Genomic DNA, 71,148 nt, shown 5'->3' with positions numbered 1-71,148 from the left:
AAAATCAGCTAAAAAATTGTACTATCAAAATCGTCTAAGAAGGGTTAAAAGTGTTGCAAAAGAAACTTTTCCTTAATAAACGATCTTAGAAATAAAACTCACGGACTCATAGACATTGAGGGAGCGTTTGATAAAACAACTTTCCCAACCATCACCCAACAGCTCAATGTCAGGAATGTCCCCCTGGCCGTGAGCGAATGGATATTCAGTATGCTGTCAAATAGAGCAATAAGCATAAATGTAGAAGACGTTTTGGTTAGAGGGATGGTTACGAGGGGATGTCCACAAGGGGGGGTGCTATCACCACTCCTCTGGAACATAGTGTTGGATACCCTGGTTGACCAACTCAGCAAGAACGGTTTCTACACAATAGCCTATGCAGATGATATAACCGCCTTGCAAAGCGGTAAGTTTGAAAACACACTATGCGAGAGATTACAAGTGGCTCTCAGACTAATAGAAACATGGTGTAAGGAACACTCACTGTCTATAAATATAAAAAAGACAGAGATGGTCCTCTTCACCAGAAAAAGAAGGATCACGGGCTTAATACCCCCTAGAATTCTAAACTGCAGTCTGAACTTCTCTGAAGAGGTGAAATACCTTGGTATTACCCTTGACGGGAAGTTAACATGGAACTCTCACTTAGATAGTAGAGCTAAAAGAGCATATATTGCCTATGAACAGTGTCGGCGAACGGTCGGACGCACTTGGTGCCTTTCGCTCAGGGTGGTCGCTTGGATCTACACTACTGTCATTAGGCCAATGCTAACTTACGGAGCCATTGCTTGGGTGCCAAAAGTGCTACAGGCAACAGCGATCAACAAACTAAACCATATTTAACGGATGGCTTGCCTAAATATAACAAGTGCCATGAAAACAACACCAACTGCTGCAATGGAAATGCTCATTGGCATTACCCCTTTAGACATCTGTCAGAGCGCTGATGACGATGATGAGATTACGCTCAGCGGGTGCAAACCTTGATATAGGAATGGGACAATTGAGATGTCGTTTCTGGCGGGGTGAGCTGGAGGCACTGCCCCAGCTACATGCGGGCCATGGATGCGACTCAATTAAACCTACGTTTGTCTTCGACAAACCCTAGAAAATCGAAACAAGACAACATAGGGAGTCAAACGTGGCAAATGAATATTGCATCTACACCGATGGCTCCAAAACGGAAGAAGGCTCAGGATGTGCAATATACTCCAGATCATTGAACCTTAGTATAAAATGGGGTATGGGCAAAAATGCCAGCGTAGTTCATACTGAACTGGCTGGTATCTCCATAGCCGCAAAAGAGATAATCGGGAAAGGTATAGCCGGCAAAACTCTAACAATCTGCACAGACAACAGACAAGCGCTACTAACCCTGAACAGACCACGTGTCATATCACGGCTAGTAATGGAGTGTCATGAATCACTAGCCCAAGCTTCGGATGGTAACAACATCATCCTGAGGTGGGTTAAAGGACACAACGGAAATAAAGGCAACCGCATTGCTGACCAGCCAGCTAGAAGGGCAGCAAACCTAAGACTCTTAAAACCTTGTGATCTTTTTGGCTTGTCAACTGCAACAATCGCGGAAACTGTCAAATGTCACTCCCACACGCAAACCGTAAAAAGATAGGAAGAAGGGCCAGGATGTAGACTTGCCAAGGTAACACTAAGGAACCTTGGGAAGTCAGCATCAGAAAAGTACTTGAGAATGACCAGGAAAAACCTACGCTTGACAGTTGGTTTTTTAACTGGCCATTGTCAACTAAGAAAACACCTGCACACACTGGGGCTAGTAGACACATCTCTATGCAGGAGGTGTCAACGAGATGACGAAACTGTCGAGCATGTCCTATGTGAATGTCCGGAGTTATCGTCAATACGAGAGTATGCGTTCGGCGAGCCTTGGCCTACACCTGCCGATATAGGGGAGATGTCACCAGGTGATTTGTCCACCTTCCTGGAAATGGCAGGATGGATAATGAACTAAGGACGACAACCCCCTGGTAGGATGTACAATGGGTCAATTGTAGCCTAAGTGCTGTGGGACTTGACTCACACTCCCTACTCTACAGATACAGAGGGAAAACTCACGGAGCTCAAACATTTTCCCTTCCAGACGGATACCGTACATCCAAATTGGTTTCAATATGGTTTTGTATAGGAGTAATTTGTTATTTAATGGCAATTTGGATGTCCTGCCAAGGAGCCAGTACATTTGTCTGAACTTGAGATCCAACTACCTCGTTTCATTTGGATGTGTTTATTCCATGTTATGTTAGTCTTTCACATTTGTGCTGACGGGGATGTGTGTATAGTTAAGTGTTAGTGGAGGACAAATTTCCTGGCGAGTTGTAAATGTTACTTGTACTGACTTTCTTTCATTAATTTTAATTCTCCATAGTGAAAAGTAGTCAACCCAAAACGCTGCCCTGTGGCACCCCGGATTCGATGGTACTGGTGGATTCAGCGCTACCATGTCTAACAGAGGAGCTCCTATTGGATAGATATGATATGATTATGAGGTAGTAGTAACTCGATAGCGTATTTTTTTTAATTTAAAGAGCAGTCCAGGGTGCCATACTCTATCGAAAACCTGGGAGATGTCGAGAAATACGGCGTTGCAACATTTTTCTTCGAGGTGTTTTGCAATTTCATTAACTATCCTATGAACTTGTGTTGTCGAGTGGTTCTCACGATAGCCAAATTGGTGAGTTAGGATAGGTAGTAATAACAACATTTCAAACAATTTACCCAGGATAGGTAGTATACTGATGGATCGGTAGGAAGAGAGTTCTTGAGGGAGCTTGTTAGGTTTTAGTATCAATCTAATTTCTGCACGTTTCCAGATAATAGGAAAATAGGATAGTATAGGATGCGATTGAATAGTGTTGTAAGTAGGACTATAACTTTACGGGGAAGGTGTTTCAATACTTCTCCTGTTATTAGTTCGTACCCAGGTACATACTTTACATGGGTTTAGTTGCTGTTTCTCGTTTTTAACTTCGTTTGGAGAGGGGGTTATTCCATATCAACTCAACACACCTAATTTCTATCCCTCTTCAGATTTGGTTATAATTTGGAATCCTCATAGTGGCTAATAAGGTAACCAAAAATACAAAATTTTAAATTTTTATCTCAAACCGTTTCCGAAATATGGTTATGTAGTTTTCCAAAAAATTCCAAAACACCGCGACCATACTTTTTTGGAATGGTTGTAGAAGCTGTCCTAATTGAGCTAGAATGATGGGAGAGGTGTCATTTTGCAGCAATTTTAAAGCTCTTTACAGTGATATATACAATATGATGTTATAGTAAACAAGTTTTTCTCAAACAGGAAAAATATATTCTTATTAAGTTTTTTTCCAAAAAGTACATAATGTAAAATTTTCATAATATTCCTACAAATACATAGTACTGTTGTTAATAACATATAAAAATTTTATCATAGGATGGTAATGGGTTCAACATAAAAAAAAATTAATTTCACACATACAGTATGGTGGAAATGAAAGGAATAAATTCGTAATTATACAATCTGCCAACTTTAAGGAAAATACCGAAACAAGTCAATTTTTATTTTTAAATTGTAATTTTTTGGCATATATATACATATGTATATAATATCATATTAGTGACGTCATCCATCTTGGCGTCATGACGTAATCGATGATTTTTTTAAATGAGACTAAGTGTCGAGTGCTAGCTCAATCGAAAGCTTATTCAGTTCTCTCTTCAGTAATATAAACATTAATATAATTGTTTATACAGGGTGGCAAAAAAAGTTTTCAATTAAATTAATTGACAAAAAAAAAGAATAATATACCTAGGTAATTTATTTAGATTAAAATATATTTATATATTTATAAATCTTGGAAAAGAACAACAACGAGAGAACACGAAAAAATTGGACTAAGATGGGGCGAAGTCAAAAAGAGAGCAAAAGATAGAAGAGAGTGGAGGGAATTAGTTCACAATTTATCCAGAGAATAAAAACAAAAGAAGATGCGCTGTCCCGGCCAGACAGCAATCTTACACTTTTGGCCAAGAAACGCATAAGCGCCCAATACTCCACAAGGAGGGATGGAACGAGAGAGATATATTTATAAATCTATTTTAAATTAAATAATTACATACATTCTTTTTTTTTTGACAAATAATTTAATTAAAATAACTTTTTTTGTCACCTTGTATAAACAATTATATTAATGTTTAAATTACTGAATAGAGAATTGAATAACCTTTCAAATAAGCTAGCACACGACCCCTAGTCTCATTAAAAAAATCATCTATTACGTCAGCACGCCCAGATGGATGACGTCACTTATATGATATATATGACAAAAAATTACAATTAAAAAATAAAAATTGACTTGTTTCGGGATTTTTCCTTAAAGTCGGCAGTTTGTGAAATTACGAATTTATTCCTTTCATTTGCACCATACTGTATGCGTGAAAATAATTTTTTTTTATGTTGAACAGATCACCATCCCATGATCAAATTTTTATATGTTAAACAACAGTACTATGTATTTGTACGAATTTTATGAAAATTTTAAATTATGTACTTTTTGGAAAAAAACTTAATCAAAATATATTTTTTTTTGTTTGAAAAAAACTTGTTTACTATAACATCATGTTGTATACATCACTGTAAAGAGTTTTAAAAATGCTGCAAAATGACACCCCTCCCAGCATTCTAGCTCAATTAGGACAGCTTCTACAACTATTCCAATAAAGTATGGTCGCGGTGTTTTGGATGTTTTTTTGGAAAACTTTACATAACCATATTTCGTAAACGGCTTGAGATAAAAATTTAAAATTTTGTATTTTTCTTCACTTAATCATCCACTATGAGTACTCTTAATTTTAACAAAATCTAAATAGGTCACGAAAAAAATTAATTCAAAGTTTGTTGATTTGACCTGGAATATCTCGAGATTGCTTTTATTGGAGGGTACATTGGGCAGGGTGAATCGATAATATCATTTATTTTGTCCTCTGTAGTTCTAAGATCAGTTTTGAACACGTCAAATAAGTGAACTGCTAGAGTTTCAGCTTTTTCTTGATCAGATCGTGCCCATGCGTTGTCTGGTCGTCGGAGAGGTGGGACAGGTATTTGGGGCTCCCTCACGGAGGTACGGGGTAGGAAGCCACCTTCTTATTCCAGATGTGGATTCCTTACATAAAAATACGTAACTTTTATTCACACTCCGAAAGGTAGACGAGTTCTGGATTAAGAAACTGAAGTAACTTTTATTCGTGACATTTTTTCGAATTATGAATTTTCGCTATAATCGGAAAATATGATTTTTTGAAATGGAAAATTAAATTATAAAAATTGAAAATCCCCACTAAAATGGAAAACTTAACTTTTTTGGTTTAGGACATAATCTTCACAAACCAATAGGTTCCCATAACGTTTTAGTAACTGCACATTTAGTATCCAAGGCTACTATCCCCTACTATTATAATAGGTATGAACAGGGGCGTAACAAAGGCCCCCGCACATGAAGCTTGCGGGGGGGCCCAATATGTTAAGGGCCCCATCTTGTAGTCTAATATATGTAAAAATGTGTTATTGTTATATTATTGTGCGCATACATAGGCAACGTTTTTTAAGCAATGCAGTATGAAAATAAAGTTGCCCATCAGATGATACAATGTATCGTATGTATGTATTGTATGTATTAATAAAATTGTAGATACATTCGCTGATAGTAGTGCACGAAGAAAGTTGTTCATCTCATAGAATAATACTATGTAATAATATATTGGTTTATTAATTTTCTTTCTATTTTATTCTATACTATACCAATAAAGATGAAAAATGTAAGTTGTCATAAACAGTGCACGAATACACTAATAGCCCAGTAAATTGCCGTTTTGGAATGTAATTATCAGCGTCACGACGTATTTGCTTGGCAATTTGGATTTATATTCTACTTATTCTCCACTTAAAAGTTGGAGTTGTGCCGTCGGTTGCTTTTACTTGGGAGGTGAACGTCACCCCTTCTCGAGGGTGAAAAATATACGTTTCAAATAAGTCCGGAAACGGATACATTGACTAATTATAAGCAACTTTTGTTTTATAGAGCTTCTTTATCTAAGTGAATACTTTTCAAGTGACCTGCGAGTGAAAATGTTTATTTTTCAACAAAAAAACCACGTATTCAGGCGGTTTTTCGCAAATAACTCAAAAAATAAGTATTTTATCGAATTAAATTTAATCAAAAAATTATCTAAAAAATATTTTTAGCAAAAATGTAGCTTATAAAAAAAAATTATGTACGTATTCGAAGTCTATCGACACAGTAAAAGGAAAGTTGTAGCTCATGAAAAATTGTTCTTATTTGTTCAATTTCAAATCGAATATTTCAACGTGAAATAACCAACAAACGAAGCAATTTTCAGGGAAAGCTCATTGAAATTTTTTTAATGTTTAAAAAAGAGCTTTATTTTTATTTTTTATAGCATTTTTTGTAGCATTTTATAGCAAGCTTCTAGCATCAAAACTAAACGAGTAACGCTCAATATAAAGTTGACCCCTTTTTTGCTAAAAAAAAAAGTGAAAATCTCCCTTTAAGTTATATCGGTTCGAAGTTCTTATTTTTGAAAAAAATTGGTTTTAGGGTAAAAAAAAGTTTTTATAAACACCTGTCCCGCTTGCTACGAGCAAAATGTTTTTATTTTTGTGCTGAACAATAGTAAAGGTTGTGCTGAACGAGGTAAAGTGTGAGGTAACCTAAGCTATGCATGTATCATAAGAAAAGTTCATGCCCCCCCGAAAATCGGTCTTGGATCCGCACTTGAGTATTAGTGATACGAAAAATCTCAAAGGCTAAAGAAATGTAGGTTTTGATTTTATAAATATTTTTGTTTTATTTTGTTTTTCTGTAAGACAAAAATTGGTTAAGATATGGCTGTTCAAAATTTGCATACACTCGTAATAAGTGACTCGTTGGAACCCTTTCAAATAAAACCCATTCAAAAATAAGCACTTTGAACCCGTGAAACCTACAGGTCATAGAAAAAAGTTAAGTAATTTGTAAAGCGGTAATGATTAGTTTCATTTGGGGTGATAAATGGGGGGAGATTTTCACAATGTTTTTTACCAAAAAAGTCTTTAACTGTATTTTGGGCATAACTCGCTTAGTCTTGATGATAGAAATTTTTATAAAAAGTAAATATACCTAAAACTTTTTTTTAAAACATTTTAAAAAAGTTTTATTGATTTTTCCCGGGAAAAGGCTTCATGTTTTGGTTATTTCACGTTAAAATATTCGATTTGGAATTTGACGAAAAAGAACAAATTTCATGAGCTACAAATTTGCATTTACCTGGTCGATAGACTTCATTTTTGTATGAGTTACATTTTTGCTGCTTACTAATACTTACTTTTTGAGTTATTTGCGAAAAACCGCCTGAAAACGTGGTTTTTCTCGTAAATAACTCTAAAAGTATTGACTGGACCACTTCGGTAATAACATTGAAAATTACAAGGTATCGCCTTATTTCACGTTCATTTACTGAGCTATAACACATATATAATTTTTGGTTACACATGTCGCATTGAGTAATTTTTTAAAGGGGGCCCCATTTCCAATTTTGCGGGGGGGCCCCGACGAATTTTGTTACGCCACTGGGTATGAATAACCCTAAAATATGTTGGACAAATCTTTGTTAATACTCTTTCCTTCCTACTTTCCTTCCCTGTTCGTCCACTCTAACTTTTCCCATGCGTCTCGATTTATTTTCAAACAAATTAGGTCAAAACCTTTTTTTTTTTTTTTTTTTTTTGGGAGGTGGGAATCTTCTCAAGACCGTCTGGGAAGGTGTCCCAGGTGTGTCGGATTCGGTCCGTCCTATCTGTATCACGGGCCGCCTATCGACTAAACCCACCCCCTCTTTTCTCCAGCCGACGGGTCTGGGACCGCTCTTAGCGAGCATATCTGACCCGTCGACCTTACTCATATCTCCCCTCCGGCACTCCTAGCGTGCATTCCATGAATCAGTTGGCCCCCGGGTCGACCCCCCGCCCACGCCCCGCACCAGGCCAGTCAGCGTAGCGACCGTCTGGCGCAACCCGTGCGCAGGTAGGGCGACAAGGAGGCCCCCAATCCCGGATAAAAACAGCCAGAAGATGTCAGTTGGCAGTTACGAGCAACTCCAGTCGTTCATACTTTCATCTATGCACTCTTTCTCGTCCGCTCCTTCATACTTTCTCTCATTTAACTCCAATCATTCATACTTTCATCTATGTAAGCTTACTCATCCACCCATTCAATTCGGAAATTAAAATGGGACAGTCGATGGTAAAACGATACAAGACATAACACAAAGGACTAAACGAGAGTGAAAAAAGAGAAGAAAAGAGCAGAGATAAAATGAGAGAAGAGAAAAGAAAGAGAAAAGACATAACGAAAAAGGAAAGAAAAAATAAAGGACAGTGAAGAAAGAAAAGATAGAACACATAGACAGGAAAAACCAAAAATAAAAATTGTTGGAAAGAAATATTAACTTATGTAAATAAAATTAAAGAGGTAAATAAATAAAATACGATAAAATAAATAACTAAAAATATGAAAAAGTAAAATAAGTAAATAAAAAAATAAAAATAAAAATGGGCAGTCAGCGTGGTTTGGATGTAAAGGGTCCGCCCCCCGCTGGTTGCCCGATCACAACACAAACACATTTTAAGAAAATAAATATAAAGCGGTCATCCCGCTTGCAGCCGCCTCTCTTTCTCTTCTTTGTGCTTTATTGTCTTTGTGACGAAGGCAATGATCAGCTCAAAGTCTCGTTTGCTGTCGATAGCTCTATCGATCAGCTCATGAGGCTCGCCTAGTGGAGATCCCAGGCCCAGCTGCAGTTCGGTACGCCCCGCGCGATAGGCAGGGCATACGAACACGACATGCCGCGCGTCATCCACCACACCACACTCGGGACATAGATCGTCCCTAGTTTTCCCAATACGGTGGGTATATTGTCGAAACGATCCATGCCCCGTCAGAAACTGTGTAAAGTAGTAGTTGACGCGCCGATGCCGACATCCGTACCACCTCACTACATCCGGGATCAGGGATCTCGTCCAGGCGGCCCTTCCGACTTCGGCTGCCCATTCCCTCTGCCACGTCTCTAAACTTCTAGCTTTCTCCAGTGGTCCTGAACCTATCGCCCCGTTGCCCCTTCGGTACATTTGGACTCTCTCCCTGGCCAGGATGTGCACCGGCAGAGAACCAGCCACTACCTGTAAAGCAATGGTTGATACAGTCCTGTACGCGCTGCACACTCTGATCAGGGGTTTCCTTTGAGCCCTCAGAAGCATGTCTTTATACTTTTTCATCCGGAGGACCTCATGCCACACTGGGGCCCCGTATAATATTATGGATAATATTGATTGTAACATCATTAGCCTCTTCTGGGATCCGGGCCCCCCTATATTTGGCATTAGTTTATTCAGCGTTGAGGTCCTCTCCTCCGCCTTTCGACATGCTTCTATCACATGTTGTCCAAATGTCAATCTCTCATCCAAAGTTATGCCTAAATACCTTACTGTCCGTTGGGGTCTTATTTCGGAACCTTGATATCTGAAAACTGTATCATCTCTTTTTCTTGGTCCCCTCAAGATTATTATTTCTGTCTTTTCTACTGCTAACTTTAAATCGTTTTTCTCTATCCACGCCGCGGTCTTCTCTATAGCTTTATTTACTTTTTCCGTTATACCCCGACTCATATCATCTTCCACCAGTAAGGCTAGATCGTCCGCGTATGCTATCGCTCTAACTCCTGTTCTCTTGTGAATTTCTAGTACCCCGTTATATAATATATTCCAAAGTAAGGGTCCCAGGACTGACCCCTGGGGTACTCCCGCGGTCATTTGTTTCTTTTTCTTCTTCGATATGCATACGGATCTCTCAGATAGATAGTCCTTAATTATGTTGGACAAATATTCCGGAGCACCACATTCGCCTATTCGGTTCACTATGAGGCCCCAGTTTGCTGAATTAAAAGCGTTTTTTATGTCCAACAGAACAAGGACCACCCATCTTTTCTTGCTTGTCTTAGCCGCATCCCTTATCCAGGTAGCGGCATCGACTGTCGATCTACCTTTTCTAAACCCATATTGTTGACTAGATAAAACTCTCTTATCTTCCAACATGCCCTCCAGCCTCCTCTTGACAAGTCCTTCATAGAATTTACCAAGACAGTCCAGGAGGCATATTGGCCGATAAGAAGTTGGTGAATCAGGGGGTTTCCCAGGCTTTAGGAGTAGAACCAAGTTCGCTTCCTTTAAGTCCCTGGGAAACTCTTGTTTCTGCAGTAACTCATTACATATTTTTCTGATCAAACCTGGTTTCTCTGTTGCTATAATCTTTATTGCCTTTGGTGGCAGCCCGTCAGGGCCGGGAGCTTTCCCTGTCTTCATTTCCTGACCAGCGGTTTTTATTTCCTCTTCCGTGAACTCCTCGACCATGGTAGGAAATACCTTAATAAAATTCTGTGGTTCCTTAGTGGGGAAGAGGAGCTCAGCTGATTTCATCCGCTGGTCTTCATCGAGTCTATATGGGGCCATTATCTTCAAGGTTTTCATTGTAATCCTGTATGCGTCGCCCCATATATCCTCGTCCAGTGCTTTTATCAGGGTCTGCCACTTTTCCTTTTTCTCTCGTTTTATTTTATTATTTAATGTTTTCTTTAAGTCTTTATATATTTCTTTGAGCTCGAGGTTGCCCTGGCTTCTCGTGTAAATCCTTCGAGCTCTGAGGCATCTCTCCCGTAAACCTTCTATCTCATCCGTCCACCAATAGGGGGATTTTTTATCATTTTTCTTCTTAACGGTGGCCAACTTTGCTGCATTTTGTAAAGCTCTTCTCAGTTGGTCAAGGTCAGAAATCTCTTCTTCGTTTATTTTTCTGACCTCCGATAGGTACTTGCTTTTATTGAAGTATGATTCTGTGTGACCTATCGTCCGTTTTAATCCCCCTTTAACCTTTATCTCATATTGTATGTAACGGTGGTAGGTAAATAATTGATCGTCGAGGACGTCCCATCCGTGCACCTTTCTGGATAGCCCTTCGCTTGCGAACGTGACGTCAATATGTGATTGGCTGGCCCCCCTTACGAATGTAGGTTTGTCGTTGTTTAATACTTGGAGGCCAGCCTGGGCTATCCATTCATTCCATAGTTCCCCCTTTTTGTCGTTTATGGGGGAACCCCATAATCTGGACTTCGCATTAATGTCCCCGGCGATCAATATTTCTTTTTCGCTTATGGCGGTGCTCATTATTTCATCAACGATGGCTTCGTATCTCATCATAGTGATGTTCGGAGATATGTAGCATGCCAGGAGGCTGAAACCCTTCAACCTGATGAGGATATGATTCCCCCCCTGACAATGCTCTGCACTCCCACATCCCTATTTCTAATGAACACCGCCACGTTCTTTCCATTGTCTTGAACCCAACCACCGCCCGACGTAATCTTTATGTTTGGTTCGGGGACGATGAGCAGGTCTATGTCTAGCTTGCAGGCTTTTGCGAGGACAAGGTCGTGCGCTCGACGCGCCCTGCCCACGTTTACCTGCAAAATCCGTATACCAGGTTGATCCTTGAGGTCCACTTTGGTTCAGTTCCCTGAGGTCGTTTCTGCAACGGATTCGCGTCTTTCTACTGAATTAAAATTCCTACAAACTACAAAAAATAAATAAATATATATAAATAAAATAAATAAGTTGGTAAAATAGTTAAAATTTGTATAAATAAAATTATTTAATAAATAAATTATATAAATAGGTAAAGAGAATAAATAAAATGAAATAAATAAAATAAATAAATGAAATATATAAACAAAATTTGTATAGATAAAATAATGGGGTGTTTGATTTTCAATAGAGTCTATTCTTCGCGAAACTCTGTGAGAGGTGGCTTCCTGTTTCACTGGTGGACCGTATATATACCTAAAACTTTTTTTTAAAACATTTTAAAAAAGTTTTATTGATTTTTCCCGGGAAAAGGCTTCATGTTTTGGTTATTTCACGTTAAAATATTCGATTTGGAATTTGACGAAAAAGAACAAATTTCATGAGCTACAAATTTGCATTTACCTGGTCGATAGACTTCATTTTTGTATGAGTTACATTTTTGCTGCTTACTAATACTTACTTTTTGAGTTATTTGCGAAAAACCGCCTGAAAACGTGGTTTTTCTCGTAAATAACTCTAAAAGTATTGACTGGACCACTTCGGTAATAACATTGAAAATTACAAGGTATCGCCTTATTTCACGTTCATTTACTGAGCTATAACACATATATAATTTTTGGTTACACATGTCGCATTGAGTAATTTTTTAAAGGGGGCCCCATTTCCAATTTTGCGGGGGGGCCCCGACGAATTTTGTTACGCCACTGGGTATGAATAACCCTAAAATATGTTGGACAAATCTTTGTTAATACTCTTTCCTTCCTACTTTCCTTCCCTGTTCGTCCACTCTAACTTTTCCCATGCGTCTCGATTTATTTTCAAACAAATTAAGTCAAAACCTAAAGTGAAACGAACGTCGATGTGAATATACATTTTGGATACTGTATACTATACAGGGTGTTTCATTAATAATTGTCCATATAGTAACTGGAGAATCCTTAGTACAAAATACGAAGATTTAACCTAAAACACTTAAATAAAATGTGGTTCCTTACTGATTTACAGGGTGTTTTATCAAAAAATTTAAAAACTATTTTTGCTTAGCATTTTAAAACTATTCGACATATCCTTTTCATACTTGGTAGAAAGTGCGACTACTATACACTTTACTAAATTATGATAAACAAACGTTTCTAGCTACTACCAGCGGCGTACGACAGGGGATAGTAAATGGTTGACCCTTCTCAAATTCTACGCCACTGGAGGAATTACTATTTTAGTGCCATTCTAAGATTCTCCAAAACTTTCTACGTAAATTATATACACTTTATTGGTAACGATAAAGTCATTAGTTTTCGAGATATTTGAAGTTAAATATGAAACGGCACAGTTATTTTGATTACATTATGATTATATATTATTCATTCATTAAAATTTAAAAATTATTTGTACCCAGTACTTTAAAACTTATTGATTGGACGTATCCTTATCATACTTGGTAAAAAGTGTAAGTGCTGTACACCCTACTAAATTAAGATAAATAAACGTTTTTAGCTACTACCAGAGGCGTACGACAGGGAATAGTGCCTGGTTGACCCTTCCCAGATTCTATGCCACTGACAGATTGCTACTTTAGTGTAATTTTTTGAATTTCCAATCCTTTTTATGTAAATATTATACTCTTCATTCGTAACGATAAAATTATTAGTTTTCGAGATATTTGAAATTAAAAATGAAGCGACACAATACATTAATCAAAATAACCGAGTCGTTTCATTTTTAACTTCAAAGATCTCGAAAACTAATGACTTTATCGTTACGAATGAAGAGGATACTATTTTCATAGAAAATATTAGAGAATCTAAAAATTGAACTCAAATAGCAATTCCGCCAGTGGCGTAGAACTTGGAAAGGGTCAACCATTCACTTTCCCCAGTCGTACGCCTCTGGTAATAGCCAGAAACGTTTGTTTAACATAATTTAGCAGTTTGTACAGTACCTATACTCCCTGTCAAGTATGAAAAGGATACGTCGAATAGTTTTAAAATGCTGAACAAAAATGGTTTTTAAATTTTTAGGTAAAACACCCTGTAACTCAGTAAGGAACCACATTTTATTTAAGTGTTTTAGGTTAAATCTTCGTATTTTGTGCTAAGGTTTCTCCAGTTACTATATGGACAATTATTAATGAAACACCCTGTATACTACACACATCGGCGTACGTTTCACTTTTAGACCACCCTGGTGCAGCTTCTCCTTTTTTTATTTCGTATAGCTGCTCCTTCTCTTCATCCCATCTCCATTGTCTACCGTCTACTATTAACTTTTTGTATCCAATTCTTGCCATTTTTCCTTTTTCTCTTTCTTCTTTCGCCACCTTGCTTAATTGTTTCTGTATTTCTTTTTCTTTCATCGTTAGGTCACTGTTTATGTAAATGCGTTCGTTGTGGTTTTTTTAATTTTCTCTTGTTTTTCAATATCTCCATTTTTTCAGTCATTGTTTCCGTTTCTATAACACAGAGATTCTCTCCAATTTTTGTGGCGTTCCTTAATTTCACTTTAACTTGCAGCTCTCTGACTAGTAAATTTTCCATTTCTTCTCTAATGTTTCTATCATCGTTTGTGTCCATTTTTAATCCTGATATTATCAGGTTTTTCTTCTTACTGTATTTTTCTATGTATTCGATTCTTTCCTGTAGTTGCTTTACTTCTCTTTTCAAGTTCTGATTCTCTTGCCTCATTTCCATTAATTGCTTATTGTTTTCGGCTTGTTCCTTCCTGACCTGTTTTATTTCATTCATCATTTCTTCATTTTTCTCCATAAGTTCTTTCATCATTCTAATCATGACTGCATTTGTATCTTTGTCTGCTTCATTTTTCTGTTGTGTTCTCGTTGCTTTTTTACTTCTTTCAAAACTGTCATCGTTTCCTTCCGTTCTCTTCCGTTTAGTTTCTTCGTCTGTTTCTACCTCGCTTCCAGTTTCGCTTCTATGCTCACTCATTGTGTTTTTATTTAGAGACCTAATTCTGTATTTACTTATTACTATGTATTAATATTATTGTTATTTTATTTATTAATTATTTAATTTTTAAATTTTTATTTTACTTTTAAGATTATTTAAAAATTGTTTAATTATCGGTTATTTATTTATATCAACAATAATATTTCGACTCTGTATTTTTCGATAGGTGCAAAAAACTTGAATTTATCTATTAGGTAGTCATTAACACTGCGAAAAGAAGCAACGGCTAGTCGCCCCAGCGGACCTTGACTTCTTATCAGTGCCAAAAAACTTAATGATAATTATTGTTTTACTGTTAGTAATTTAAAATATATTTTTATTAAAGCTAGGTTAGGTTAATAATGGCTGGATCTTACTTTTAAAATTCTTGTTTAGTTTACACTCTAAATTATTAATTCACTTATTTACACTTTGTAAGACTTTGGTGATTTATCTGTTCGCAATACCTCAGTAATTTTGAAGCTAAATTGCGGAGCAGATTCAAATCGACCTCACTGTCTCTTTACCAGGACCGTACCTCCTAAAAGCTAAAAAAGAAGAAATGACAAAAAAAAACAATTTTAGTTCTCTTAGCAAATTTCTTAAAAAAGTTAAAGTGAAGTTGTTTTGTCAGATGATGGGCCCAATAAAACTGTAACCAAACTTTATTTTCCGTAGATATTTGCGGATAGCGGTACACCGACTTTAGTCGGTGCCTCGTTGTCCGGAACACACATTCTTAGAAGAGAAGTCCAAAATCAAGCCATTAATCGGGGAAAAGCTCTTCTATCTACCTCTAAAATCAGGTGGTATAACCACATAAGGTAATTCACAGGATGTCCTATTACCCAGGACATCTAAGGACCCAAGGTAACGTTCAGTACAAAGCCTTTTCATTCGTTATTTACTGCGATGGGGAGGGGTGGTGGTATAGCTTGAGGGTCAGATAGATACCACTCCAGGTTATGGGCGGTCAGATAGGTACCACTAGGTTACGCAGTCTCACTTCACTGTTCCATTAGAACATACATAATCTCCCTGAGACTGGGGTTGTATGAGTATCTGTGTGTATGTGTGTGTGGGGGGGGGGGCGCCAGTGCTAGTTTTGCAGGCGGGCACCTTATACCCTAGCGCCGGCACTGTCTTCGACGGAAAAACATGCCTTAAAAAGAAAAAGAGTTGCCTAAATTTGGACTCCATAAATCACGTACACATACCAGAGACCCAGAGAACCTGCTCAGAGATAAAATTGACAATACAGTGTCAGTAAGAAATTAAGTAATTTTTAAAAAGGATCATAAAATAAAGTTATCATAAAATCAAGGCAATCAAGGCAAAAACCTTCGATCAGTACGTATTGTCGATTGTAACATATGGAACTGAAACATGGGCTTTTAACAACAGCGTAGTCCACAAACTTCAAGTGACTCAGAGAGCTATGAAACGGAGAATGCTCAATATTAAGCTCAGTGATCGCAAATCCAATAAAAAGATAAGAAGATGATTAAAAGTAACAGATGTGATCCAAAAGACTGCGATGTTAAAATGGAATTGGGCAGGGCACAGGAAGAATGGAAGACAGCCGTTGTAGAAAGCGAATTCTTGAATGGCGACCAAGTGCAAGCAAAAGAAGTAAAGGCAGACCTCAAAAAAGATGGACTGATGACATCAAGCGAATGTCTGGCCACGGATGGATGCAAAAAAACAGCAAACAGAAATGAATGGACACACCTAAGGGAAGCAAGAGCTGTTGATGATGATGAAAATGATGATGATCACAAAATGGTTAAATTACAGATACAATTAAACAAAAAAAAGTGTTTGTTTACAATTAAACAATTTTAAATATGTCGTCATTTTTATCAAGTCCTACAAGTTCCATGCTAATGTCCCACAGTTTTCGAGCAGTTTCGGCATTCTCCGCTTCCCTTGAACACGACGTTACAGCGCACTCCGCATAGTACAGTCCTGTTTCACTCGCGCAATTGTCGTCTACTGCGCAGTATATTTGTGTTTGCGCACCCTGAGTTGGAGTTTTAATAAAAAGTCCGAAGATATTGTCGTACACCCAGGTTAGTCCTGGAAACATGGAATCATAGTGTCGGCCAAGTTCGGTACGTATAACTCCGGGATGTAAGGAGTAGACATGGACATCAGTTATGTCCTTTTCTAAAAAAAAACTATGGTAATAAAACTCATTTTTAAAATTAATAAATGGAAAATCATACAGAAGGAAGTGAGATGGTTAAGAGTCGAAAGGATTAATAGGTTAGAAAATGCACGTGAAATATGGCGTTACCATGTATATTCCGTGTCATCACCGAATTGCATAAAAATTTGGATTTAGGTTCCTCTTACCCTTCGTTTCACTTTTGAACTTCTGCTGTTGGTTGCTTTTACTTGGAGGGTGAGAGTCAACCAGAGCCGGATTTAAGCCTGTGGGGGCCCCTGGGCAGAATTGGTGTGGGGGCCCTGCCTCCTACCATTAAAAAAACATTGATCTACTTTTATAAATATAATTTTAAATAATAAAAAGTACAAGAGCTGTAACTTGTTACAGTAAAATATTAAAAATAATAGTAAGATGTATGGTTAAAGTCCGGGAACTTTTCGAGATATTTTAATTGAAAATTTCTTGATTATGTGGGACATAAGTTGCATTTAGACATCGTGGCCAATGCTCATTGTAGAGAGATGAGTCAAACACTATTGGCCCATCATAGACCGAAGTCGATTTTTAATTAACTTAAATTTTAAGAATGATCTCTAACCACTGCAGTTAGTTAGCATCAGAACTAAACATTAACCTCACAGTGTCATCTCAACATTTGGAAAAGCATCATTCATATTCTTTTTTTTTTTTTAGCAGTTGGTACATTTGAAATTCTTTACTTCTATTTGATGAGCTGATTTCATCTTTAAATGAATTGAAGAATCTTATAAACTGTACCAGATGGACACATAAGTTTTCATCTAAGTCATTGCTATAAATGTTGGTAAGCTTTAGTGAGTGAGGTTCAATTTCATTCAGAGTTAAATTTTCCAATTTTCCAAAATGATGTAAAAATCCAAAATTGGAATGGATGGAATCATATGCAGGAAGCCTCTGACTTAAACGTAATCTATAATAGCGATAAAAGTTTGAGTTCTAAACTTCCACGATGTTCTCATATCTTTCGAAATTGTCACGTCTTGACTGTAAAATTTGTATAAGTGATCTAAGTGCTGCCACTCCTGAATTAAGTTCAATATTTGGATCTTGAAGAATACGACTTGTGCTGTTTGTCCTCCCTGATATCCTCTCTGTTTCCAGTAAACACATTCGATTATAGGTACAACAAACCATTTTCAATGAGTTTTAAATTGTTGCTCATAGTCTTCCGAAATTTTGGATAATGCTCCTTTAATCTGATTATAACCTTTAACTAGTTATTTTGCGGCATTACCTCCATGACCATCTAGTAGTATTTGCTCTTTTAGGAACAATAATATTTTTGGCACAGTCTGTATTGCTGTCGCTTTCAGACGCGGCTTTTAAACATTCTGTCAAGCTGTATCTATATGTAGAGAAAGTGGAAAATACATATAAGCTAGTTCTTCTAAAAAATTAAAGAATGCGGTGCTATGCTAATGCATGGTAACACTCAGTTGCAGCTTTTGAAACTAAATTTAGAGAGTGGGCGACACGGCGAATCCACAACTCCAAGATATTAAGGTGCGTATCCATACGTGGGTGCTCCGTGCTCGGTGTAGCAGCTCCACATAGTGGATACGTTGGTGATCGCCAACCAGTGATTTAACCGGTTTGCTGTTTATGTGTAGGGGAACGCATGCCGTATCTATTTAAGCAGCTACACCGAATACGGAGCACCCACGTATATATATATATATATATATATATATATATATATATATATATATATATATATATATATATATATATATATATATATATATATATATAACAGGTATATAATCTTTGCTGAACAGTTAGGAAACAAGGTTGAAATATTGGGGTAGCAACAATCTCAAAGAAAACTCTTTATAATAATTCCAAGCTTTCGATAATGTTTATTATCATCTTCAGGGAAACTACAAATATAAATATACAGTATTTAACAATTAGTCTAACTAAAATCAATAAAAATTGTTATCTATGTGCCATCAAAAATCCAAAACACCATAGTTTTCTCTCACTAAACTAGGTGTCTAGGATCCCCAGAAACACAAAAATAACAAAATATTGCTCTGAGAAATGCAGAGCTAATACTCTCACTATAAACACCGCATATCACAGAACAAATTGACGTTTCCGTATGAATTCAAAGAAAAATGAATAAACATCCATAACATTTTGTTAGACATTTTGTAAAATGCCAATTAGACATAGGGGAGACTGTTGTACCTAGAGCCACTTTTTTTAAATTTTCGTCTAGAAAAAAAGTGGATATTTTTTTCAGGGATTTTACGTATTTGGTAAATTCTATACATATTTGTCCAATATAGGAAGAGATTAGATAAAAAAATACAAAAAAATAAAGTGCATATTTAAACAAAAATGACAGGCTTACATGGCGGCCCAAGGTGCACGAGGTCATGTACCTTGAGACAAGCCTCCTGTACCTTGGGCCGCCAGTAAAAAAAGAGAACAAAACTGAAAGTTGTAACGGTTTGAGTTGGCCCCATATTTTCCATTTCACGATCGGTTACATATAGGAGCCCAAAAAATCTTGATCTGAAAATTTTTCGCTTCTAAGGCATACATTCCAGAAGCTCTAAAGCCGCTAATAATATCGCTGGGGGTGAAAGCTTCAGGATAAGCTTTTCCAATGATTTCGGCCACTGAGTAGATATCAAAGGTTTTTCCACCATTACTAAACAACCAAGAATCACCTCCTTGGCTATAAAAGGTTTTGAGGGGCCCATATACTGTCAAATCAAGTGGTTGAAGTTTGTTCGAAGTGTAAGGAGGAAAGGTAATCATTAAAGTTCCCGCATTGGATGCTTTTTCTACTGCTTCGATAGACAGGTGAGATTCGTGATTATCTAAAAATAATATCACTCGTTCGTCCTTTGAACACTTGACATGCTGGATGAAGTGGTCCAGAAATTTCAGAAACAGTTGATCATTTGACCACCCTGAGGCCGTTGCAACTCCGACGGTTCCTGGAGGAGCCCCAAAAATGATTCTATCTTTCAAAAACACCCTAGGAAAAATCAACATAGGTGGGATGTAGTTTCCTGTAGCACTTATCGGTGCTACTCTCGGCCGATGTAGCACTACCAAGTTGTTTAATTCCTTTGAAAGCAACTATTTTTGACTGCGATTGAACAGTGCTTACACCGGTCTTATCTAAGTTCCAAATTCTGTTAGGAGGAATTATTATAAATAGACTGTGGACGGTTTTGATGTTGTCAAAAATTTTTTTGACATTGACCCTGTTGAAACTGGTTGACCTACTGAGACTTGTTGCTTCGGGTTTTCGAATTGACAATACGTCCTTATGCCTTTTCAAAAAGCCTCTCATCCACTCTTCACCGGCAATTTTTTTGTGTTCCAAGAATCTGGAAATTTCTTATTATTGGCGACAGCATATTTGTAAGCTAGCTGTCTTACGCCTTTCTTAGATAAACCGTACTGCATTAAAGCAATCTTTTTTATATATTCAACTAAGCAAGTTTCCTCTGTCAGTAAACACTTGGCGTACAGCATAATTTACAGAATAGTGATATTCTCCTCCTTCTGGTTCTTGAAATTTTCTGGCCTCTCTAGCAAGTGTAGCACGGCTAATCTTAAAAACTTTGGAAGCCTGTCTACAGCTAATACGTTTTGTTGGATCCTCATGGAATATAGACTCCAAAGCCCCCTTTAACAATTCAGGATTAATCGCTTCTCGCTTTTTTCCAGTCTTGCTACGTGGCATAATAAGAGGTTATTATATATCCTGCAAGTAAAAAAAAACGAAATAAATACCTAGCTATAATTTAAATTTTAAAAAACATTAATGTCCGACTGGTGTATTATTTAATAAATAATGACATGATTTGACGTGAGTTAAAAACGCAAGTTTCACCAAACTATTTAATTATCTATACGAAAACCAAAGGCTCGTGTACCTTCGGCCATGGGTCGTGTACCTTGGGCCATGGCCCAAGGTACAGGATGTGTTTCTGGCCCAAGGTACAAGAGGGTACACTTTTTTAGAAAAACAAATTTCTAACTTAGAGGTTACGTTTAAAACAAACAACAACAATAAATAAATACTTACCAGTAAACTGTTGATATAACTATACACTCAAATTATTAAAAACACAATCTTGTATTACAATACTGGCACTCAAATTTTTCAAAAATATTTACTTTTAAGTCTCAAAACTAACTTTTGTTGCGCAAAACCTCAGTTTGCCGCGGATTTACACCAGACTAAAATTTTGACGTAGCGGCAACCATAAGCAAATGATTTAGTTTGTTCTGGTGTTAGTACTTGGAGACACTGGTTTTAAATTTGAAGTGGCCCAAGGTACAACGGCCTAAAGGTACAACAGTCTCCCCTACATAATTTTTTAAAAAATATTTTAGCTTTTATCGCTTTATACTCAGATTTTTATAAGTTTTTATATATTTTTTACTTTAATTTATATTATTTACTATTTACCAAGACAAAATTTCATTGTTATGTCAGTATTTAACAACTAGGCTCTACATCCTCAAATAATGTAAGTACCAAAACATATAAATAATTTTTTAGTAAGGTTGTTCTGTGATATGCGGTGTTTATAGTGAGAGTATTAGCTCTGCATTTCTCAGAGCAATATTTTGTTATTTTTGTGTTTCTGGGGATCCTAGACACCTAGTTTAGTGAGAGAAAACTATGGTGTTTTGGATTTTTGATGGCACATAGATAACAATTTTTATTGATTTTAGTTAGACTAATTGTTAAATACTGTATATTTATATTTGTAGTTTCCCTGAAGATGATAATAAACATTATCGAAAGCTTGGAATTATTATAAAGAGTTTTCTTTGAGATTGCTGCTACCCCAATATTTCAACCTTGTTTATATATATATATATATATATATATATATATATATATATATATATATATATATATATATATATATATATATATATACTCTATAACACTATAAAACAGTGTTGAAATTATCGGGAAATGCGGTCTGTGGCTTAGATTGAAACTACATTTAATTCTATTGAATTCGATATTTCGATGAGTATTTATTAATTTTTCATCTTCATCAGGAACAAACTACAAAATTAACTAACAGTTAGGTACAAACATAATATTACAATGATATAACTTACGAATTGTTGTAGGTATGTTATATAAAGCAATTTAACTTAAAGCTATGCATGTCGTTTCACGAGAACGTCGAGGGCGGCACTGAATCAGGTATCTTTTCTCACATGTGTTAAGGGCCAAAAGTTCCAATATCGAGCCATCTGTTTAATATTCTGCTATTTTTAGAATTTTAAAACATTGCAGTAAATTTCGCTTAATCTACTTGTGTCTGATTTATAATTAATTGAACGTTTATTACTGTTTATGTGGTACATCTCGAGGAACAATCTTTTCTTATAATTGTTTTCTGAATCTAGGATCTTGATATCTGACAAATTAAATTGGTGTCCTGTTGTTATGGAATGGTGTGCTGCTGCATAAGTATTTTTGTGTGTTTTGCAATCACTTTTGTGCTTTCACTTTTTGTGCTTTTGTGCTTTGCAATCACTTTTTGTGTGCAAAACACACAAAAATACTTGTGCAGCAGCACACCATTCCATAACAACAGGACACCAATTTAATTTGTCAGATATCAAGATCCTAGATTCAGAAAACAATTATAAGAAAAGATTGTTCCTCGAGATGTACCACATAAACAGTAATAAACGTTCAATTAATTATAAATCAGACACAAGTAGATTAAGCGAAATTTACTGCAATGTTTTAAAATTCTAAAAATAGCAGAATATTAAACAGATGGCTCGATATTGGAACTTTTGGCCCTTAACACATGTGAGAAAAGATACCTGATTCAGTGCCGCCCTCGACGTTCTCGTGAAACGACATGCATAGCTTTAAGTTAAATTGCTTTATATAACATACCTACAACAATTCGTAAGTTATATCATTGTAATATTATGTTTGTACCTAACTGTTAGTTAATTTTGTAGTTTGTTCCTGATGAAGATGAAAAATTAATAAATACTCATCGAAATATCGAATTCAATAGAATTAAATGTAGTTTCAATCTAAGCCACAGACCGCATTTCCCGATAATTTCAACACTGTTTTATAGTGTTATAGAATATACTTGCACGGTCGATAAATACATCGGATTTCGAATCCAGTTCTATATATATATATATATATATATATATATATATATATATATATATATATATATATATGTACCTTTTTGTTCTGTAATTTCAGCCTGAAGACCATTGTATTTTCAGATCGATATCATGTTCTTGCAAAAATGTCATTAGATAATTAAATATCTTCTGCTTTATGACGGCGATTTGGCAAAAATATGGTAAACCTTTCAACAGGAGTGAAACGTTCTATGTAACGAAATATCACAGTTAATTGATTTGTATGAACTGAATAATATTTTGACTTCTTAATCCTTAAAACTACTTCATTTAATACGTTTTGACCCATCAGATGTACAATTTTCTCACATATGGTTGATAAATGAAAGATAGTTGACATGTCCGCTTCCAGGATTTGAATATTTATTAAAATATGGTGCTTCAAAAATTGATCATATTTAGCTAATAACTGGAGTATTTTCAAATAGTTTTCATTTTGTGATGAACTCAACAACTCCTTTTCGCTGAGAAATGCTAAATCTCCTTCACAAATAAACTTTATAACACTAAAATTAGTCTTTGAGTTACCATTTTCCAATAATTCTTTATTTCTTCGGCCTGTTTTGCTACTTCAGTATCAATACGCCCAATTTTTTCGTGTGCTTTAGAAATTTCTTGATTCATAAGCCTACTATCTGCATCTACATGTTTCCTATCGCAAAATTCTCTTCTCATCACTTGATAATAATTTACAAACGAAGCAATACACTCACCCGGTGGAAGGTCAAAAACATAACCATGAACAATGCAATATTATCACTCCTTCGCTCCTTCATTTTATACTTGTCATACGTTGTTCCTGTATCTCCTGCCAATATCTGTTTAAATTAATCTCTTATGTTTGGGACTTTGTGGGGGCCCCCGAAATGTGGGGGCCCCGGGCAGCTGCCCAGCCTGCCCTCCCTTAAATCCGGCCCTGGAGTCAACCCTTCTTGAAGTTGTCGCAAATAACTCTTGCGAGTTATTATTTCTCAACTAAATAAACACGTTTGTAGAACATTCTTAGGAAAGATGTAGTTTATAAAAGATAAAAAAAATATTGTACGTATGAAGTCTGTCGACCCAGTTAGTCCTGTCGCCAGGGGGGGTACAACGGCCTCGTTAATTCAGATGGACTTACCCAAATTTTTTTTATGTATTTTGACCCGTAGAACACGAATTTTTTGGGTAACAGTTGATCCGGATGTCGATAAGATTGTTATAGACCAAGAACTTGAGGAATCAAATAACAGCGATTTTTGGCAAAACAAAACAATATTTTGTATTTTTTGGGTCATTTTAAGCAAAAAATATTTCTACAAGTTTTTTAGTAGGATGCACAGTTTTCGAGATAAACGCGGTTGAACTTTCAAAAAATCGAAAAACTGCAATTTTTAAACCCGAATAACTTTTGATTAAAAAATAAAATAGCAATTCTGCTTAGCGCCTTTGAAAGTTCAAGTCAAATTATGTCGGTTTTGATTATTTGCATTGCTAAAAATTTATTGTGTTATTGCTAAACAAAGCTACAAACAACTAGTGCGTGAGTGATGTTTCTATGATTTCTCATTTAAAATCGAACGAGTAGGTAGAATAGGTACTAGTGCAATCAAGACTATTTCTACGTTACATGCGTTAAAACGCATGTAAAAGCACGGGAAACCCTACGTGTTTATAGCTTTGTTAAACAATAAAAAAATAAATTTTTACCAATGCAAATAATCAAAACCGATATAATTTGACTTAAACTTTCAAATGCGGTAAGCAGACTTGCTATTTTATTTTTTAATCAAAAGTTATTCGGGTTCAAAAATTGCAATTTTTCGATTTTTTTAAAGTTCAACCGCGTTTATCTCGAAAACTGTGCATCCTACGAAAAAACTTGTAGAAATATTTTTTACTTAAAATGGCCCAAAAAATACAAAATATTGTTTTGTTTTGCCAAAAATCGCTGTTATTTGATTCCTCAAGTTCTTGGTCTATAACAATCTTATCGACATCCGGATCAACTGTTACCCAAAAAATTCGTGTTCTACGGATCAAAATACATCTGAATTAACGAGGCCGTTGTACCCCCCCTGGCGACAGGACTAAGTAGAGAGTTGGAGCTCAGGAAATGTAGGTTCTTTTTTGTCAAATTCTAAATCGAATCTTTCAACATGAAATAACCAAAAAATTAGGCACTTTTCGGGGAAAACTCATCAAAACTTTTTTAAAATGCTTTATGTCTGTTTTGTATAAAAGTATCAAAACTAAGCAAGTTACGTTCAAAATAAAGTTGATCACTTTTTTTATAAAAAAGAAATAGTGAAAATCACCCTTTAATTAGCATTCTAAATGAAATTAATCATTACTGTTTTATAATTTACTTTATTTGTGTATTGTTTATATAATCTGTAAGTTTCACCTCTTCAAAGTGCTTATTTTTGAAAGGGTTGACTTAAGCGAGTAACTAATCACGATGTATGCAAACTTTGAACAGTCATATCAAATGTCTTACAGAAAAAAAAATTTAAAATAGGTATTCAAAAAGGCAAAACCTATCTTTCTTACTTTTTAAGATTTTTTGTATCTACTTTATAAGTATTTTGAAAAAAAAATACATTTTAACCATGATTTTTAATAAGCATTTAACCGGTGAAACTTACAGATCATATAAACAATAATGCATAAGTAAATTAAATTGTAAAGCAATAAGGATTAATTTCATTTTTCTACAACCGTGTTAAAAATGCAATTTTTAGCACTCCATACGTGCGTTAAAAATGCTACTTTAAGGCACTAGTACTTTAAAATATTTTTAAGGCACTGCAGTTCGTATTGACCGTATAGACAATTTTGATGTAATGTCAAAAAAATATAAAAATGGAATGTCAGTCACGTTCAAGTAAAAGTTTTTGTAAATATTGTCCTGTAATTACGTTTGTAGAAAAAATGTTGTATGATATGCGTGTTAAAAAGTATATTTTTAAGGCACTCATGTGAATTGCAGAACTCGCTATCGCTCATTCTGCAAACTTTCACATGCGTGCCTTAAACGTGTACTTTTAACACTTATATCATAAATAACCATTATGTGCTACTTAGGAGGTGATTTTGACGATTTTTTTTTACCAAAAAAATGGAACAACTTTATTTTGAATCTCACTTACATTAGTTTTGATGCTAGAAACTTTTATAGAAAAATAAAACTTTTCTAATCACTTTAAAAAAGTCTGGATGAGTTTTCCCCAAAAAGTGAAATGAGTTTTCCCCATTTCACGTTGAAACATTCGATTTGAAATTTGACGAATAAAAATTTACTTTTCATGAGCTTCTGCTTCTACTTGGTCTACAAACTTCATACATACAACATTTTTTTCTATTTTTATGCGCTAAATTTTTGATAAGTTGTTTCGATAAAAATACTCAATTTTTAAGTTATTTGCGAAAAACCCCTTAAAAACCTCTTAAACCCCTTTTTTTGTTGAAAAATAAATATTTTACTATGTTTATTTTTACCCCCTCCCTCGCTCCCAGTAAAAGCAATCCTGGGTACAAGTTCAAAAGTGAAGTAGACGGTAAGAGGAACGCTAAATAGCATGCTTGTATTTAATACAAGGAGGTTTTGTCCTTGTTCTAATACTCCGGTCAACTTACACATCCGAGGCTACAAAAATTACCATCAATCTGAAAATTGGAAGGATTGTTCAAAATACCATCATAAATGAAATCTAAAAAGTCCTCATAAATCCGACCCGAGCTAAAAAATTTACGCGGGGTCAAAGGTCACCAAATATAGTTTCTAGCGATTTTCAGCGAAACGGTTAGTTTTATCATAAAATTAGTTCTAACAAAAAATGAAGATTAGGTAGGTATCTATAAAAAATGTCCTATTACTTTTTTTCCTAAGAGCCACCGTTTTTGAGATACAACGATTAAAAAAGTTCTAATCGTCATAATATGCGCACACGTTTCCACACCACATTTGAGATAGTGTACTTAGCGCGTTTATTTAACGTGGTTTCCCCACTAGGCCTAAAAAAAAATTTTATGTGGGGACTTTAACATTGATTATGCTGCTGCTTGTGCTACACGAATATCCTTGGTCAACATATTTGAATCGTATGGTCTAACAATGCACGTTGATTCTCCTACAAGGATTACAAAAACTTCATCTACCATAATTGATTATACAGTCTCAGATTTCTCACCACTTGATGTCCACTCTACAATTATTAATGCTGGACTATCTGATCATGAAGCAGTTTATACGAAGTTTAATATCTCCAGCAAACCCTCCTCGAAAACCCGACATTTATGCAGGAGTTTTTCCACCCGGAACTTTCGTAAATTCCAAAATTTATGCTTAACCTCTGAGTGGCGCTTTCCTGCCATGGACGTGAATAATAATTTCAGTGAATTCTTAGATAAGCTTATTTGTATCTTCAATAAAGCATTTCCTTTAATTGCAATTAAGCCAAAACATCACAAACCCTGGACTACTAAAGGTATCCGAATATCTTCCAAGAATATGCGTTCTCTTCTCTATATCAAGAAATTTACTACCAACGTCTCTATCACTGAATATATCATCAAGTACAGGGCAACCTATCTTAAACTTATAAAATCAGCTAAAAAAGTCTACTACCAGAACCGCCTGGGAAGCTCCAAAAGTGTTGCAAAAGAAACTTGGTCCATAATAAACGATCTTCGAAATAAAACCCATACTGCTCAAACATTTTCCCTTCCAGACCCTGAAAATCTAAATGAATACTTTGTTAATGTGAGTAAAAATATTACATCAACTATTTTGCCACAACAAGATCCCATTTCATATCTCCCTAATTCAAGAAAGGTCTCGAATTCATTCTTTATAAAACCAGTCGTTAAATCTGAACTAATCCAAACAATTAATAGTATCAAAAGCAAATCTTCCTGTAGTACTGATGGTCTATCGATCAAAATTTTTTCTAATCTTCCAGAAAATGTGTTAGAAGTCCTCATCTCACTAATTAATGATTCTTTTGAGAAAGGTAAATTTCCAGAGTGCCTGAAGACAGCCATCATTATTCCTCTTCATAAGGGTGGTGAAATATCTAATACCTGCAATTATAGACCTATTGCACTACTACCGGTACTCTCCAAAATTATTGAGAGACTCATAAAAGCCCGACTTATGTCCTTTCTAGTTGAAAACAACATTTTATCACAAAATCAGTTCGGCTTTTTAAATAATAAATGCACCACTGATGCCATGTTTTCTGTACTACATGAGGTATATCAAGCACTGAACAATAATCTTTGCACTGCCACCGTTTTTTGTGACTATGCCAAAGCTTTTGATTGTGTAAATCACAACATTTTGATAAAAAAACTAAATTTCTACGGAATTAGAGGCATTTCTTTAGATTGGTTCCAATCTTACTTGGAAGATAGGAAACAACTGGTTAGAGCAAATGATAAAGACTCTAGTCTCAAAAACATTGTATGTGGGGTACCTCAAGGCTCAGTATTGGGTCCTCTACTTTTCCTTATCTTTATTAATGACATCACTAATTTAAAAATCGATGGAAACATCTTTTTTTGCTGATGATACCAGTACCACTTGGAGCAACTCAAATATTGCAACACTTCATGCTACTATAACTTCTGATCTACTTACAATAAAAACCTGGTCTGACTCAAATTTACTCTCGTTTAACGTAGATAAAACAGTAGCATTGTCTTATAAAGGAGCTCTTCAACCCTTACCTCTTAATAACAGCCAGATCAGTACCGTTGATTCTGTAAAATTTCTTGGCATTTTTTTAGACAGCAACCTTAAATGGTCCCTCCATATCGATTTGTTACGGAAGAAACTCTCTTCAGCCTGCTATGCTATAAGATCTGTTTCGAATGAACTCAATTTAGCATCTTCCAAAATAACATATTTTTCTTTGATCGAGTCACATCTTCGTTATGGTCTTCCTTTTTTGGGTTCTGGTACAGCTGCCCAATTCGATGTTATTTTCAAATTACAAAAAAGAGCTATAATATATCTGTTTGGCCTCAGAAGAACAACACACTGCAGAAGTTACTTCAAAGATCACGGAATTTTAACCCTTCCATCTTTGTATATTTTAGAAACTGTTTGCTTAATTCGTAAACATCTACATGTCTTTCCACCAAGACCTAATCATCACTACTTCACGAGAAATTCTACGTTTGACGTCTATTTGCCGACCCCGTCCTCGGAGTTAGTAAAGAAATCGATATTATATTCCGCAAAAAAAATGTACAACCATCTCCCCCTACAACTAAAATCTGCACCATCTTTTCCCAAATTCCGTAAACTGACAAAAGCCTACCTGTCTGAAAGACCATATTATTCATAACCCAGTCTATATAGACATTTCAAATAACAAAAATTGCCGGAGAGCCAAATTTTGGTGGAGAGCTAGGGTATACCATAACAAATAAAGTTTAAAAAGTCCCCATCGATCCCATGTGTGCGTCAAAAGTTATTCGGGGTCAAAGGTCAAAATTTGAAATTTTTTGGATTTTTTTCGAAAACGGTAAGTTTTATCAAAAAAAAAACTTAAACCAAAGTTGTAGATCTTAAAATTCTCTACAAACATAGTCCTTACTATTTTTTTGCTAAGAGTCGCCATTCCTGAGATATCGCGATTCAAAGAGTCACATTATACATGATATGCACACGTTTCCACACCACCTGTGAGGTAGTGTACTCGGCGCGTTTTTTTACCGTGGTTCCCCCTGTAGGCCTACTCCACTAACTGTTTTGACAATTTTAGGATAATTTAAGGAAACAATACCGGTCAAGTTCTAGATATTACCTTATTATTGATATTGATTATTGATATTGCTATTGATTATTAGGTTAACTATTGTTTTGTTTTCTTTAGATATTTTAATCAGATTCATATTCTTGAAAGTCTACTTCAACAGTCAAGTCTTCTTCGATTTCATCTTCTTCCTCTTCCTCTTGCTGGATATTCAAAAATTGTTCAAATGTGACTGAGTCATTGGTCTCTTCATTAAAATCACAGGAGTCTTCCTCTGTTGTACTAAACTGGACATTTGAGCAAGACTGTCCTTGGCAGTTGGTACACACTAGAGAACACAGCAACCCGACTTTTTTACATCCACATTTGGCACTACAACCTTTTTGCAATTGCAAAAAATAGTGTTAAGGAGTTTTTCTGGAGCAGGTGGGAGTAAGGTTTTAATCGGTTCCAGAGTATTATCTATTAATTTCCAACCCCAGTCTTCTGGATTCAGTTCATTGCCTAGCCATGTTTGAACTTGATAATATACTCGATACAAATGTTGAAAAGCAGATGCTGATGTTGGAGGAAGACATGATAGTTGTACTTGTTTCTTGTTTTGCGTATTGTTTACAAAAGTTAAGTATCGGTATTTATCAAGACTAATAATTTTTTTGGAGCTCCATAAACCGCAAGAAGAAAGCGAATTCCTTCCGTAATTATTGTTTGCGATGTAGTATCAAGTTCTGTAAAAACTTTACAGCAGTCAGTCAAATCTTTTTTTTTTTCGAATACTTTAAGTACTGACGTTTTGCCCCTTCTGTACATTGCGGACGTAGTGTCGCAGCCGGTTATCGCATGTAAAAATAAAATATACTTTTGGCATTTGGGATAAGCCGATAAACTATTTGAATATATATTTCTGTTCGCTGTTGAGCCCTTCCAGGTTTCAGAAAATAAATAACTTTATCTACTGGAGTCCTTGCAGTAATCAGTACCAACAAACCAACATCTTCACCAACTACAATTGTTGTGTTTGTCGCCTTAAATTTTTCAATTGTTGTCTCAATTATAAGGACATCTGCATCATTTTTAACTTGCTTCACTTCAATATTCGCAGCTGTTAATTTGTCAGTTAACATGGAAATGAAACGAGATTTATTATTAATGTTGGCGAAAAATTGTTGTTGATTCGCTGGAACTGTTATATTTTCATCAAAGATAATCTCGGAACCCGATGATGTTTTTGTAGTTCGACGACGTTGTTCTGCAGCTTTAATATTCTTTGTCAAGTCATTGTAGCCGTCAAATACCACTGTCACTGTAAGCCCGTAATGTCTGCGTAGATACTGAACATATTTATCAAAAATAACGCTAAAGGTTTCTTCTCGATCCCACACAACGTGATGTAGTAGGTACCCTCCATCAATAATGTAAGTAGCGTTTCTACGATCAACCTCAGTATTGACTGATTCAAAGCAATCATAAATTTGCTTTCTCAATCATAATTCTGACTTTGTTGTTTTACGCATTCCAGCTTCATCGAAAAGTGATAAGGGGTAAGGAGCTAATTCATACTCAAAAAATTTTTCAATCTCATCCTCAAAAGCTTCAGTGATACTCATGCGTTGAAATAATAATACAGGATCTATAGCTACTTCTTCTTCGTGAACTTTCACGGTGCTACTCGCAGCTAAAAGAGGGAGTACTTTTTCAGAGCGTTTTAATTTTATATTATTAAATATTTCACCTGTCATTTTAGCCATTGAAGCAATCCCAACTTCACGAGCTTCATGGCAATTAATCTTATCATCACCAACAACTCCAGAAGCAATAGATATGATTTTATTAATTTTAGGAAAAGGATCATGTGATAAAAACCAGTCTAGAAGTTTTTTAATATCTTTAGCATCTTTTATGAGCCGCGAGTCACTTGCATCTACATGCTGATCTGTTGTGTCCATTCGAACATTAGCAAGAACTTGCAACCCCTCACACACAGTATTCATTGCATGCATTCCGTAAACCCATTTACTTATCACACTTATACCAGAGAAACAGATAATATTATGAACCAGACCTACGGACATACGGACAATACTGTAGCCATTGCCTATAATAGACAATCTGTTTTTTTTAAACAATGGTACCTATAGCCAAATGTTTTTCAAGGCCACGTGGATAGAGGAAATTCAGTTTGGGACTGATTACCTTTTGAAGAAATATTATCAGAATAGTATAATATACTATATAAAAGAGACACAAATAGGCATTTATACTTGTCTTAAGGGCCACATATGTATACGTGGCTTATATGTGCATATAATGTATACAGTAACTTTTAAAATCGCGATATCTCAGGAATGGTAACTCCTAGGAAAAAAATTGTAAGGACAATTTTTGTAGAGAATGTTAAGATCTACAACTTTGGGTTGAGGGTTTTTTTGATAAAACTTACCGTTTTCGAAAAAAATCCAAAAAATCTCAAATTTTGACCTTTGACCCCGAATAACTTTTGACGCACGCATGGGATCGATGGGGACTTTTTAAACTTTATTTGTTATGGTATACCCTAGCTCTCCACCAAAATTTGGCTCTCCGGCAATTTTTGTTATTTGCCAAGCATTTTGATGTCTAAGTTGACCGGATTATCAGTAGAAGATTATTTTAGTCAATAACTAAGAAATTACAGTACCCTTTGCACAAGTAGTATTTTTATTATTTTTTATCTATATTTGGGTGTCATATGCAGCAGCTTAACTTTTTAACTTTTAAACCTTTTTTATTAATTATTAGGTAGACTGTGGACTTGCAATTTATTTAAATTTTTGCAATTGATTATTTCTGTTTTAACTTCGATTTATTTATTTATTTTATTTAAATTATTGACGATTTATGTAATTTTAGTAAATTGGATTGTTACTGTTTTGTTTTTTTTTTTACTATTTATAAGCTTTGTCGATAAAATTGTAAAATTTTTCATGGCAATAAAGCATATTTCTATTCTATTCTATTCTATTCCATAGATCTGTTATGATTCTGTTTAATTTGAAGCTATTGAACAATAATTGATATTGGCAAGGGTTAAAAATGATAAAAGTTATAAATAGCGGTATAAATTAAAAAAAGGGAAATTTATCCAATTGGTTCATAATTTTCTAATACTTCTGCTTCCCCTTCTCCTTGTTCTTCTTCACCTTCTAGTTCTTCTTCTTCTTGTTCTTTTTCTTCTGGTTCATCCTGGGTGCCAGTAAATTGCCCCAATAATGACACATCGCATGGGTCCTGGATAGAATCAAATGAATCCTCAATTGTTGGTGATTGGAGCACGACCGGTTTGACAATTATTAGTGTATGCTACCGAACAAAATAGTCCAACTTTTTTGCAACCACATTTAGCGCTACATGCTACATCCCTTTTAACAGTTGCCAAAAAATTGAGTTCAAGAGTTTTTCCGGCGCAGGTGGGAGTAAAGTTTGAATTGGTTCTAATGAACTGTCGACTAATTTCCATCTCCAGTCTTTTGGATCTAGCTGATAACCAAGCCACACTTAAACTTGGTATTATACCCGAAAAAGATCCCACATAACAATGATGTTCGCCTCATGTTCAAAGCATATACTACCAACATTCGTGGGAGTATATTTTTTTTTAGTATATGCGTAGTACAAGCGTAGCATGTACCATAAAAAACATTCTAAATTTCATGTTCTTTGCATATACTTTAAGGAATATCCTCGTACCGAATATACTGAACATTCGTGTAAGTAGTATCTCGGAATATTCAAAAAAGTTTATTCTTAGAATATACCTTTATCGAATATTACATAAAAGTATATACTTGACACATACTTATAAGTACTTTTAAAATATCTTAAAAGGAATATGTGTATGGATAGGAAGAATAATGTTAGCCTATATATATATATATATATATATATATATATATATATATATATATATATATCAACTTCGTTATGAATAATTAATAAAATTTAAAAATATATGTATGTAGGCAGTACTATTGAACTACCGAATTCATTATTTAAAATTGTTTTAATTGTATGGTAAAAATGTTTAAAAATTAATTGTATTAACGAAAAAGGAGAAATTCTCGTTTCGCTTTCATCATTGAAATGCATTTACTATTTTGGTTTAATAAGTTTATCATGAGTATTCTTAGAATTTTATTTTTACATGGAATTGACATTCAGATAAGCTGAACCAAAACCCACAAACAAAGAGGAAACGACCGCTTCATACCTGCATAAGGGGTAAGGGGTTGGGAACAAAGGCAAAATACAAAAAATGAAAAACAGTTAGGCAAGGCATTTGGCATTTGTATTTGTATCTACACTCAACACTATCACTGTTCACTGTCTATGCGGGATGTGTATTTTGGTCTGTGCTGTGTTATGAGGAAGACCGAGTATTTCTACAAGGAATAGGAACATGCATAATTAACCTACCTATTTATTTTGTTTGCGGTCAACTTACAAATAAAAAATTCATTTTGGTACTTCAATATTACTTAAATAGTAAGTATCAGTGGCGGCTCGTCAGAGGAGGCAAGGGAGGCTCAGCCTCCCCATAAATTTTTTACACACTCTACACTGTTTTGTTTATCATGAATCGCGAAAACAACAAGTACAACTCTCACTATTATACAACGTGTAAATTCCATATTATCACTAATTATCCATACGTACGGAGCATTAGCATTAGAACGCATGATCGCGTCTCAGTTTTATTACATATTATTGTAGGCAGGACCCTGGGTTATCCCGAGATGCATGAACGGAGCACGGAGCCGAGAAGCCCAACAGGCTCCCTTGCTATTGCTCCGCTCAGCGCAGCAGGCGTTTAAGGAGACCCGGGTCTCCTAACAGTGGCATCTACGGTGCCATCACGCGCTGCCCGGAGATATACCAACGGAGGCAGAATAGCTTATCGGCTCCATTGCGTGGTTGCGTGCGTCTCGGGACAACGAATTTTAGGGTCCTGACTAAAAATACATAATGAAAAATCTAAAAGTGCGAATTTTGTTATGAAATTTGGTATGTGGGGTTATAATAATATTTGGAATAACTTGCTCAAATAACTTTTTCCGATATCTCTAACTCAAAGCAAAATATCGGTAATTTATGGTGTTTTTGAATTCGCAGTGGCCGCGTTTAGAATTAAAAAAATTCAGTTGAGTATCTTAAAAAATTTGAAGCTTCATTATGTATGGACTGCAAAACTTCAAATCTGTATTTATTTTGATATGCAAGGTATCTATTTACAAATAGATGGAATTGTTAACAAATAAACGACACAAACTTTGGTATTAAACCTTTACAATTAGACTAACTATTTTTAAAATGATATGATATCATGAAATTATGAATTAGGATGATATTATGAAATGTAAATAAAAAATGGTCAAAAAATGGGGCATTAAATTACATTTTTTGACGCATTTTTTTGCTAGTGCAAATTTGTCTAGATATTTTACAGTTAGGTATAGCCTCCCCTATTGTAAAAATCACGAGCCGCCACTGGTAAGTATGTATATAGGTACATATAAACAACATATAAATTTTAGTTATTTACATACATATTTTACATAATATATATTTGGGTACTATAGGTATATTCAGCATTTTTATTTTTATATGCAAATAAACTAAATATAATATATACCTAAATATATATACCTACTTACCTATATAATATTTATATAACTAACAAAAATTTATATATTTCATATTTACTTTTTAAGTAATATTGTAGAATGTACAAACTACATTCTCATATTTAGTATGTAAATTTAGTAGAAAGTAGAACCTAGGATGAGATTCGGTGATTCTGAAAACATACTTCTGAGCAATATATAGCACTTCCTTGGAATATTCTTCCCATATACTAAAAAGTACATTCTTCCTATATACTAAAAAGATGTGCGGTAGTACATTCTAAGTATATAAATAGAAGGTTTACAGCAGCTCCTTAGAATGTTCTAAAACGGATATTCTTGGTATATACTGAAAAGAAGTGCGGTAGTACATTCTAAGTATATACATAGAACGTTTAAGTACTGTAATGTAGTATATACTCAGCATCTGCTCTGCACATTCCCAATGGTAATAACGCATATTCTCAGCATATACTTTTTGTGAAAAATATGTTCTATGAATATACTAAGAACATGAAATTGTTATGTGGGATGTTGATGAGCAGCCGCTGAGGTTGGAGGAAGACAAAATAATTGCACTTGTTTTTTATTTCGAGTATTTTTAAAGAAACATGCATATCGAAACTTATCTAAGCACGTAGTTTTTTAGGCGCTCCATGCATAGAGAGAAGAAAGCTAATTTCGTTGGAAATAACTTCTTGTGGAGTTGAATTAGTTTTTTAAAAAACTTCAGCATATTCAAGTAAAATTAGGTTTAACGCGTATTTTCACTCCTGAGTAGTACTCAAGACTAATTAATACCTCGAGGGTGTCATCTACCTGAAGGATTTCGTCACCTAGGAAGATAACGGTGTAATTTGCATAATAGTAAACAAACTAAATTTGCATAAACTGTATTGTATATTGAAATGGTTAGTAGTACTTAGCAATAAACATTTTGTCTGGAAAGTTGGATTTCATTATTATGTTCAAAACCTTCTGAGAAAAGAATAGGTAGGGTGATTAGATTAGCCGACATACCGATAGAACGTGTTTATTCCAACAAAACCCACATTTACAAATTGAATAAGACGCATAAGTAAGAAGAATTATTATAAGTTAATACTTTGTCATATCAATTAACTATTTTTGTTGGGAATAGGCCGTAAAATTGAAATAATAATTCTTATTATTTTCGCGTTACACTCACCTTGTAAAGGTTTTTTTGTTGGCACTGTAATAAAGCTTATACATTGCATCCCTCGGTAGACCGCAAGCTGTAATATTTATAATATCTTATATTATTATGTGTAATATAAGTTAAGTTGACCGATAGAATATTATGTTTACTTGTATTACAGCTTCACCGATGTATATACGTGGTGTAAATACTAATACATATTACGACGAATAGAACTCTTTCAACTCTTTGAATCGTTGTATCTCAAAAACGGTGGCTTTTGCGAAAAAAAGTATTAAGATATTTTTTATAGATAATTATCTAATCTAAATTTTTTGTTAGAGCTAATTTTATGATAAAACTAACCGTTTCGCTGAAAATAGCTAAAAACTATATTTGGTGACCTTTGACCCCGCGTAAATTTTTTAGCTCGGGTCGGATTTATGAGGACTTTTTAGATTTCATTTATGATCGTATTTTGAACAATCTTGCCAATTTTCAGCTTAATGGTAATCATTGTAACCTCACTCCTATCTAGTTAGACCGGTTAGACCGGTCTATAAGACAGAGGTATATTTCAACGATTTTTATTTCGGCGTTTATCGGGCGTTGCGATAAAATGAAAAAAATTCTCACCTGTCAGTCTCCTGGCTAATTCCTTGGTAAAAAGAATATTTGCTAGTTTACTTTGTTGATAAGCATGAACAGGGTTATATTTTCTTTTCTCAAAGTTTAAATCCGTGAAGTCCATAGGTCCAAAAGGTGCTAAAAACAGAAACATAATAGAGAGGGCTGATAGAATAAAAGTAAAAAAACCAGCTTCCAAGTATTCCAGCTTGCGTATTGTATGAGATGATTGCTAAAAATCTATAAAAAGCAGTTAAATTTTCTATTTTATATCCATGAACTTTCTCCATAATTTGTTGAATCGTAGGTATGGAATCTGTTGTAGACTTTCCCTTAATAAATCCGAATTGATAATACCCTATCATATTCGTCATAACTTCGGTCAGTCTTCGTTGTATTAAGGTCCAGTGCCGGATTAACCATTAGGCAAAGTAGGTAGTTGCCTAGGGGCCTCGGACCCAGAGAGGGCCTCACAGGATTAAAAACGAAAAAGGAATAATTAGAATTAAATAAAAACTATAAATCATATTATGTTGAAAAATTAAGATTGGAAAGATGAAGTCACTTGAAGAAAGTAAGCTCACCGATCATGTGTGAAAACACTCATCGAATGGCAGTGTCTTCATGGTCGAATTGACAGCTCTTTGTCTAGAAAGAAGAATGAAACTCCACTGAGAGATCCCATTTGCCACGAGCTAGTTCTTTAAAAAATGAGCAGCACTAGATATGGAGTGCAAGGGTTGATGCAACAATAGCTTTGTCTAAAGTTTACAAAGCCTTAAAATCTGGACTTCATACTCTTGCTGAAGACACTAACTAGAAAGCTGAAACAGTTCAAAGTTTGTTGAAAGAAATGTCAAAAAAAAGAAACATTTATAATTAATGAGTTTTGGTCAACAATTTTAAAACGCATTGATAGACAAGGCGAAAACGGCGGGTTCGTTGAAACAAATATTCCCATGAGATTTTTTTTTGCATAATCACATTTGTAATACACCTCAGAATAAGGTTCAAGAAGTCGCCTACGCGAAAAGTGGTCCAAATTTTTTTAACAATTTTTTTTTAATTAAATTGAAAATAATATTTTTGGTCCGTACAATTTTTTTATGTTTTTTGGACCATTCTGGACAAAAAAGGTATCATGTAATTTTTCTCTAAAGTTGATAGTTTTCGAGTTATAAGCAATTTAAAATTTGAAAAACGCGAAAATGGCCATTTTTTTTAACATTTAAAAGACTTAATAACTCGGTTAAAATTTATTATTATGAGAGTCAGTTTAAAGTCCCTCTCCCCCTACATATGGTCATGAAGAAATTTGTGTCATTAATTAATTACTAAGCTGTAATTTTTAATTATTAACAATAAGCCGTAAGATCATATTGACGCGGCTGTAAATGTGAGTGGAAGTAAGATGCCCCATTGGACTGCCGGAATGGCATCTCTCTCGCACTCACCGTAGACGGCCGTCTAATACATTCAGGCGCTCATATTTTGGATAAGCTAGTATTTGGCTTTTTGTGTGTTTTTACAAAACTGAGTGATAATCAAATAAATGAGTATGGTTCAAAACTACATGAACACTTTCCTGATGATATTGAAACGGAAATTGAAAATGAACTAGTGCAGTTCAAACATTTTATAGCCCAGCTTCAAGACTTGCAGGGAAAACAATATATTCCTGCTTTACAGTCCTTTTACGTACTATCGTACCCCAATATAATATATCTATAAATAAACATTTTCTTGACTATTTCTTTGTTTTATTTGTTCAAGCAACACGTTTAACAAAATAAAACAAAAATTTTAGTTTCGGTTTTCAAAATATCCACTAATATGTGTAAGGAATACCACTCAGAGGTGGAGGCGTTTTCCGAGGTTTTGGAGGGAGAAAACGGGGGTTCCTTAAGGAGCCTCATAGCTTGGGTTGCCTAGGGGCCTCAAGATTCTTTAATCCGGGACTGTAGGTCGACATAACTTTACAATATACTCTGTTTAATAGTGTCAGCCCCCTGTGCCCCTGTAATCCTGATAATTTGTCCTTTGTACTATTCTTACGGCATTTTTTCGTCCCATGTCTTTTTTAAATTGTATAGTTTTTCTCTTAATTCTTCTCCACCATATTTTATAAGGTCCATATTGATACCGTCTGATCCTGGAGCTTTACCATTCCGGCTGCTGTTTATAAGTTCTTTAACTTTCTCTTTGGTTGGCCTTTCTAGCTTATTGTAGCTGGGGTGGTAGACAAAAGGAGAACAAGACAAATGATCATTCGATAAAGGAGAAAAACAACTTAGGTAAAACGAAAATATAGGATCAGAATATGAGCCTAAAAATATTGTATTAACCGGAAACGTCAGCCCGCGGAAAATACGTTCCAATATTGTAGCTTTAATTTTAAATATTTTGTCAAGATATTTGGCACACATATTTGTAATATAGTAAAGAATGGCGTACAAAGCTCAATTTGAGAAATATATTATTATGTGGAAATTACTCTATAATTAAATAAAATATTTAAAAAACGAGTATGTAGCACCATTAAGAAAAACAAAAAAATACACTTTCTGATTTAGCCTATTACTACTATTACTATAATATTCGTTACTTACCTGTATGTGCTATAGACGATACATTAACTATTCTAGCTGGCATGCTTTTGCATATTTTTGGTAATAATAGTAAAGTAAAAAGAAAATGTGCCAAATGGTTGGTACCAAATTGCGTCTCAAAACCATCCTTAGTTTTGCTATACGGACACATCATCACCCCCGCATTATTGATTAATAAGTTAATTCGTTCTTCTGATTCTAATAACTCCTTTGCACACTTACGAACAGATTCTAAACTACATAAATCTAATTCTACAACTTTGAGTTCGCCTAGATTTGATTTAACTGTACATTGTTTTTGGATATCAGCTACTGCTGCTTTGGCTTTTTCCAAATTTCGACATGCTAGTATCACTTTGGCACCTGCAAAAATTATATATTATACTTATCTCAATATTCAGTTTCTTGATAGAAAGTTATCAGTTAAGAAAATGAAACATCTTTCACTATTAGAAGCAAGTTTTCGGTGAAATACAGATAAATAAAAATACACCATTATAAACTCAAAAAATTGCAAAATTCTTCACAGGAGTAAAGAAAAGTCTACAAAACTTTAACTGAGATGTATAGGAGCGCATCAAACACAGCAACCAAACATATTGCCAATAAAAAATCCCGACATAAAAACAACATAAAATAACACAAGATGTTAGATCATGCAGGGGAGCAAATGCTGATTCAGACTATATTAAAGCAAAATTAAAAATGAAAATATGTAATAAGAACACAATCTCAACGGAATAAGAAAGGGCTAAAAACAGATGCAGTGAACAACAAATGCGCAGAATACACAGCAAAAAAAAACTACAAAACATCGAAACTGAAGATATGGATACTGACTGGAACAACATCAAAACAAGCGTAATAAATGCAACAGAGGGAATAATAGGACAAAGCCAAAAGAGTGAATCAAAAGAGTAGTTTGATGGAAAATGCAATGCCAAAAAGATACGGAAAAACAAGTATGGATGACATGGATAAAAATCGAAACAAATGAAAAACTAAATAAATATGAAAGTAAAAAACAGGAAGCGACAAAATAATATAAAAAGAAAAAATCAGAATGAGTTAAAACGTCAATGAAAGCAATAAGCAATATAGGCAAATAACAAAAACAACAAAAAATTGTATGAATATGTTAAAAAATTAAACGACAATAAAGGAACAGTAAGAACTAAAATCAAAAAAGGAAAATATTACAAAATCAAAAATAGTAGGAATATTGGGGAAGTAGATACCTATAAGGGATGAAAGAGACGAATAAGAAAACCTTACCATATAAAAGGAACTTATTTAAACAGTAAGAAGGTTGGAAATCAGGAAAAGCAACAGGAATGGATAAAATTAGCACTGAATTAATAAAAAATGGAAGAGAACAACTGATGATACTTTTAGATAGTGTATAACTATGAAAATGATATGAGTATAGTTCCAAATGGTGTACTGGATAGTATCTACTATTCTATTTAATTCTTATCCATTAACTCTAATCTAAAAACTAAAAGACTTAAAAAATAAAATAGATTAAGAAAATCGTCAATATTGCTAAACACACAACAATTAATAGTAATTATTAATATCTAACCCTGAGTTTTATTACCTATGTATAATTAGACAATATTAACTTAATAGTACTTAAAAAAGGCTAGTCGATTATAACATAATGATAACTATCATTATTGATGATATTAAAATAACAATTATTGTCTTTATTTGTAACTTAGTTCAGGCCAAATCGAATAATTATTTGACCCTTATGTTTTTATCTGTCTTTAGTAGATAGTTACCTAATATGAGAAAAAATGTCATCAAGAAAAATCAGTTAAGTATTATATATTATGATTAAGCCACAATTATAAGCCACAGTTCTAAATGTGTTGTAATTGCCATACGATAAATAAATAAATATCCTAGCCTGGGACCAGCAACAGTTCTGCTGAGCTACTCGTTCCAACCAACAAAACTGTGGGCGAGTATCAGTATTGAACAAGTAATAAAATGCCTTGGAACAAGAAATAAACAAGAAATAAAATGCCTTGGAATTACATTGTGCAGCTACGCAGAGCTGGACAAAGAAGTGAGAAATCAAAGACATAAAGCAAATAGACTGACAGGATGCCTTAATACCACTCTATGGCAAAACCATAGACCCGATATAGCCACAACACAAAGACTACTGGAAACGGCAGAGATGAGAGTACTGAGAAGAATTACAGCAAATACGCTGAGATATCTAAAGAGGAATGAAGACATTACAATAAAATGTAACGTACAGTGTATAAACGAACGGACACTAAGTATAAAAAAGGGATGGAATAACCACATAATAGGCTATTGATTATGTACTATAGAAAGGAACTACAACGTTAACGGGGTTTTATTATTTCATATGGTCAATGAAGCTCAATATATGAAAAAACCGCGGAGTGCTACCATTTAAAGGGGTGCGTTTTTGAGAAATGGGTGAATTAGTCCCTGGGCACAGGTTACATTAGGGTGAATTATATGTTATTTTTATTACAAACACGTCTACATAAAAATTGTTCCTAGTTAAATTTCCTATCTAAATATAACTTTTTAAAGTCAAGGATACTTTTTTTTACAAAAATATATTCAAAAGAAAAAGCACAAAGAAACCCAAAAGAAAGAAATTTTGTTTTTGTCCCATAACTTTTGTCCACGGGAATATAGTTATAGACATTGCTTCATAGAAAAAAATCTTACATATTTTCTTTTTAAAATGATGTTTGATAGAGGTCATTAGGATTTACAGTTTTCGAAACATGATTTTTCAAAGTTCGCCAGTCACAGCATTTTTGGGCCATTTTCCTTCTTATTTCGCAAATATTGTTGTGTAACTTTTTTCTACGTAACTTTAGGCATATGCAATGGTACATGTAAGAGGAATAGAAATCAGTTACCTTTAAAATGTTCTACTGTATAATGTTGTACGACCTCTTTTTAAGAGGTTATCTTTTTCAAGATTTTATACTTTTCACGAGTTTTTATATTTTTTACGATTATTTTTTAAATTTCTCATTATAACTTTTTTTTCTAAATTTAAGTATATATTATATAATAAAAAAGACAGCTTATTCTGTTTACTTTAAAATGGTGTATTATAAAAAATTCTAGGATTATTTTTGATTAATATATGCTTTTTCAAAATGTAATAAGTACTTGCAACGATTTTTGATTTTAGGATTATTTTTTAAATTTCTCATTATAACTTTTTTATGTGATTGTGTGTTATGATTGAATCTTATTTTTTATAGGTAATACTTTGGATCCACTTGACTCGGCCGGGCAAACTTGAAAATATGGATTAATTCCAATATTTACTGTCACAGCTCCTGCACCACAAGCTTTGCTTGAAAAAATAGCATGTAAAAGTACCAAAGGATGTACAAAAAACTGCGGTTGTAGGAAGATAGGAATTAGTTGTTCAATATTCTGCAAAGGGTGCATGTGCATGGGTACTAATTCTGGGAACTCTAAGATAACTGAGGTGTCACAGGAAGATATTGAAGCTAATGCTAACGAAGAGATGGACTTTGATTTTGAAAATTTTTTAAATGTCAAAGCTTAAATAATTTTAACTAAAGTGATGTTTTCTAATACTAATGTTTATGTAATTTTTGTAAAAGAAATAATTTTAAATAATACAGGTAAAAAAATATCAAAGAATCACTCGGTTTCCATTATTTAAATATAGATGATACACCATTTTAAAGAACAGAAAGTAGGCCCTGTTTATTGAGCAATATATAGCATATTCATGTGCAAGAAAAAAAAGTTATAATGAGAAATTTAAAAAATAATCGTAAAAAATGTAAAAAATAATATTTTTTTATATTAGGTATTATATAATATATAATATATAATATATAATATATAATATATAATATATAATATATAATATATAATATATAATATATAATATATAATATATAATATATAATATGTATATAATATAATATTATATAATATATAATATACATATTATATAATAACATTATTTTATTTTTATATAATATTATAAAAAATCGGTAAAAGTATAAAACCTTGAAAAACCATAATGTCTATCTCTTTAAAAAAAGTCGTACATTATACAGTAGATTATTTTAAAGTTAATTGATTTCTATTTCTATTACGTGTACCATTGCATACACCTAAATTTACGTAGAAAAAAGTTACAGAACAATATTTGCGAAATAACAAGGAAAATTGCCCAAGATTGCTGTGAGTGGCGAACTTTGAAAAATCATATTTCGAAAACTGTAAATCCTAATTACCTCTCCTTAACAACATTTTAAAGAAGAAATATGTAGGTTTTTTTCTGTAAAGCAATGTCTATACCTAGATCCTCGTGGACAAAAGTTATGGTACAAATAACAAAATTTCTTTGTTTTGGGATTCTTGGTGCTTTTTCTTATGAATATATTTTTGTAAAAAGAAGTATCATTGACTTTAAAAAGTGATATTTAGATAGGAAATTTAACCAGGAACAATTTTTATGTAGATATGTTTGTACCAAAAGTACATAGAACTCACCCTAATGTAACCTGTGCCCAGGGACTAATTCGCCCATTTCTCAAAAACGCACCCCTTTAAATGGTAGCACTCAGCGGTTTTTTCATATATAGATGTCCATTGACCATATGAAATAATAAAACCCCGTTAACGTTGTAGTTCCTTTTAGCGATCTTATTTTGAATATAATCAATAGCCTATAAGCAGAATGGGGCAGACACGTGTGGTCAAAATCACCAATCGGTAGAAGAATCGACCTACCACGCAAAAGATAGGGTGACAACCTTCCATAGAGGTATCAATCCGCCAATGAACAAACATAATTGCTTATAAAGAGGAAGAATAACAAGAAGATGATCTCTCTTGTATAAATATGTTGCATAAAATTTAATCCTTTCGAAGAGTGCCACTATCTTGTTATAATTAAAACAAATATTGTTTAAACTAAAAAGGGACAGTTTACTGGGTTGGCCGTATACCATGTAATTAAATACATATACTCTAACATAGAAGAGAAACAACTTCTAAGTAGTAGGTATAATTTAATAAAATGTTAAAAAATTCCAATGGATTGCATAAAACATGTTCAGGACGAACGTTTTCAGACCTGTCAGTCCATCATCAGTGAACTCGTATACTTGCTAAGTAGCCCCAGAACCAAACAATGGTTATAATTATAATTCAATCTACATTATAAAGTAGTAAAATTGAAATGACTTAACGCCGATGTTAGTGGATAACTTCCGGGAACATGATGAAACCCTATATGGAAACTTTAAACAACCATATTGGGCCACGAATGTCTACCAAATAAATACAGTATGCGGCAAAATAAACAGTACTGAAATAAATATTTAAATGTTTATGATTATTTTTATATCTTTGACCCACTTACCACGTGTGGGAGTCATATGTTGCCCTAGGGCCGTATCCTTAGGAATTTTATCCATCCTTTGGATTTTTCGATGTGTTCATCTATATAAGACTTTTGTCTGTTTTTTGAAAGGCTTTGACCTTTGTATTTTTTGGTTGGCTTACCATGTTCTTGTAACACTGATGCTGCTTTTGTTACAGAGCGAAAACGTTTTGTTTATATGTTTGCAGCCCTTTAGGGCTTTTTAAACTAATATACCTTTTACCAAGAGGAAATTTTTTTATTAAATTTCATTTTTATATCTAGTATACAGAGACGACGAGAGTGGAATCAGCATGTGACGAGAATGGACAGCGAGAGAATAGCCCGTATATCCAGGGATTCGAAGCCAACAGGCAAAAGATCAATAGGAAGGTCCTTTAAAAGGTGGCGAGATAGCTGGCAGTCAACATCACAGCTACGAATACAAGCTAAAAATCGGTAAGGAACAGGCCAAGAGGCCAATTATAAGAAGAAGAAGATACATGATATAGCTTTGCAAACAATATTCACGACGACTCACGTTCCCGATAAAACAGATGCTAAAGATGTCCTCTGGTCAGTGGCGGATCTACGGGGAGGGAAAATGAGGAAATTTACCCCCTAACAAGGTCCAATATTAAAGAAATTAAACTGTTCAAACATAAAAATATATTACCTGAAATGAAACCGAAACCACAGACCGATAACTTCAACTCAATAAACACGCTAGTTAGGAAAATTAAGGGAGCTTAATGCCTAAAAACCCTATAAACTATAATTTATGTCTTTTATATAATCTGAGTTTATATCTGTTTTATGTCTTTTGGTTGGTTTTTCATTGGAAGTTCCCCTAAGGCAGATTTCCCCTTCCAAGGCAAATTTCTACATCCGTCACTGCCTCAGGCACGAAAAAATCTTTTTAATTCTATTCCGTAAGTCCTAAATGGCCGCCGGTTGATCTATCTGACTCCTTCAGCATTCCCCATATGTAGCATCTGGTGGCGTTCGTTCTGGTGAGTGGCAACCCCCAAAATGATGCGCGCAGTATTCGAAGAGACTCCATGGCAGTGTGACAGGTTGCTCTGTCCTGCTGAAACCATTGTTGATTATAAGCTTGGAGCGTTTTCGCGATATTTTCCGTATTACCGAAAATAGTATTCCAAGTTAAAAAAAATTTCTGTAAAACTGAGAACTATCCTGAAGCATCTAACATTAATACATTAACACGACATTCTCATAAGTTATAACAACGTTCGGAAACCACTCAGTACGTTTCGGCGCCTGACACATACAAATTTGAGGAATACGAATTTCAGTACTCTTTATTTTGCTGCATACCGTATTATTTATTTTACTTACCTCTCTCGTAAAAATCCTTGGCAGTTTCTTTACCTATTCCAGTATTAGCTCCTGTTATAATAGCTGTTTTTCCATCGAGCCTATTGGTAGATGTACATTTCGCACTGAATATTATTCCCATTTTGGTTCAGAGTAGACTAAAACTGCATTCATACGGCTGCTGTGCTGATATTCGTCAATAACTCTCTCGCCTCGTTGACAATCTACAAATGGATTTAAAAACAATTGAACTTGCTGTAATTAGATTAGATTAGATTAAATAATTGATAGTAACTAACAACAGGTTGCTCACACTGGCGTAGCTGACAGGCCCGCATATCCCGAAAGGCAGGGGGCGATATAATAATATTGAATCTTTTAATACTTGAATTTAAAAAACATATAATCTCTTAATTATATCGTAAAAAAGACCAACTCCTGTTCACCAAGAACGGCATCATTTAACACTAGGTTCAGATTATGGGATGCACAATTAACATAGGAAGCTGTTTTTTCAATGTCAGTTATACATCACTCATAACGCTTGCCTCATCATATCCCTTTCCTCTGAAGTTGTGTACGGAAACTTGGTTTGGTTATATAAATTTTAAAATTTCATTTAAAAGACATTCTGCACTTTGGTCTAATATGCGAATAAATCCCAAAAAAACTTTCAACAACTTCTGCTTTGGAAGGTAAATTATTTTCATCGCCAGTTACATTCCGGAAAATAAAACTAAGCTGATCGTGTTTTGAAATATCTTGAGTGGTACAAGAATTATTGAATAAAAACAACTTTTTTTAATTAAATTAACCAATTTGGTTTCAGTTTCTTGAGCCAGCAAATTTATAACTTCGTTTTGAATTTGGGGGCTCCAGTAATTTGTTATTTAATAAGTTATTTAATAAGTTAGTGTTTTTATCGATTAATTTAGCTAAAACAGGATCATGTTTAGCTAGTAAAAGAACCACTGACGAAAAATTACCTTTTTGGGATTCACTTTCATCTATTATGAGGTACTCACTGGTACCAAAGAATACAGCACCCAACTGTTGGGTAGGGTAAAGGCGGGTAATAGCGGACGCTTAAGATATTTTACTTATAAAAATATCAATTATTACTTCGTAGTATTTAAAACATGTGCAAATTAAATGATAAATACTACTTATTGATACTTTATCTAAAAAACAGCATGAACAACGATAAAACTAATGTAATAAACATTAAAAAAAATACAGTTGTGTCCGGTTTTAGACAAGCTTGTCGGGTAATGGCGTCAGAGTGCCGCTATTAGCCGTATCCCAATTTTATTTGCAAAAGTCACACACAAATATTTTTTTGTGCATCAGTACATGCTTTATGAGCCCAAAGTGCACATAATGTACATCTCATCCATACCTCGTTGTTTTTTCCAAATTCTCTTCAAACTAAGCAAATATCTTCATTAATATCTTTGTCTTCTTCACTGTCCCAAAAAATTTTTTCCTGATCAGTTTCGTTCGCATAGTTCACTTTACCTTTGTTTCTCTTAGATTTTTCTTGCTTCTCGGATTGCTTTTCTTCCACAGTTCTTCTTTTCACAATAATTCGTTTTGAAGAGTCAACTTTTTTAGACATTTTTCTTCTAGTTCTGCTTTAAATGGTGTTGAAGTAAAAATTTTAGAGTGTTGTTTTTTGCTGTTTCGAGTCTTCTATTTTGTTTCCGATGTACAAGTCAATGCTAATATTTCTGCAAAACTGGTTCCTACAGCATCGTTTTCTGTTTTATTTACTTTACGTGACGCTTTGTTCTCACTGTTAGTTGAAGTCGAAGGAATGGGAGATTTCTCAGTTGTTGAACGGCATTTGACTTCAGTTGATGATTTTTCAGAAGTTGTTTCATTCTCCTTTTGAACACGTGTAATATTTAAATTATTTTTGATCTTTTCACTTGGTCTGCTATCATTCAGAGTCGCTGCAGGTAAGAAAAGGGGTCAGTTCGCAATTACCCGCTTGTCCGCCATTAACCAAAATCATGTGTCCGGTATTAGCCGAAATGCATGTTCAAAAATAATAGGTTATAACGGAGATCTCATAAGGAATTAATGAAAATAATTAGGTTCAAATGCTCACTAAAGAATCACATTCAAATAGCTGCACTGGAGAGACAAATATTGCAATACAGTAAAACCTCGATAGAACGGACCTCTATTTAACGGACTTCGGATATAACGGACAAAAAATCCGATCAAACGAAAAAAAAATTTGAGTGCAAAAAATATGAAAAATCGAATTCTGGAAGAAAAATTAGCAAGGAAAGGATCGCGGCACTAGTTTGTAGTCAAGCCGATGGATCGCACGGATTGACTGTTAAGGCTGTATGACACATTTATTTCTTGTATCATTTCTAATATCGTTTCTGATATGTCAAAAAAATGCATAGTGTCATACACAGATACAAGAAACGATATCAGAAACGATACAAGAATTGGAGTCAGACACAGATTCTTGTACAAGAACTGCGCCAATTTCCGCGCAAAGAGCAAAAACGTAAAACCTGCTGGTAAAACATCTAAAATGTCATAATTACTTACTCATAATGGCGGCTGAAATGAAAATGGGATCATGTATTGATAAATTTATTTGTGTTTTTGTAGGTATTATTTTATAAATCTTTTATTTAATGGACTACTGTTCTACTAATAACCAATATATTTAGCTCCTAGTAAAGTTCAAACTATAAATTTAGGTTTCGTGGTGGATAATTTTTAATAAACGAAAATACAATAGTTCCTAATTTGGATCAAACTGAAGATAATTCTAATGCAAATATTTTAGCACAAATATCAAAACAAAATAAAAACACAAATAATCAACCTCAAACAGTCAACGTAAAATTCTGGTTAACATTAAAATGTTAATTAAAAGTTTATAAATTTTATAAAATCAGCTGTAGCTGTAGATGCAGTACTACCATAACGTGACACAGGGTGACAAACAAAATTTCGACCAATCACGTGCCGAATTTCATACAATTTTCGATACAAGAACTTGCATAGTGTCATACAGGGCACAAATGTACGTACAAGAAATGATACAAGAAAATGTATACAAGAAACGATATCAGAAACGATATTAGAAATGATACAAGAAAATGCATAGTGTCATACAGCCTTTAGAATTATTGGCAAATCTCGTAAATCTATGTAGGGCTGTCAAAGATATAATGCATCATCTGCCCGTTTCATATTATCGCTCTAATAAGGCATGGTTCACCACAGATATTTTCAAAAATGGTTTTTTTTTAAGAAATTGTAACTGAAGTGAAAAAATTTCAAGAGAAGAAACTGGAAATAGCGCCGAAAGAGGTGAATTGTTTATTGATTTTAGACAACACTCCTGCTTATCCTCCTGAAAATATTCGTCATTGAGAAGATGGTAACTTTAAATGAATCGTTTTTTCCAAAAAATACATAGCTTATTCAACGCATGGATCAGTGAATAATTTTGGCAACTAAACGAGTATATTGTAAAAAGTTTTGAGATGAAGTCGAGAAGTAAAAAAGTACCAAACAAAACTTAATTCCTCTCTTAACTTAGAGTTTTGTACACTGTATCTAAAGTACTACGGCATATATTTTCAAAAAAAAATTTGATTGATTTTAATCCTATTTTTATATAACGGACTTTCGGCTTTAACGGACATACCGTCCCCCGAATTAGTCCGTTATATCGAGGTTTTACTGTACTTAAAAATATTTACCTACCTTTAAAAAACACAGTTTGTTGTAATGCACACTCAAGAAATCACTTTTCGTTTGAGAAATTTAAAAGCGTAGCACTACTCAATTCAAAAGTTGTCAGACGACTGAACCTGTGTATTGTACATTACGTATGACAGTCAGACGACTGAACTTGTACATTATGTATTCTTAACAACTGAGGATACTTTCAAAAAGGTACAAAAAATTCTTTCGGAACATACAATATTGTCGTTATAGTTGTCGTTATGTTTACAATACGAGGACCCACAAAAATTGTCGCGGGGGGCCAATCTTCAGCTACACCACTGGTTGTTCACAACAAACTGATAAACCGATAACTCAACGTACATAGCATGGAAGCGGACTAGACTATCTTAAACATTGAAAATATTTTCTTTTTACTGTATTTATGTATTCAAAATAATGAGGCCAATTAAAATAAATGGGAAGTAATAACAACTCGATCTAAAATTAAGATAATTCACTGTTATTTACAGTATTTCCTTATCATTAGCTGATCGCAAAACTAGAATTAAAACTAAAACATTACTGCAAAGTCATTAACTTATAAAGGATGTCCCAAAATTCACACAAGATTTGAATTTACAGTCATTTGGTAAACGTGTTGGTACCAATAAAAAAAGTTTCACAGTTCACTGTTTAGGGTTTGCAGCCGAAAATTCTACGTGGGATATACCAATCCATGATAAAACCTATACTGACGTATGCGGCCATCTTGTAGAGGCCCCGGGCTAGACTGTCTTCAGTCAAGGTCCAGTTGGCTCACCTACAGCGGTTGGCATGCGTTGGCATCTCAGGAGCCATGAGGACCACTCACACAGCAGCTCTTGAGGTTCTGCTGGATTTACCTCCTCTATACCTCATCGTAGAGCACGAAGCCATGATAGCCTATCGTCTTAACTGCTCTGGATACTGGTTGGCAATGAATGGGCGGATGGGCCAGTGTGACACTTGGAGACAGGTTATCGAGTGTTGTCCTGTGCTTTCTATGGTACAGGACAGCATGGCCCCTCAATTTGAGTTTTCATCCTGCTTCTTGGTTCAATTTCCTGACCGGGATGAGTGGATAGAACGAGAACTCACACTAATGTTCTGGATATAATAATTCTGGATAATTCTGGACCCACAGATGGATCCAGAACGGACGAGCGGGCAGGCGCTGGAGGGTATGGTGGTGGAGTCTGATCTGAAAGTCTAGCCAGGCTCTCAGCTCTCATGCATCAGTCTTTCAAGCCGAGATCTTTGTGATCCTTGTATGTGCTCAAGAGATTACAGACAGGGCTTGCTCAGGCAGAACCATCTCTGTCTGCTCTGACAGCAAGGCAGCGCTAAAGACTCTGGAAGCGCCCAAGATCAGCTCTAAGCTGGTTCTTGAGTGCAAGAGAGCTCTGGATGATGTTGCTATAACCAACAGGGTTAGGTTGGTATGGGTACCGGGACACACAGGTGTGGAAGGTAACGAACGGGCTGACGCCCTGGCAAGACGGAGCTCATCCTCTCTGCCTGTGGGACCCTAACCTGTGATTGGGGTGCCCTTCAGTACTGGTCGGGGTAGTCTCAGGGAGCTTCTTATGCGGAGGTTCCAGGACTCCTGGGTCAGTTGTGGAGATCTGAGTCAGGCTAGGCTCCACATAGTGGGGCCATCCAAAAGTCTCACAGCCCAACTGTTTCTTCTAGATCGTAAAATATGCTCCCTGGTGATCAATTTGCTCACCGGCCACTGTAGACTCCGACGGCACCAACATCTGCTTGGACTATCGGATGACCCACAATATGAGGAGGAAACCTCCGCACATGTCCTCTAGGAATGCCGGGCATTGGCCTATCAGAGGTGGCAGATCCTGGGATCAGCATCTAGGTAGCCGAGCCAGGTGGGGGAGTTGCGTCTTAAGAGACTTGTGGCTTTCTGTGGGGTCATAAGGTTTCTGGGGGATTAGACGTTCAGAGTGGCATCGGCAGATTTGCAGACCCTGCTGCTTCTAACAGACGTGGGAGCCCGGTGCAGCCTGGGTCCCAGAATCGCCGAATACCAGGTACTTATGGACCTGGTCCGTTAAGATAGGGGTGATACAATGGACCCGCCGTAGGAGGTCTAAGTGTCTAAAGGGCTCACAAGTGGGCCTTGTCCCAATGTACCATACCCTACCGACTGTTTAGAGTTAGTAAACCCGACCTGAGCGATATATGAATCTGAAGCTTAGCCTGGAATACGCTGGTGTCTGATCGGCCTATGGGGGAGCAATACGGTAAGCAATAAGGGCTGGCGGCTCAGTGCAATTCATCCATAGGTCTCCCACAGAATCCCAAGCAGAATATATAGGGTGTACTAAAAGTAGCCGGTCGAATATTTCGCGAAAAAACATCGGATAAGGGCTTACTGCTCAGTGCCATTCCTCCACAGGTCCTCCCTTCCTCCGCGGAAGGGCGTTGACGAATAAATACCGGTGTATGTATAAATAGAGTGCCCCAATAGTAGCGGGATGGTCAAATATTTCGCGAAATGAACATCGGATTGAAAAACTGAAAAATACGTGTTTAATATTTTTCAAAAATCTATCGAATCACACGAATAAAATTTTATCACCTTTACAAATGCGAAATCCTTTTTTAAAACAGTCTAATGTACAGATGTAGGATAGATTTTAGATTAAACACAATGTCTTAAAATAAAATAAGCCCAAAATGTTCAGAGGGAGCTGATAGATGAAGGCTTGAACTTGAATGAAGGCTTTTGATGATTTTAAACGTATTTTTTACTTGGTTTTTACAGCCTTGAAAATCGGCATTTTTCGTTTTTTTTTTCAGTTGGAAAACCATCAAATCTAGAAAAAAAAGTGAGACCTTTTCTGTTCATAAGAATCCAAAAGGCATAAAAATGTTCTAGACCAGCGGCTCTCAATCTGTGATTATGTACCACTGGTGATACATCCCAATATTAGCAGTGATACACAAAATGCAAAAACATACAAATCAATAAAGATTTAGATAGGTATTTCAGTTAGGTGATACCAAAATAATAAAAAAAGTATTTTGTGGTACATGACTCAAAAAGATTGGAAACCAATGCTCTAGGCAAAAAAAGTTGATTTTTACAATCTTAAAAAAATTGTTTAAATAAAATTTAAAGCACTTTCTGCATGAGTGACTTTTGACCTTTATTTTGGGGTATCTCACGAATATGATTATATTTTTGTGTAATCTTATGGAAATATTTATTCTAACGGATATGAGATTTTGGCCTTATCTAATAAGCACTTCATGAATGATTAAAAAACAATGTGTTAAAATAGAATAGGCCAAAAATATTTATAGGAAGCTGATATAAAAAGGTTTGACCTTGAACTCATGCACTTGGTGCATGAATTTCTTTCAAATTTTCGTTAATTCATTTTCTTTTGATAATACCTACAAAAATACTCGATATACAGAAAAAATTATACAGACCAAAATTTAAGTTTTTTGTTAACAAATATTTTCCTTTTTTTTTATTATGTTTGTGAGATAAAAAATAACCAAGACTGAAACGTTTAAAGCCTAAATTTTACTGCGAGAACCATGTAACCATTTATCCGTTAAAGAATAAGGGGTTTAAAATTAAATTTAATACAGTGTTATAGTTCTGGAAATTATCTTTCAAATTGGTTTTCGATGAACCTGACATAATTATTCTAAATTAACCAATAACATATTTTTGAAAAAAATTTTGGGGCATACATTTTTAAAAATTTTTGGATCATAAATTTTGATGCTATCAACTCCTTTTGGAACTCATTGGATAGGTATTTCTGTTCTGAGTACTTTGACGTTTTAAGTAAGCATAATAAAAGGTTTTTCAAGTAAGAAATTTATTAAATTTTTTATTAACTCCAATTTTAATAAATTGTTTGTAAAAACTTTTTGTTTTTGAGTTATTTAGCAAAACCGCTTTAAAACATGTATGTTCTTTTCATGAAAAATTAAATTTTTTTATTTATTTTTAATAATTCCAAAAGTATTGATTTATTTTAATGACTTTATACAGTGCGCTGGAATAAGTGGTACCCCCCCCCCCCTTAATTAACTTATTTATTTTTAGCACATGAGCAAAACGCTGGGACAGGTCAATTTTTAAAATAATCATAGTATATTATATATAGCATCCATGTTTCGAACTTTACGTGATTTCGGGTGACAGGCACAACTTTGATTTGTTTAAATGGGAAAGTAGGTAGGTGCATCATGTGACACCTCATTTAAAAGCTTTTGAAATACTGATTACCTACAAAAATGTATATGTAATACTATAATTTTTCGAATTATTTTTAAACGCATTTATTTTTTTTTCGAATCCTGAGAAAACTAATAAATATTTTTGAAAAATTTAAACGCAGAATGAAAGACTACCTACATTATTATCAAGAGCTGAAAGTCCCTTAGAATAAACAAAAAGTTTATTTAAATGATATATTTGAATTTAAAAATCAGACTAAATTTTCTTTTTTTCACCACTGTGATTTATTAAACTAATCATTATAGAAGTTCTCAGGGACTTTCGACCCTCGATAACACTGTAATTTTTCATTCTGCGTTTAAATTTTTCGAAAATACTTATTAGTTTTCTCAGGATTCGAAAAAAATAAATGCGTTTAAAAATAATTCGAACGAAATTTTGCGCCTACGCTCTTAAAAAGGATAAAGTATTATACATTTTTGTAATCAGTATTTCAAAAGTTATTAAATGAGGAAGCAGATGATGTACTTTCCCATTTAAAAAAAATCACGAGTTGTGCCTGTCACCTGAAGAGGTATCGCGTAAAGTTCGAAACATTGATGCTATAATATACTATGATTTAAAAATCGACCTGTCCGAGGGTTTTGCTTATGTGCTAAAAATAAATAAGTTAATAAGGGGGGACACTTATTCCAGCGCACTGTATAAAAAATATTGCTCAGAATAATTGGTCTCTCTATCAATTTATGGGGATTTTAATACAATAATTTTCACTCCCAAGCAGGAGTGGCATCCACCCTCAGGGTAAAAACCAAGTTGCACCATGTCACTCTTTTTTCTTGAGGTTTCCTCCACCCACTTACCAACTTTCATGAAAATCAATGGAGGTTCGCCGAAATCGGGAGTAGTAGTTGATTTTTACGTTCATTCACTGTAGTAAGTACACAGCAATAATTTAAAAAATAGGAAATATATACATTTGCATCAAACCCCACATTCACCAAAATAGATTAAAAGTTATATAAATAGAAACAAAACATTTACCTGTTTCGTAAGTTTATTCACTAACTCAACTCTCAACTAATCTGTATATAATATTTCGCACTTGTGTTATAATAATAAAAATAATTCAGTAGCTCATATGATATGGGTATGTCGTGTATAATATAGAGTACTACACTCATCAACCTTGATAGTATTTTCAACCGCATAAAGAGAAAGTATTTTTAGTCCAGTGAAATAAGGTAAAAAAGAACCCTGAAAGGGGCTTTGACCCCGCCAGCCGCCAGGCATCTGACAAGTTTTATAAGTTTCTTGGACCTCAATAATAACCAAAACCTCTGTTTCCTGCAGTGGGTTCGATGGACTTCTTAAATTATTAACACGTAAGGCCAAAAATGCACTATTTTATGTAACATGCTTAAGCATGTTAATTTACTAATTTGTTGTTAGGAAACTGTAAAAAACCTAAGAATACTTAATTTTTAATAAGTGTTAATAACTAATGTAAGAAATCAACCTACAACCTTGATATTGCGTGGAAAGTTGGGTCGTATAGTGAAAAATGAGAGGTCTAACTACAAAACTCACATTCTCCACTTTTTCAAATTTTACAGGAACTAAAAAAACTTTAAAAAATTAATTATTTTTCATTTGTTATTATAGCCTTATAAGGCAGAAATTACACATTAAATGTTGGAGAATATGAGTTTTGTTTATTAACGTTTTTCGTATTTTTGTTTCCTTGATTTCTCTTTGTTGGAAGTATTAACTGGAGTTACATTTAATTCCATGTTATAAAAGACTTATTTAAAAATATAACGTTACATTAAGGTACCTACTAATTAATTATAAATAAAATTACTAACTAAAATATCAAAAGCAACTTACTACTGCATAGCTTGTATACCTATAATATCCAACCACACAAATTTTTATACACATCACATAGGTCATGTGACCGAAAGGCATACCTCTGATTGGACTGCAGGGAGGAAAATGTGAGTTTTGAAAATTACCCGTGTTTTATATTGGATATTGTTAGTTTTGGTTATCATCCTGTATTACAAATTATAGAATCACTGTAAGTTCATTTGTTTCTGATTTATATTATTACAAAAAAATGTTGTTGGTGGTAAACAAATTAAATAATTTTTTAATCAATTGATGAATCGTTGAAATTTTAACCACATTTTTATCACTATAAGACCAAACTTTCCAAGCAGTATCAATGCTGTATATTCATTTTTTCATCAGTAGGTAGGTAATTAACATTTTATTCAAAATTAAAAATTCTTAGGTTTTTTTACTGTTTTCGGGGACACAAATTAGAAAATCAGTAGGTATTAATAATAGCCATTTTAAAGCTTTAAACATATTATTTATCAAATACTTGCTTCCAAATCCGTTAAAAATGTGTTAGGGTGATTCCATTTCAAATCACTCAATTTTGGAGCAAAAAAATTTTGGATCTCCGATTTGTCTGAAAATTGGTATATAGCTTCTGCGGGACGTAAAAATAAGATATTTAAGGTCAAAAATCTCCTTTTTATTTTTTTCTTAAAATGTTATTTTATACGATTTTACATTGATTTGGTGTTTATTTAAACAAATTTGCATTTTCTATCGTAAAGTAAAACATAATACTTTAATAGAGGGGACTCAAAAATGTCATTATATGGCATTATAACAAGTTACTTTTATTCAAAACAAGTTTTAGACCAAATTTTATAGTGTAAAAAACGTTAACATACCGTTTTTTACATTTTTCTCCATTCCCAAAATACATCGTAATCGATTTGGCTAAAAATTTGCCCACAGATATCCAAAACATAGGACTTTAAGTGGTGAGAAGGATTTGAATTATATTACATTACCAAAAACGTTACATGCTATATCATAGTCAAAAATATAGGCGTCTACTGTAAGATAAATTAACACGAAAATATCGACCTCACGACAAAAATTGTTAAAAAGAAATTGTAATAATTGTAAATACGATTTATTTGGAACAATTTCAGTTTCTACCATTTTTGTCGAAAACTTAAAATGGCGGAGATTTTGAGCAAAACAGGTTCTTCTTTAAAATCAAGATGGCGGCTAACGTAACGGAGGAATTCATTCGTGATTTTAAAATTAGGCTACTATTGACTCTCCTAAATATTAGAAAAATAAAATTTTGGGCAGCCAGCTCGGCATGCACAGTCAAATGCTATTCCGACTGGACTAATATACTTTTGAGTCTGACATTACTGCATGTAACTTTTTTGGTATTGTAATATAATTCAAATCCTTCTAACCACTTAAAGTCCTATGCTTTGGCTATCTGTGGGCAAATTTTCAGCCAAATCGATGATGATGTATTTTGGGAATGGAGAAAAATGTAAAAAAAAAACGGTATTTTAGCGTTTTTGTACAATATAAAATTTGATCAAAACCTTGTTTTGAATCAAAATAACTTGTTATAATGCCACATAATGAGATTTTTGAGTCTCTTCTCTTAAAATATTATGTTTCTCATTGATACTTTGACACAAAATGCAAATTTGTTTAAATAAACACCAAATCACTGTAAAATCGCATAAAATAACATTTTGAGAAAAAAAAGAAGATTTTTTTACCTTAAATATCTTATTTTTACGTCCCGCAGATGCTATATACCAATTTTCAGACAAATCGGAGATCCAAAATATTTTGCCTGAGTGATTTGACATGAAATGCACCGTTAATTTTTACTGGTAGTCTAAAGTTCTTAAAATAGGGCATTTTGGCCTTATTGTTAGTTGTCCACTGAAACCACTGCAGGAAATATAGAGGTTTGGGTTATAGGGGTCCTTCTTCTTAACGTGCCCTATCAAGTCCCCTTGACGTTGGCGATTAACATGGCGAAACTGTCTCTGTTTTGAGCTACTCTAAATAGATGTTCTGCTTTCTTTATTCCTGTCCATTCCCGGATATTCTTCAACCAAGAGACCTGCTTTCTACCAATTCCTCTGCGTCCTTCGATTTTACCCATCATAATAAGTTGAAGAATATTATACCGGTCTCCCCTTACTAGGTGTCCAAAATAGGCCATCTTTCTATATTTGATGTTATCAAGCAGCTCGCGGGTAGCATTTGCTCTCTTAAGGACTGCCACATTTGTCAGCATAGCCGTCCATGGTATTTTCAGAATACGTCTGTGAAGCCACATTTCAAAGGCCTCCAAACGATTAATGGTGGATATTTTTAATGTCCGATTCGGTCGCTGACCAGCGAATAGAACACACGTGTTTAGCTCGTATCTTAACTCGATTCTCGGGCAGATATAGCAATAAAACAATTGTGTTATACAAAAGTGCAGTGTAACTATAAACCAATATATGTAGGTACATAAATAAACAACCTAATTAGTTAACTAATTATACAGTGAAAAAATCGGAAAAAAGTAATTCCAACGATAAGGAATTAAATTCTTGTGTAAAGTGATAAAAACTTGTGTGATATCGAATATAAACAAAGCAGGTTTTTGCAGTAGGTGGAAACAAAACAATATTGTGAATGGTGTATTTCTACAGGAAAATAAAGCATATTAATAAACAGAATCAGCTGTAAGTAGAAAACTTTATTATAATATAATTAATTTTATTATAAACAGATAACCAGGGCCGGATTTTGATTTTGATTTTTACCTAGGAATAAAAGTGCTGGAAAATTAGTAACGGCTAGCGCGGGTGCGGGTGGGAATTTGAACTGTGAGTAGAGTTCTCCACGAAACTTCACCCGTGACGCATTGACTAATAACTCTAGCACGAAAAATAACTAGGAATTAAGAACAATGAGTTCAGATAGCGAATTAGATGATGAAATGAAAAGGAGAAGGGAAGAGGAGGAACATCCCAGCAAAAAATCAAAAATAACAGCTAGAACATCACAAAAAACAGATGAAGATAACATAAGTGGAATGGAACAAATGATGAAAATGATGAGGGAATTAGCAATGGATATAAAAGACATAAAAAAAGAACAATATAGATCTGGAGACGAAATCACACAACTAAAGAATGAAATTAAGGAACTGAAAGATCAACAAAGCGGCTACAAAGATGAAATAAAAAAGCTGCGAGAAACAAACGAAAAAGCTATAAAACAAATAGGTCAATTAGAAAAAGAAATTAGTATAGCAAATGAAAAAATAGAGAAATTGGAAAGAGAAAGAAAGAGAAAAAATGTAATAATACAAGGAATAAAAATTGATACAAATGATCAGAAAGTTTTACGAGGGGCTATGGAGAATTTTATGGAAAAAGAGCTACAAGTTTCAGTAGATGTAAATGGAGCAAGGAAAATAGGAGAAAATACTGTCATAGTGGAACTCAACAGCGTGAAAAACAAAATAGAAGTAATGAAAAATAAAAGTAAATTAAAAACCAAAAAGGACGAAAGAATCTATATTAATGATGATATGTCAAAAGAAGAAAGAATTATTCAGAAAGAAATTAGAAGCAAGGCTATGGTAGAGAGGCATAATGGAAAAAATGTAAAAATAGGATACCAGAAGCTAATCATTAATGGTGAAATATGGACATGGAATAACAACCAACAACAACTCATAAAAGAGAAAAATATACAACCAAAAAACTAGCAATACAACGAAAGCAGACTGAAATAACGGAGATGACATGGCAAAGTACAGGTACACGAAATAGACAAAATGTACAGATTATTAATGAAAAGCAGCCCATAAAAGAACATATATTAGTAGGAACATGGAATGTAAGAGGAACATACGAAGAAGGAAAACTGAAACACCTAGTAGATGAATGTAAAAAATATAAATTCGAAATAGTAGCACTACAAGAAACGAAACAACTAGGCCAAAACTCAATGGAAATAAATGACTATTTATTTTTCAATAGCGGAGGCGAAAATAGAATGTTAGGCACAGGATTTGTAGTAAACAAAAAGCTGAAAGATCTAATCGTTGACTTTAAACCAATTTCAGAGAGAATATGCATACTAAGAATAAGAGGAAAATACCAAAAAATAACATTTATAAACATACATGCACCGACTGAAGAGAAAAACATAGAGATAAAGGAAGACTTCTACAGTCAAATAGATACAGTATTCGAAAATATTCCCAAATACGATATAAAAATAGTACTAGGTGATGCTAATGCCAAAATAGGAAAAGAAGAAATATACACACCCACCATAGGAAAATATAGTCTGCATGAAACAACGAATGAAAATGGTCACCTCTTAATAGATTTTGCAAAAGAAAAAAACATGATCGTTATGAGCACGTACTTTCAACACAAAAGAATATATCAAGGAACATGGAGATCACCAGATGGAAAAACCATAAATCAAATAGATCATGTGCTCATCGAAAAAGACATGGAAAAATGTATAAAGAACATAAGAACATATAGAGGACCGGATGCAGACACAGATCACTTTATAGTCGGAATACAACTTAAACAGGTTATACCAGTTCTTAGAAATCAACAGAAAAAAAGGTACAAAGTAACTAAACCTATTAGACTACTGTCAGAAGAAGAACAAAGTAAATATGAAAGACTAGTCACTAGAGAACTGGAAAATATTGCAGAAAATGAAAACATCGAACAAAAATGGACGCAAATAAAAGTATGTATGACCAAAGCAGCGCAAGTCAGTAATAGAAATATAAAAGATGGATTCAAAGAATGGTTTGATGAAGAATGTAAAATAGAACTGGATGAAAGAAATAAGTTAAGACTCAAAATGATGCAAGTGAAAACACCAGAGATGGAGATACAATACAACGAACAAAGAAAACGAACTAAAAGAATCATAAGAGTAAAGAAAAGAAAGTACAACGAAGATAAATTGAAATGCATAGAAGAAAACTATAAAAATGGAGAAGTCAGGAACTTATATCAAGGAGTAAAAAATGAGAAAAAGGGGTTCCAAAGAAAACCTGTACACTACAAAAGCAAAAATGGAAGGAATTTAGTAAGCGACGAAGAAATACTGAGCAGATGGAGAGAATACTTCGAAGAGCTTCTAAATGAAATTCCCACAACAGAATATGCAGAAGAAGAAGAAGAAGGACCGAATGAAAATATTGATCAAGAAGAAATGCAGGAAAGACCGCCTAATGAAAAAGAAATAAAAGAAATAATAGAAAAACTAAAGAAAAACAAGAGCCCAGGTAAGGATGAAATAACAGCTGAAATGTTTAAATATGGAGGACCAGTACTAATTAAGCATTTGGAAAAGCTGATAAAAGAAATATGGGAACAAGAACACATACCAAAAGAATGGACTGAAGCCACACTGTGTCCAATTCACAAAAAAGGCGACAAAAGTTTATGCCATAATTACAGGGGAGTAGCCCTACTAAACGTTGCATATAAAATACTTGCAGTACATATAAAAGACAAGATAACACAAAAGATAGATAATGACATAGGAGAATATCAATGTGGATTCAGAAGAGGACGCAGCACGGTGGATCAAATTTTCCTGCTGCGTGAGATACAAGCGGAAAGCTACGAATACGGAAAATCTACAATGGCCCTATTCATTGACTTTAAACAAGCTTTTGACAGAGTTAAGCGAAAAGAAATATACAAAGCACTATGTGAAATTGGAATTAGTAAAAAATTAATAAAGATGGTAAAAGTTACACTCAGAGAAACAGAGAACAGGGTTAAAATAAATGGAAAGGAAACAGATAAGTTTAGGGTCGGTGAAGGGGTACGACAAGGAGACCCACTGTCATCACTGTTGTTTAGTATCCTTCTTGAAATAGTCATCAGAGAAGCCGAAATTAACAGGACAGGACTTGTATACCAACGAAAACACCAATGCTTGGCATTCGCTGATGACATAGTAATGATAGCCAGAAGCAAACAAGAATTACAAGAAATACTAAAAAGACTAGAGGCGATAGGAAGAAAGAAAGGGATATACATAAACGAAGAAAAGACTAAATATATGGAATGGACAAAACGAGAATACACACAAGGACAATACCTGACAATAAACACAGAGGCAAAAATATATAAATTCGAGGAAGTAGAGAGATTCCAATATCTAGGAGCGACATTCACTAGGAGACCAAATATAAAAGAAGAAATCCAAGCGAGAATTATGGCTGGTAATCGTTGTATCTTTGCTCTAAACAACTTATTGAGAAATAAGAACATATCTAGAGGGGCTAAGATAAGAATATACAAGACAGTGATAAGACCTATAGTCTTGTATGCCAGTGAAACATGGACGATGAACAAATCCGAGCAAGTCATGCTTAAAGTATGGGAAAGAAAAGTCCTAAGAAAAATATTTGGCGGAAAGATATGGAATGGAATGTGGATAAGAAGACCAAATGTGGAATTGGAGAGGATGTATGGTGAACCAAACATAGTAGGGATCGTAAAATCACAAAGACTGAGATGGTTGGGACATATCCAAAGGATGCCAAACACGAGACTTCCCAAAAAAATACTAACGGGAGGAATAGGAGGAAAGAAGAAGAAAGGTAGACCGAAAACCAGATGGAAGAAAGATGTTGAAAAAGACATAGAAGAACTGAAAATCACAAATTGGAAAAATAAAGCAGCAAATAGGAGAGATTGGAAAGGAATAGTAAACCAAGCCATGGGCCTTCTAGGCCTGGAGAGCTAAACTATATATATTTTTAATGTCCATGCTTCGACACCATACAAGAGGACTGACCAAATGTAGCATTTAATCATGCGCTTTCGAAGTTGAAGTTGCAAAGTATCATTACAGAAGAATGACCTCATTTTTAAAAATGTTGTGCGGACTATCTCGATTCTACATTTTATCTCTTTATCTGGATCTAGTTGTTCAGTAATATGGCAACCAAGATATTTAGAACTCTCTTTGAATTATATGACCATCAACATATAACCGTGAATCTTGATGGGCCAAACGGCTAAATACCATGTATTTTGTTTTTGAACAGTTTATATATTTAGGCCAAACTCTCTTCCCACTGTGTCAATGGCATTTAAAAGGTGTTGTAATCCATTCATATCATCACTTAAAATAACTGTATCGTCTGCATATCTGATTGTATTTATCAGAATTCCATTAACCTTCACACCCCATTCCAAATTATGCAGCGCTTCCTTAAATATTCTATCTGAATACAAATTGAACAACAGTGGGGACAGTATACAGCCCTGTCTGACACCTCTATAGGGGTCCATAAAACTCAAAAGAATTGTCAGATACCTGGCCGAGGCAATGTGTGCATTGTTTCTCTGGGCTATGAAATTAGTCACCGGAAATGTAAGACCCCGTTCACATAACAAGCGCTTAACGCGCGTTTTGGTAACGCGCGATTACAACTACATACATCTTATTTAAGACCGTTCGCATGCCAATGCGAAATGTTTTAATGACTTAAAACGCGTGTACAAGAATTCATCTGTACTCAGTAGATATATCTTAAAAACACCCTGTAATTATCTACGATAATTACTTTCAGTTATTTATGTCATCAAAACAACATTACAACCTTCATTCGATTATATAAATATTGTTAGCCAAGATCACGATTCACTAATAATTGCAGAGTCAATTATAAACACTTTTCATGGTCGATGCTGAATAGGCAGTTCTAAATATATAAACAGTTAAACTATAACAAGGGAATTCTTTATTATTATATTAGACATTCGTCATTCTGTTTTGGTGATCAGACGTAATATTTCCACATTAAAGATAGTGTCTCTTTCTACACGAGATGTTCTTTGGGTGAGGTGCTACCAGCTTATACTAATGCGAGTGTAAATAAACCAACTCAACAAGTAAGCGTATCAATTATTCCACCCCTCGGATAAGGGATAACCACCCTCACCGGGAGAAGATAGCCTTAGTGCCCAGGGCTGTCATATGGCGATCCAGAACCAGGGAAGAACTCAGGACTGGTGAGCAGGACAGGTATGAAGAAACACGTCAATGTTCAGGCACCTAGACCACCTTAGACAACAGTGTGGTATATGTAAAATGGATGGAGACATCAGGCCGACGCGGAGCTGAAAATGGAATAGTATGGAGATGGAACATCGTGGGACAATGGAAAATGGACAATGCTATGGAACGTGCAGCGAGGACTTGTGATACGAACAAAGACGCGTAAAAGTGGTAAGTCCATATTAGCTATTTTTATGGTATTTCCTGATTAATATAAAGTATAAAGTATAAACATTATGTGCTACCTTAATTACATTAATATATGTTTCAAGTTTACCTATTTTTACTTAATTATTCTATTCTATTACCAATATTTATCAATATAAAAAGATTTTTTTTACCCTCATATTAAGTTATTATAGGACGCAATGATACAATTTTATATGATTTTTACATATTTATCAACGTATACCTTATCATTGCTGACTTTTATTCATTTATTATTTGACTGCTGATTTTTAGTACATTTTTGCAAATTTTATGATCTTAATATTTGCTATCGTAAATATACCTATCAAAATAAATATACGATATAACAAATATACGCTATATGCATAATACATTTAAATTATTATTCTAACTACTTATTTACAAGGGTTAATATAACGTTATTTATTTTTGAATTTTTATTACTACTGCAATTTTTACATATTTTTACCATATATTGACGTATTATTTTATCTCTATATTTTTTACTATATATCTATATACTACATATCTATATACACCGTAAGACTATCGAATTTATATTTTCGCTAAGAAGTGCAGAAGCTGAAAAAAAAAGAAAGAAAAAAATTATGTATAAATGAGTAGCAACAAAGTTACTTGGGAAGATTTTGTCAAAATAGTTGAGGAAATTGCACAAGAAATAGACAGGCAAAGCAGAAGAGTCTTAAAGAAAAAAGTTCCGAAATCTAAGGACATAAAGGAAGAAGTAACGACACAGCTAATTAAAGCTTATAACAAGTTCACACAATTGACTAGGAAAAACTGGGAAGCACTTTCGGACAAACAAAGGGAATCGTGCAACAAATATTTTGGAAAAATCAGAGACAAAGTTATACGATCATTTCAAGCAGTAAATGTGAGAACAGTGGTTCCAAGTTCAATACATCAACCAATCGACAAGGAAGTTGAAGAGGAACAAAGCGATGAGGAAATAGAAGAAGGAAAAAGCGACGAGGAAGGAGAAGAAGAAATAATTAACGACGAAATAAAAGAGAAAAAAGGTGACATAAAACAAGATATAACAATATTAAACATGGCTTTGACAATCAATGAATTTTTGAATATCGCAAGCAAGATATTGCCCAACGAGTTCGATGGAAGCGCAGGGAAATTACAACCATTTTTAGATGCATTAGAACTACTTGGAAAATTGGCAGAAGGTCATGAAGACACAGCTGTAACGCTAATAAAAACGCGACTCACCAATAAGGCTAGGAACCTAATAACCACAGAAGATACAATTCCACGGATAGCTGAAGTACTAAAGAAAGAATTAAAAGGTGATAATCCGAAGAATTTAATAGCCAAATTAGCCAAAAAAAGGCAAGGGCATAGAGATGCAGCAGTGTACGCATCTGAAGTGGAAGAGTTAGCAGAACAATTAAAAGTAGCATACATAGCGGAAGGAATGCCACTTGACTTAGCAAAGAAATATACGACGGAAGCTGTAGTAACAACAATGAAACGAAACGCTAATGCAGAGAAAGCTAAGATAATACTGGAAGCAGGTAACTTTACATCACCGCAGGAAGTAGTATCTAAATTTTTGTCGATCGATACGACTGAAGAAAATGCACAAGGAAGAGTCTTAAATTATAGGACAAACTACGAGAATAGGAGAGGACAGCAGCAATACAGAAGAGGATATCATAACAAATATGACAGAGGAAGAAGAAATAACTTCGGACAACGGAACGAAGGAGAAGCAACGGACAATCAACGAAATTATTCGAACAGAGGATACAGACAATTTAACAATCAAACATACAGAGGAAACCAGAGAGGCGGACGTAACAGGAACGTAAGATTACTAGAAATAGAGGACAGTCAAGAAGAGCAAGAAAACCAGCAGTTGGGGTTTTGAATGAACAACAAGTTGGAAGCACACAGGCAGAAATAAAATATAACATTTACAACTTCGACCTAAACCTAACGAACTTTGTACGAATGAAAACAGGAATTCTTGAAAACACAAGCACTTTTATCATAGACACAGGAGCTGACATTTCAATACTAAAATGTTCACAAGATTTTATGAAGGAACAGGTGAAACCAAACACAAAGGCGAAAATAAAAGGAGTCACTAAAGGAGAGTTGCAAACAATGGGAGAAGTTGAGACAACACTCGAAGTAAAAGGAACTCGATTCGAACACATCTTTCAATTGGTAGAACCTAACTTTCCAATTCCAACAGACGGAATCATTGGGAGAGACTTTATTTCTAACTTTCAATGTATACTAGATTACGCAAACCTTAAAATGCACATTAAAGAGGACAACGATTGTTACATTAGTACGAAAATTCTGGATAATATAGACAATGACACCATAATAATACCGCCTAGATGTGAAATTTACAGAATCGTAAAAATTTTTCAAACGTTAAAGAAAGACAGGATAGTGGAACAGCAAGAAATACAACCAGGAATATTCATAGCAAGAGCAATTATTTCAAGTAATAATCCATACATCAAAATTTTGAACACAACGTACGAAACAGTAAATGTAGACGCAAGCACAATCAGGACGTTGGATATTAAACTATTCAATATATATAGGCTAGTCAACGACAGCAAAGACAGAAAAAAAGAATTACGAGAATCACTGAAATTAGACATACCAGAATACATACGAGACAACTTAGTATCGTTATGCGAAGAATATTCAGACATATTCGCCCTAAGGCATGATATGTTAACCTGTAACAATTTCTACGAACAGAAACTAAGAGTTAAAGACCAAACTCCGGTATATATCAAGAATTATAGGACACCTCATGCGCAAACAGAGGAATTAAATCGACAAGTACAAAACCTAAGAGACCAAGGAATCATAGAACCATCTACATCCGAGTACAACAGCCCAGTAGTACTGGTACCGAAAAAAGCTATAGATGGAGGAAAAGCATGGAGATTATGCATAGATTTTAGACAACTGAACAAGAATATAGTTACAGACAAATTTCCATTACCAAGAATAGATTCGATATTAGATCAACTAGGAAGAGCAAAATGGTTTTCAGTTATAGACTTAATGTCAGGCTTTCACCAGATACCATTAGAAAAATCATCGAGAAAATACACATCGTTCAGCACAGAAAATGGAGCATTTCAATTTACCAGATTACCTTTTGGATTAAATGTAAGCCCAAATAACTTTTCAAGAATGATGTCAATAGCATTTTCAGGATTAACACCAGACAAAGCATTTCTTTACATGGACGATATCGTAGTAATTGGAATATCCGAAAAACATCACTTAGACAACCTGAAAAAGACATTCGAGACATGTCGAAAATTCAATTTGAAACTTAACCCAGGAAAATGTCAATTCTTTAGAAGGGAAGTAACATATTTAGGACATGATCTTTCTCAAGAGGGAGTATCACCAGACAAAGCGAAGTATGCAGTAATTGAACAATATCCGACACCTAAGACAGCGGAAGAAACAAAGAGATTGTAGCATTTTGCAACTATTACAGACGTTTTATTAAAAATTTTGCGGAAATATGCAGACCACTCAACAAATTATCGAGGAAAGGAGTAGAATTTTCGTGGACCGAGGAGTGTGAAAAAGCATTCAAAAAGCTTAAAGCATCTCTGACGAAACCACCAATTTTAAAATATCCTGATTTCAACAAACAGTTTATCTTAACAACAGACGCATCCAATGAGAGTTGTTCAGCAATCCTAAGTCAAGATTACAACGGAATTGACCTACCTATAGCATATGCATCAAGAAGTTTTAGTAAAGGAGAATGTAATAAACCTATAATCGTTAAGGAATTACTAGCGATTCATTGGGGAATTAATTATTTTAAATGTTATCTATATGGAGCACCAACATTCAAAGTAAAAACAGACCATAAACCTTTGACACACCTATTTGCAATGAAAGAACCAACCTCAAAACTCACGAGGATCAGATTAGACCTAGAAGAATATGACTTCGAAATAGAGTATATAACAGGGAAAAGTAACTACGCAGATAGTCTTTCAAGAATAACATTGCATCAACTAAAAAACCTATACATAGACAACGCCCATATACTAGCTATAACAAGAGCTCAAGCAAAAGAAAAGGAGAAAGAAGCAAGACAAACAAAGGCTGAAAGTGAACTCGCACTACAGCCAGAAGCCACCAAACAGACAGTAAGGAAGGTACTAAATAATTTAGAGGCGCATAGACTACCAATTTTGTCCTTTGGAGCAGAACTAATCTCACCAAGACTGAGCATTAGGGCCAAAAACAAAATAAAATGCAGCAAAAGCATAGCCACAGGATTGAATCATTTCGATTTAAACCAAGCGTTGGTACAGCTTGATAAGCTGGCGGTAGAGAATGCAGTACGTAAAGTAAAAATATACGTAAATGATATTATTTTTAAAATGTGCACAATTGATGAATTTATTAAAGAAGGAAATAAAAAATTGAAGAATATAGAAATATACATATGTGAAGTACCAGAAACAATAAAAGATGACAAAGAAAAACACAGATTGATAGAAGAATACCATAATCACCCGATGTTCGGAGGACACTTAAAGAAAAATAGACTAATAAAGAAGCTAAAAGCAAGATTTAGATGGAAAAATTTAGAAAAAGACGTAAGAAAATACGTTAAACAATGCCATGAATGTCAAATTAACAAACCGAATAGAACACTTGTCAAAGAAGACGTGATATCGGACACTTCTTCGAAACCAGAGGACACAGAATACGTAGACACGATAGGTCAACTCACTAGAAGCAATGAAAGCAATGAGCACAAAAAAGAGCGGCAAGAAGAAAATAAGCCGAAAACAACATCACAACACTTTGAAATAGGAGACCTAGTCCTTGTAAAAAGGGAAGAGAATGGTAAGTTTGATAGTCTTTATGTAGGTCCTTTCACGATAACAGAAGTAAATAACGTTAATTGTAAAATCAGAATAGAAAACAATAAAATCAAGGAAATACATAAGAATAGATTATATGCTTACAATCCGAAAACACAGTGAGTGACAAGTGTTACGAAACAATGTTGTTAAACGAACATTTTATATTATTTATGTATTTGCGTAGGCTTAGGAAGTTGTATATAAAATAAATTTTTTTGTATTGATTACAACACAGTATGGGTTGGTAGCACGACTTGCATATTTCCCTCCCCGTAGTCGGAAAATTCCTAAAAAGGGAAGGTGTACAAGAATTCATCTGTACTCAGTAGATATATCTTAAAAACACCCTGTAATTATCTACGATAATTACTTTCAGTTATTTATGTCATCAAAACAACATTACAACCTTCATTCGATTATATAAATATTGTTAGCCAAGATCACGATTCACTAATAATTGCAGAGTCAATTATAAACACTTTTCATGGTCGATGCTGAATAGGCAGTTCTAAATATATAAACAGTTAAACTATAACAAGGGAATTCTTTATTATTATATTAGACATTCGTCATTCTGTTTTGGTGATCAGACGTAATATTTCCACATTAAAGATAGTGTCTCTTTCTACACGAGATGTTCTTTGGGTGAGGTGCTACCAGCTTATACTAATGCGAGTGTAAATAAACCAACTCAACAAGTAAGCGTATCAATTATTCCACCCCTCGGATAAGGGATAACCACCCTCACCGGGAGAAGATAGCCTTAGTGCCCAGGGCTGTCATACGCGCGTTAGGATGTGAACTGCTTCAAACAAAACGTATGTCTTAGTTGTAATCGAGCGTTAAGCGCATATGTCATGTGAACGGGGTCTTAGTGTTGATGATTTCAACGTAGACAAGGCGAGAAGCTCGGTTCGTTCGGAAAATATTCTTACGAGATTTTTTTTTGCATAATCCTCCTTATGAGATACCCCCAGTGGCGGCTCGTATCACTTTAAGTAGGTAGTGCCAGAATTCGGGCAGCTGCCTAAATTTTTAGTGACGGGTTCACGATATTGTCAAAAAAAGGTATAAAATAGAAATTTAAAAAAAAATAGGTACGGATACTTTTACATTATGTAGGTATCTATATACCATTTCTGGGGTGTCAAGAAATTTAAACATTTAAAATGCATTCAGTGATTGATTTGACATCATGTCTGTCCAACAAGTAAAATCTCCAAAATCTCTCAACTTGTCGCCCTTTACACAAATATCGGAAAACTATATAGGTAACTATACTCGCGTGAACAAAATCACAATATTTCTTCAAAATACCTTAACTTACGCCCTTTTATACAATACCGATAGCAAGGTATTCGGTATTGGTGTTATCGATATTGTGTACAAGGGCGTGAGTTAAGGTATTTTGAAGAAATATTGTGATTTATTCAAGTGATTAGTACTCCGTCTCTTCGGTAGACGGAGTATAACTGA

General features: G+C 34.4%; 1 protein-coding gene across 2 annotated transcripts; it reads right to left on the bottom strand.

Annotated features, from left to right (window-relative positions):
• Positions 1–15,225: 15,225 nt before the first annotated feature.
• LOC126889909 (retinol dehydrogenase 11-like) lies at positions 15,226–55,745 on the bottom strand. 2 transcript variants are annotated; one of them, XM_050658627.1, is made up of 5 exons: positions 55,631–55,745; positions 46,633–46,835; positions 39,846–40,208; positions 37,246–37,374; positions 15,226–16,815 (listed from the first exon to the last, which is right to left on the bottom strand). In XM_050658627.1, the coding sequence occupies exons 2-5, from the start codon at positions 46,751–46,753 to the stop codon at positions 16,478–16,480; spliced, it is 951 nt and encodes a 316-aa protein (XP_050514584.1). In that variant the 5' UTR covers positions 46,754–46,835; positions 55,631–55,745; the 3' UTR covers positions 15,226–16,477. The 2 variants fall into 2 exon arrangements, with proteins under 2 accessions (XP_050514584.1, XP_050514583.1); XM_050658626.1 differs by lacking the exon at positions 55,631–55,745 and adding an exon at positions 50,359–50,721.
• Positions 55,746–71,148: the final 15,403 nt, after the last annotated feature.

This window comes from Diabrotica virgifera, chromosome 8 (genome assembly GCF_917563875.1).
Source record: "Diabrotica virgifera virgifera chromosome 8, PGI_DIABVI_V3a".
Lineage (NCBI taxonomy): Eukaryota > Metazoa > Arthropoda > Insecta > Coleoptera > Chrysomelidae > Diabrotica > Diabrotica virgifera.
The sequence above is the reverse complement of the archived record's forward strand: the minus strand, read 5'-3'. Positions and strand labels throughout refer to the sequence as shown.

Coding starts and splice junctions, on each gene's coding strand:
- LOC126889909 (XM_050658627.1), bottom strand. CDS start 46,753: ATGGGAATAATATTCAGTGCGAAATGTACATCTACCAATAGGCTCGAT. Junction 37,375..39,845: donor ATCGTCTATAGCACATACAG/GTAAGTAACGAA, acceptor TTCTGTTTTTAG/CACCTTTTGGACCTATGGAC. Junction 16,816..37,245: donor ATTAGCCAGGAGACTGACAG/GTGAGAATTTTT, acceptor GTTTTTTTTTAG/AAAAGGACATAACTGATGTC.